General features: G+C 47.0%; 2 protein-coding genes and 1 long non-coding RNA gene across 3 annotated transcripts in view; 2 read left to right on the forward strand and 1 right to left on the reverse strand.

The window, feature by feature from the left end:
• Positions 1 to 1619, reverse strand: part of LOC125942951 (uncharacterized) — a 3868-nt gene extending 2249 nt beyond the window's left edge. Inside the window, exon 1 of the long non-coding RNA XR_007465439.1 lies at positions 821 to 1619. This is a non-coding gene — a long non-coding RNA (uncharacterized LOC125942951). The remainder of the gene's footprint in view (positions 1 to 820) is intronic.
• A 5737-nt stretch (positions 1620 to 7356) lies between these two features.
• On the forward strand, positions 7357 to 44908 carry LOC119439945 (creatine transporter-like). The gene is made up of 9 exons (XM_037704906.2): positions 7357 to 7545; positions 11301 to 11488; positions 14116 to 14248; positions 17136 to 17270; positions 22446 to 22549; positions 33885 to 34009; positions 37484 to 37596; positions 40958 to 41086; positions 44762 to 44908. Exons 1-9 carry the CDS (start codon positions 7357 to 7359, stop codon positions 44906 to 44908), a joined length of 1263 nt encoding a protein of 420 aa, XP_037560834.2.
• A 22173-nt stretch (positions 44909 to 67081) lies between these two features.
• Positions 67082 to 72089, forward strand: part of LOC119439947 (uncharacterized) — an 11747-nt gene continuing 6739 nt past the window's right edge. Inside the window, exon 1 of the mRNA XM_037704907.2 lies at positions 67082 to 67197. Within this exon, the coding sequence (XP_037560835.1) occupies positions 67126 to 67197 (72 nt within the window). The 5' untranslated portion in view covers positions 67082 to 67125. The remainder of the gene's footprint in view (positions 67198 to 72089) is intronic.

The following is a 72089-nucleotide window of genomic DNA, read 5'->3' on the forward strand; positions in this document are numbered from 1 at the left end:
TGCATGACTGAAGCCAAAAATGTTAGGTATCCTAAAAAAAGATGCCGTAAATAGCTACACTGTCGGATTATGTTACAAAAAACAAGGCAACAGTGCACTACATGCAGGGTGTTTCATTTAACTTTAGCCAAACTTTCAAAATATGCAAGTGCCACGTACCAGGACAGAACCAAGGTAATGTTGGAGATACTCAGATTATTTTTTGCATTCCGCCTAGTTAGATAATTAGTTCTAATTAATTAATTAACTTCTCAATTACTATAGTTAGATCGAAAGTGTCAATGAGAAGATTGTAAAGCAACATGAGAAACCCCTGATACCGCTTTCTGTTTCTCAATATGAGCTACATAAAGTGTTTTTACAAGTGTGAAAGGTGCCTGCCAATACACGCAAACTGCCTCGAGCGGCCAGTCGTTCGGCAGTTTTGCGTGTATTCGCGGGCACCTTTCACGCTCGGAAAAACACACGAGTGATCTCGCACAAGAGCGTTGACGGAAGAATGCTGTGGCTACGCGAAGATCGTAGCACGTCTAATCATTCTGCGCCAAACGGGAATGTCATCGTCTTCCTAACGATCAATGGTCAACGAAACGTCGCAGAGGTAATTTTAGACAGCTTTGGCAAACCTGAATACGCATGCAATAAAAGAAACGTACGCAGACGTAAACATGCCTCTTAAACAATATTAGAGATTGCAGTTAAAATCAAGGCGCTTTCATTGAAAAACTTCATTACCGCCTAAAACTTCCACCTAAAACTCCCGCCTGAAAACCGTAAATAATTAAACACGACAGGTGTCAAAGTGGCCGTGACTACTTACGTGAGCAAAGAAGATGTGGAAGGCAGTCTGGCGCTCCGCAGTTCATGAACGAATACGCGTCAGGAACTTAACGGCTGGTCCTGACAAAAATAACGGTCAATGTAACGGCGGGTTCAAAAGTTACGCAATCTGGAGGGAAGCTGCGCGGAGAGCGCAGTCCGCTTGGCTGCTCAGACTGCGTCGGCGCAAGCGATGACGCCGATGAGCCGTCGCGCCACTCCTTGCTTTGTCAGGTAGCCGCTATGACACGTCACGGCGCTGCATCCTCTTGCGACACACGCTGCTGCAATGCAGAAAAATACTCAGTGTGGCTTCGTACTCGGTACCTGAAGCACAGAAATGCTAGCTAATTTAACTAAGAAAATACAAAATGCGGCTGCTACCATAATGCTAGCGCCACCTTACAAAGATAATTTGAAATAACAAAAGTCGAACTTTTTAATGCCTCATTCTTGGCACTTTGCGGTAGGTAGGTAGGTTCCTAACTCGCTTTATAATACAAACAAGTGATGTGCAACCTATAATGGAATCGAACTTCTGCCGTGGGTCACAGCAGCCGGTTCTCTAGCAACTAGACTACGGTGTCTTTTTCTTCCTTTCGGTCAAAGTAAAACAGGTTAACCAAACAGACAAAACGAAAACTGCGACAAACAATATCAAAACATTTTACAGTTTGAACCGTCAGTCCAACTTGGCTGACATTGTCATTTAACATTCTCTGAGCGTTGTCAAGGGATCTACCCTCGACAGCCACTCAGGAACACAGCAATCATGCGTTCTAAATTTTCCTTCACAGAAAAATGGCAATATTCGCCAGGAGGGACAGATCGCGTTGAAGTGTATCGAGGACTGTTCAACAATGTCCTCGCGTCGATGACAAAATCAACGTCGAAAGTGGTGCTTAGTTTCCGGAGAAGTTCAGAAACTGGGACAAGCGGAATTCGGTGACTTGTAACCCATCATAGCCATCCTTGAAATTCCACACATTTACGTGGACAAAGACTTGCCTGATTTTCTGCAGATGATGATGCATAGTCCGAAGAACCTCCATTTTCGATGCCCGCGCTCATAGGAGGGTCGTCTTGTGGAACAAAATATTATCTAGAAATGTCTTGCGTGTGTGCTTCTGCATTTTCTCCTTTCAAGGCAAGGTCACTTTCGTGAAAACTGTCCTCGGATTGAGCATCCTCATGTGGCGAGGATACTTCACTAGAAGCATGGTTACTACTTTCATTAACCTACCATGATACTTATTGGACGGTACTCGTGGCAACAGGACTGGCAGATATCGGTTCGTCATTAACTCTACGCCTCTTCTGACGGTCTGAAAGATCAGCGTAACTTTTCTTCTTTATTGTGGACTTCATTATGAGCATAAAGAGCAAGCAGCTGCCCCTTCAGTGCTCACTCACCACAATGCAAACACCCGCGCCAGGGTTGATTGCACTCTCTTCTAACAGGGCGAAGCAAAAACAAAAACCAATGTCCGTTTTTCCCGCCAAAAAGCGGAAGAAAACAACAACAAAAAAATCAATAATTGTAGGCCGCTAGAACAAGCGATTTTAAACCTCTTCTAAAATCTGCCTTATAGCAAGATTTTTCCATCCCAATTGAATCCTTCTCGATGTTGACTTCTTCAATCTAGATTTTTGACGGTCAAGGCGAAATATCCATGAATAAGAATGATTATATCTCTTTTGTGCTAGCTGGGTAGCGGCGTCGGAAGCGTCGTAGAAGCGACGGGGTGAAGAACTGCGGGGCGAACTTGTATTCCAGAACGTGTTTCGAGGCGGGGACGACCAACGGCTACGGCAGTGACGGGAAACGTGACCGATTCGGCCGCAGCAGAAACAGATCGGCCTGTCATCAGGTGTACGCCAGTCCGATGGATTCCGGGCACTGTAGGGATAACGGGCACTGGAGGGTGGAGCGCGATAGGACCGAGGCATAGGGGCAGGGCCGGGGTCAGGACGACTCAAGGAGCAGGCGCTGGGGAGACCCATATTAGCAATTTCCTGGCGAACCACGGATTGAATCAGCGATATCGTCTCAGCAGTGTTGGTCCAAGACGTCGGTTGAGGCGAGATAGGAAACGCAGCTTCGAGTTCGCGGCGCACAATGCGGGTCACGTTTTCACTTGGTGGTGGTCGGTGCAAGAAGAGGTCGCTGCAGTATTTGGAAGCCGTGTAAACTGATTATGTATACGGCGGCTCTTCGCCTGCTCGAAACGGCGGCATTCCTTCATGATGGCGTCGACGGTCGATAAGTTTCTGAAGACCAGAAGGTTGAATGCGTCGTCCGCGATACCCTTGATAATGTGGCCAACCTTGTCCTCCTCTGGCATTGACGTGTCGATTTTATGACAGAGGGCGAGGACGTCCTGAATGTAGGAGACGTACGACTCGGTAGTAGTTTGGGCACGCGTGGCTAGTTGTTGCTTGGTGGCTAGCTGTCGACCGGTCGGATTGCCAAAAACGTCGGACAGCTTCTCTTTAAACAACTTCCAGCTGGTGAGCTCTTCCTCGTGTGTGTAATACCACGTTCACGGTGTTTAGTCAAGGTAGAACACGACATTGGCCAGCATTATGGTTGGCTCCCACCTGCTCATCTTGCTGACGCGCTCATACATCTTCAACCATTCTTCTACGTCAACACCATTGAGGCCGTTGAACTTGCTGGGGTCTTGCGGCTGAGGTAGAGCAACGTACTGGGTCTGCGTAGTCGGCGATGCAGCTGCAGACGCGGTGCCTGCCGCTGAATGCATGTTCTCGGGCTGGGTGAGACGTCCGCTGCGGAGCTCCGTGGCGAAGACGCGTACCCCGCACCTCTCACCAAAATGTCACGGGTATAAACTATTTAAAGATTTTATTATTGCGATAGCAATTATATGGACACTCCAAAGCAGATTTCTGCCGTCGGCGTCGCCGTCGCTGTCACCGTGAGGTTCCGTATGACGTCAATGGAGATGAAATCGTCGCCGCGCGCCGCCGAACGCTGTATGTGCGAGTGAAAGGGCGCGAGGGACGCGCGCTTTCACGGGGAGTGAACGCACGGCGGAGAACAAACGCGCGTTCTGTGCCGTGCACCCTTAAGGGCTGCAGAAGTAGGCGTCTCTTTCCTCCTTTACAATCACCATATATGTAGAGCAAACGCACCTTCTTCTGACGCACGAAAGGCCGTGGGGGGGGGGGGGGGAGGGGGAGGGAAGGGAGGCGACGTTTAGCTGTGGAACCAAGTGCCTATTTATATCAGAGGCTCCGGCAACAGTCACCAACGCCGCACGCATTTTGTGCGAATGCGGGCAAAACGCAGATGGCGTCGACAACAGTTCTGCATGTTGCCGGTGCTGCTGCATGTCCAAGTTTATACAGCTGATAAAGCTACTATCATTACTCCGTATAGCTCTCTACAAATTTGCTATCGCAATTGATGCTTCGCCTTTCAGGTGAAACTGCGACAACTTTTTTACAGGAGATAGCAGCTGAGAACACAGAGAGGCTGTTGCCACTTCGTCCTCTTCTCCTTCGTCGACCTTGTCTGTTTTCCTCACCGTAACAATATGTATATGTATAGTATAACCGTAAGCCGACTTCCGATTCCGTTTCCACTTCCGGTTCCGCTTCCGGCTTCCGGAGAACGCTTCCGGCGTTTTTCTCTCTCGTCCGTAGCTAGGTGCGCTGCGGTGCACTAGGGCGTTCGTTCCCGACGCACGCTCTCTTTCTCTCGTTCCCGACGCGCTCTCTCTTTCTTTCTCGTCCGTAGCTAGGGGCGCTGCGGTGCACAAGGGCGTTCGGTCGCGACGCGCGTTCTCTTTCTCTCGTTCCCGACACCACTCAAAACCTAGAGGACTGGGAGACCTCACTGCGCTCCACGGACCCGGCAAGGCAGAAGATCGCCGCCATCCGGGCTGCTAGCGTCATGGACATGTTAAACATGAACGTTTGAGTGCGGTGGGGTCCCGCGGGGACCCAGGGGACCTGGGAGGTCCCAAATGCCCTGTCAGAATAAAGTTTTTTCCTCCTCCTCCTCCCGACGCGCGTTCTCTTTCCCTCGTTCCCGACGCGCTCTCTCTTTCTTTCTCGTCCATAGCTAGGGGCTCTGCGGTGCACAAGGGCGTTCGTTGCCGACGCGCGCTCTCTTTCTCGTCCATAGCTAGGGGCTCTGCGGTGCACAAGGGCGTTCGTTGCCGACGCGCGCTCTCTTTCTCGTCCGTAGCTAGGGGCGCTGCATTGCACAAGGGCGTTCGTTCCTGACGCGCGCTCTCTTTATCTCTCGTGATCCCCCGGTGCTTCGCCCACTCATCATCATTCACTTCGTGGATATGCTGTGATTTTTAAACTCTATATTAACGATCTTACGAACTGCGTTGTTTGTTCTTCCATAAAGCTATTCGCAGATGACTGTGTTCACTACCGTAAAATTACTAATCCTTCCGATTACCAAGAACTGCAGGACGACCTCAACCGCGTAACTGAGTGGTGTTCTAATTGGCGCATGCAACTAAATTCAAATAAATGCAAGGCCATGCGAATATCTCGTAACACTGTCATGCACACGCATTTTATTAATGGTGCACCTGTGACGTCAGTTACTTGTTACACGTAAATAGGCCTTCACATATCAAATGTCTTTTTTAGCATTCGCATATTGACTATGTTGCTAATAACGCTAACCGCATGGTTGGTTACTTGCGCCGTAATTTTAGCTCTGCCCCTTCGTCCCTGAAGCTAACTCTTTACAAAACTTTAGGTCGCTCCAAATTGGAGTATGCTCTAGCCATATGGGATCCGACTCAGTCCTCATTAGTTTCTACTCTAGAGAGTATTCAAAACCGTGGTGCGCGCTTTGTCTTATCTAATTATCTCCTCAATGAAACGAACTCTTAACTTACCTGATCTTTCGTCACGCCGCAAATGTGCCCGTCTCTCCCTTTTTCACAAAGTTTTTCATTTGAACCCCCTTTTAAAGGAAACCCTTCTTGCCCCTCCGCCTTATATTTCGTCCCGCACTGAACACAGCCTCAAAGTCGGGGTGCCTTTGTGCCGCACAAACCGGTACAGTGACTCATTCATCCCTAGGACAAGCACGGGCTGGAATCGCCTTTCCGCATCAGTCGCACTCATCACCGACCCTACCAACTTCAAGACCGCTGTTCAGAATGCCTTTTGTTAATATTTTTGTTTTGTATTTTCGCTGCATTATTTTTTGTTTTTAACTCCACTCTTTTCTGTAACGCCTTCGGGCCTGGAAAGTACGTGAAATAAATAAACAAATAAATAAGTTCACCGGCTGCATTTGGTAAATTGCAATATGTGTCGTAAATTAATTAACTATGACGTTAATAAGTATTTTTTTGTTAATTGAATATGTGTTTCAATTTCTCGTACTAATGTCCGCCTCATTAATGATAAGAATTATGCTACCTGCTACAGGCGCTTTCTAAAAATTCCTTAAACCTTGAAAATGACCACCTTGTATGTTAAAAATGGCACTTACTGAGGAGGGTGGGCATGGGGAAGGAGAAATTAGAAGAGAGCATCGCAGCACGACTGACATCAATAAGTAACGGCCGAACACGTGATCGCCACATCAAAGCGCGCGGTAGGTTTAATGCTGCCTCGCTGCAGAGTGCAGGGCAGCAGCTGAACGGGTGCGCGCTGCTTTGAAACTACTGCGAACCAAACATCATCGGCCGATACGTTGACTCTCAGAGTCACGTGTTGACCCTATACTGCGAGGTAAAAAGCGAAGGAAATGGCTTTACGGTGAGTTCGCTTGCCAAGACTTGCTGGGTCACGTAATGCTCTCTCCGTAGTTTATTCCTTCCTCCATGGTGGCGGGCTCTCTTCGCCCCCAGGCAGCCTGTGTGACGTGTGCGTAAAGCGGGGAAGCGCTTGGCGGTCTCGGCAGGACTCGGGAAAAGTCAACAGTCGCTCTCGGTCTTCGCAGCCGCGCTGTCGTTGCTCGTACTCCGCATTCTATAGTACAATTTCAAAAATTTCACGCCACTTTAGGCACTGTCTGGAAAACGATAAATCGAAGTGGTTTAATCGATTAAACCGAGTAAATTAAAGGTAGACATCGATGACCATTAATCGTTTTGCGGCATACTTTTAGTCGATTAATCGATTAACCGTTCATCGATATTACCATCCCTATTTGAAACACTCGGCGCGTGCGCTGCCTGCCACTTTCTGGTCTTCTTTCCTTGTGATAGCTCGCGCTTTTGAGGCGCCATGTTAGACTGCACTATATCCTGGGCCGGCCCAATTTCCCCAATACTTTCCTCGTAGCAGTTTACACTAGGTAGACACTATGTGACTCTGTACCAAATTCCTAAGCATGAGATCGCGAGATCAAATCCCGGCCGCGGCGGCCGCATTACGATGGGGGTGAAATGCAAAATGCTCGTTCACTGAGATTTAGGTGCACGTTAGGGACTCACAGGGGTTCAGTATTAATTCGGACTCCTCCACTACAGCGTGCTTCGTAATCAGGTCCATAAAACTACAGAATCACCCAGTTTCCGTGCATGCATGCTCGCAGGCTTCGGCTGGACGATGCTGTACAGCGACGTGCTGCTGGTGCTGGCCTACATTCCGCCGACAGCCTTCTGCATCGTCTACATAGCAGCCCTGTTCCAAGCCGAGCTGCCTTGGAACACTTGCGGAGGAGGAGAGCACGGCGTCGAAGAGCGTGGCTGCTACCACGTCAAGCACGGCACGGTCAGTCAGCGCACTTTTAACACTTGATGCGCCCGACTGTCATCAAGCATAACTTTCACTAGTAACTTCTACGCTATAGGTTTATTCCAAAATGAGAATGGTAAAAAAAATTAAAAAAAAAAGAAACACGCTAGACACTTTTGTGGAACTCAGAGAAAGTACTTAAAAAAGGGCTCGCTGTTCGGTGAATTGGTTTAACATTGCCAGCCTAAAGTTAGTTCTGAGTGTAAGACACTAGTGAAAACACACAATAAGAAAAATGGAAACATAGGGGTTAGATTTTTGTTATACATGACCATGGGTCGTTAGAAACACACAAGGACGACGAACGCGAATGTGCAGTTGCAGCTGCTTAATAAACATAACGGGGAAAAAAGTGTGGCCTTTACAGCGTATGCGCCGAAACCGCATTATGATGAAGCGACAACGTATGTCACAAGCAATTATTCAAGAACAACCCTTCTATTTAGTGCCAGGCGTAGGTCTTTCCGTTCCTTGCTGTGTTTGTGATGTTAGGCCTTTTTCTTACAATATAAAAAAAATACTTGTACCGTTCTCCTAGTGCGCCTGCCGTGAACTGCTATGTCCCGAAAGCGTGGTTCACTTGCGTAGGCAGCGATATAAGCAAGTCAATTAGCATGATTTTTGCTTTTGTTTACGTTTCAAGTATACGCTTCCTGAGTCGGTCATTGAAACATCGGACAAACCGGTCAATCTACATCTTGCCGCAGGTCAAAAGAATGAACTAAGCTGCTCGTGTACTTGATACTTCGCTTGACAGCGTCGCCTGCTGTCAAAACGCAGCAGAGAGCAAGCCACCTGTTTAAAACACGCAAGCTTCATGCTCGGGACCGCACGTAAGACATGTAGCAAAACACCTGATCGAGAATTCTGGGGTGATATTATAAACATTGTCAAATTCCGCTGTTGTTGTGCAATTCCTCCATGCTGGGATTCTTGAACGAGTCATATAAAGGACTTAGGAGCCCTGTGGGCCAATCAGAGCTGACAAGATGGTGAATTGGGGGAATTTTACACAATCTAAAAAAGCAACCCTGGGCCAGTATTTTGTAGCAATGGCTTATGCCTTATCCTATACTAGTCTTATCATCCACCGCTCACGGCCGGCTCATCTCGTTGATAACGTGAGCGGACTGTCGCTCTGACCACTGAGCAAGCGCGAAAAGCGCGAAAAGGCATTAGCATCGGGAAGGCATCGCTACAAAATACCGGCCCTGATGCGACATGCGCGGCTTCATTTGCGGGTTGCCTTGTCAGCTCTTGCCCTGCTGTTTGCCGCATGGTTTGACAATTGCTTTCGCCACCAGGAGCGCTGTCTGCCGTGCCGCGCCGTAAAGCAGAAAGGGTAATTGCACGATTGCGCACCAATTATAAGGGCGTTTACATGAAACCTAGGGTGCCTACATGCAACGCCGTTTTACGGTGGTGACAGCCTTTGTAAGGGTACTTGCCGCCGCCAGCTAAATTGGCGGGTTAATTGTGGGGACAAAAATGGCGAAAGATCAGCCGACAGACCACACTTCCCGCAACCCTTGGTGACGTGAAATTAATTAACTTCTTTTAATAAACTTTGGCCTCAGCAGCCAGAGACAAACGGCGCGTCTGAGTGCCGTACACGGCACGTCTACGTTTTAGTTAAACAGATTAGTAAGGACAGTCTTTATTACAGCACACTTCGAAAAGCACCCTTCATATATTATGTACAACTAGAAGGCAACGACAATGCTTAATGCAGTTCACATTCTTGGCGTGAGATAATCCTACCACGAGCACGCCATCGTGCCTTATAACTTCTTGCTTTATATGTGTCACACGACATGCAATAGAAAAGTAAGTTTGATGTGTTGAAATAAAAGGAAAAGGCAACTACTATATTAAATATGTATGCAGGTTTCTTGTGCACACTGACGGAAAACTAAATTAAAGAAATTTAATAGATCACGTGCCAACATGAGTACATCAGAGCGTGACAAAAAAAGGCAGAAAGACTGGGGACAAAAATGGCTTCCCACCAAATTTGGCGGTAAATAGCAGTCACAGTTTTGGTATTGTCACCACCCTAAAACGGCGTTGCATGTAGGCACCCTAATGAAACCCACAGAAGATGGTCGAGTCGGCTTCCAAGCCCTCCAAATATATTTAGTTATGCCACACCATTCTATCATTAATGTTGCTCATACCTTGTCTTGCATTCTCGGCAAAGCTATTCCTCGTAATTTTGAGAATGACAATCCACAAACAAATGTCATGAAACAAAACACCCACAGCGCATGCCTTATATATTACATCTTCTCAGACTGAAATATTAAAAGTACGAAACAAAAACGAAAACCTGAAAATTATGCATTTTTTTTTTGGTGTGGCTTGCAATATCTCCGGGATCGCCCCACGCAAGAGGCCGTGTTTCTACCAGAGCTACAGTGCCTATTCTAGGCACTGTACCAGAACGCTCGCCTTCGTGCATAGCGTTCGCCGCCAGTGTTACCCGGTAACCATTACGGTTGCTTAAGCTGCAGTTGTCGGGAAGCGTGAGTAGCAGTTAGGGATCTTTGAATGCTATCGCGTTCCACTCTTAAAAGCGAAGCTTAAGCGTCCTCCCATTTTAGGGGCGAAGCTCCTTAGGGTCTAGCCTTGTCCGTCCGGCGTTGTCCGTGCTCACATCGACTGCCACGCCATCTGTCTGTAATGGATGAACGTTGCATGCAGCAGCTCTACGTCTATACACGAGATGGCGCTGCTGTGTATGGCGCGCCGTCGTCCGTGCTGCTGTTGCTGCTGATGATGATTTATTGGCATCCCCTATGAAACGGGGCGGCGACAAATAGTCACCTAGCCTGCTTGATTTGCTCACATCGACTGCCACACATCAACCCGCATCGGTGCCGTCGCACCGAAGAAGAACCGTTGACTCTGCCACCGACCATAAAGCAGTAATAATGAAATCGAAACGCAACCCGGAACTCAACACGATATACGCATTATGAGCAATAAAAGACATTCTATATACTGTACACCGCGTTGTCACGCATTTACATGCACGAGTGGGGCAGTGTCACGGGTGATGTTACGGTATAACGATCCCCAGTGCTTCGCCCCACTCATCATGATTCACTTCGTGGATATGCAACGATTTTTCTGGCCTATAGTTGGTTAAAACCTATTTACTGCCAGACCTAAATACATGAATAACGTTAGCGTTTTTCCATATGGGAGGAACAGAGAATGTGTCTAGTGGATTAGCAAGATAACTGTCAGGTAGCGGGTATTCCATTCGGAGTATCTGTTTAAGAACTTTTTTGGATATCGACTTGTTCAGAACTTAGACACATGTCAATTCTTAGCAAAAAATTTTACGCACCAGCACAATCTACTACAATGTCTGGAAATTGCGGGAGCAGACAAGAAACACTAATGGCCAGCGCTGGTGCCACTATTCTGTCCAAAGAAAGGGTTCATTAAATCCGTCGGCGATGACTAGAGGGTCGGAACAGAGTTGATCGCTAAGAAGAGGATGTATGTGAGCAGAGGTTGGTTTATTTTCAAAATTTAGACCAGTTTTCCTTAATAAAGATTGCTAGGGTTTGGTTATGGTAAAATTTATTGGCCTTATGAATCTTTCTGTGTCATCTACGGCTTTTATCAGTCTTGTTGCGCTGCTGCGGATGTGCTTTTTGACAAATGCGCTTTACAAACAGCAGAGATCCGCCAACCCTACGTTTTTCGATCTCACCCAGTATCCATGCTCAAAGGTGAACGAGACCTTGGCTCGGCGATACTTGGCGCGCAACTACAGCGGGGAGGCCGCCATCGTCGTGAATGGCAGCGGAGGCCAGGAGCCGGTGTCGGTGCCGCTCCGCGAATACGAAGCCCTGCGAAACAGCTGCGTCAGCGGCACAGTGTCGGCGGCCAGAGCCTTCTACGAGTAAGATGACAACCGTCCTGTTACGAACCACTGCGCCTCGTATTCAGCATGGATGAAATGTAAAGCAACTACCACACACAAAGAAAGTGTGCCACCAGACGACGTGTTTGCGGCTGGATTAGTCGCTCATTTTCTCTTTGCATGATATGTCACCAACATAATGGATTACATTAGGCTCTCTGCGCATGCGTCGCCTCTCCGCACAAACATGGTAGACACGCTGAGCGATGAACGTTATAGCGTATAGCGTATACCTTCGTCGCTTACTGTACTACTATAGCGTAAAATTAAGAGGAAACTTTACTTACTAAAGGGGTCCGGAACCACCCCTCGGGCTTGGTGAAAAAAACACAGTCCGCGGATGGCAGACGCTGCTGTGAACATCTCAGCCAAGTTCTGCAGTCGTGCGCGGTGCGTTGAGCTCGCAAGCGGAGCGCCAAGTCACCCTTTTCACAAAAGCCATCTTTCGTACAGAAGCCCCTCCTCGCTCTTTTCTGGACGCTTTATTTCGAAATATAGCAGCTTTCCCATAAGCGGCTGCTATTGGCCAATAGTTGATATCAATCAAGAAGGGTGTATGGATCAGTGCGATTCTCCAAATTGTTACTGCGTATATTTATTGAGCAGTTTAATAAACAGGCTGAAGTAAGCAAAAATCTGCTAGCGCTCTTCCTGAAGAAGCCGACTATCGTCGCCCGCATAGTAATGAAAAGTTGCCCTCCCTGCTTATCGGTGGTGTAGCCGTCGGGTCTCGCTAATTTCGACGCTGCGCATATGCGCTGCGCTAATAAACGCTGCGCATATGCACTACAGCTGCATGTAGCTGCGGTCTGCTGCGTAGCGTATATACCGCGGCCGCCGCGGGGTGACGCGACGAGTCCACTCGCTGAGCGCACTGCGGCTCGCTGAGGACAACCACGTTTGGCGCGTCGTAGGCGCCAAAATCAGAAGTAGTATCGTCTACGTGATCAACCAAAATAAAAAGTGGAACTGCGCGCCACGGTGGCATTCAGTAGGCGGAGCGTTGTGGGCACGCTCCGCTCCGCCTTAGCCTTCGCAGTGCAAGTCATTGAATAAGGAGCGGAAGCACCGCGTAGGGGTCGTTTGTCGATAGCTCCGCTTCCGCTGAACGCATTGAAGTACTTTCTGCGGCAAAGTATCTGTAAAATGGCTTATTTTAACTTCCAGTGCGTTTCTCGACTTCAATAAACAGTGGTTCAGTGGTTAATGCGTTCGCATTCTTACGGTATCTCACGCAATTTTCGGGGATTATCTATGTTCGGGGGTTAACTACCCAGTGAGCCTGCCTGGCTCACTGGGTAGTCCGTGGTCGAATGGTTTGAACATCGGGCTGCTGTGCTAAAAAACATCGGGCTGCTGTGATAAAATCCTGGCCATGGTGGCCGCATTTCGATGGGGGTGAAATCCGAAAACATCCGTGTACTTAGATTTAGGTGCACGTTAAAGAAGGTAATCCAAATTTTCCGGAGTCCCCCACTACCGCGTGCTTGATAATCAGATCGTGGTTTTGGCATGTAAAACCCCGAAATTTAATTGTTTTTAAATTCTATTTTCAACCACGCAAAGTCTATATGTGATTATTTCCTCTTTTCTGGCAAAACTATAAGCTCACCATATGACAATGCTAGACAGTTTTGCTTTTCGTTCTATCCCTATATTTGGTTCATTTGCCTCCATCCCTCTCTGCCCCAACGAATCGTTCGCTTTGAACTTTCCCTATACCGGGCCTCTTCTCTTCGTTAAAAAAATTCTGAAGTGTTACGGGCCAGAGTCACGATCTAATTATGAGGCACGCCTTAGTGTGGGGCTCCGGACAAATTTTGACCCCCTGGGGTTCCTTAACGTACGCGGGCGTTTTTGCATTTCGCCCCCACCAGAATTCGGCCGCCGCGGCCGGGCTCAGATCCCGCGATCTTGTGCTTAGCAGCCAAACGCCATAGCTACCGTGACGAATCTCGAGTCTTCTTAACAAGTTAGGATTTTCCTCTCACCTCGAAGGCAAGTCCCGGTGTCGAAACGGCGGCTCCAGGCTGAGCCTTCCCTTGTTTGCCCACTGCTACTCTGTAGTTACTCAACTACTAATGTTGCCGTAAGGGATAGGGTTGCCAATCGTCCCGACTTTAGCGGGACAGTAACGACGTTTGAGTAATATTCCGAGTGCCGAATTGACCCCGACCGGATAAACAAATGTGCTGACTGTGGCTTTTTTGTCTGCTGAATTAACAATAAATAAATATTTTCGTTTCTATGATGCCTGAGGGCTTGCTTGCACGTTCTGCTCTTCTGCCTTCTGTTGCATTATCGTAAACAAAGCCTGTTTAGTTTTCATCGGGGTTTTAGTTATGTTGTAGGCCCCACCGTCCACAGTACGTTTATCTGTATTGGTAGCCGTGTTTACCACGTAACTATTGCACCTTGTTGTAAATTGCGACATAGTAGGACTAAGAAAATTGTGAGAAAGTTGTACTTACAGATTGGCGGCTATTGGCACTGACCGCGTCGCCACCAGTTGGCCCTTTCCTTCGCCTCCCCCCAACTGAAGAGTTGGCAGCAATTCTGCTGCAGGGTGAAATGGTGCTAACTACGTATGCCGCATGGTCACGCAGGCGTCACGTGGCGAACTTGGATTTGGCAACCGAGGGCACCAGCGATTCCGGTGTAAGCTTGCTCATGGCCATGATCGTCGGCTGGATTTTGGTGCTTCTCTCCATCAGCATGGGACTTCGCTCGATCAAGAAGGTGCGAAGCTGCAGCGCTTCTTTCCTAATTAAATGGGGCTTGGGAATGTATTCGAGCATGGCTTGAACTAATTGGGAAGGAACTCCACCACATGAGCCCCACGGAACAGGGCTGGTAACACTGCGAGAAAGTCACTAAATTTAGGGAGTTTTAGTCAGCCCGATGCCAGATTTGCTTCTGGCTTTTTGGCTGTCTTAGCGACCTTTTAAATTACGGCAATGGTCAGGAACTACCGATGAGCTTATTACTGACTCAGCTGGATGCACCAAAGTTCCTCTTAAATATTGAGATCTGATATTGTGTTACGAAATCGGGTGTTGTTTTCGCTCGTCACATTCCGACCGTTCACTCGCCACCGCAGATGGTAATCTAAAGCTACAGTTAAAAAAATAGCAAGGAGGACGTCTAGGAAGAAATGAAACACAAGAAAGACAAAATTCCGAGCGTCATCATTATCATCTCCAAGCGGATTTTCGCAAAAAATAAAGCGTTTTGTTGCGCGATATTGCGTCATTGTAAAGAAAAGAAGGGTTATCGACCCTGCCACCGTTTCATGCAATCTTCGAAGCTAACGACTGTACAGAGAAGAGCTCTCCCACCATGCGTTTTTTAGTGTGGCTGATTGGCGCAGAATACCTCATCCTATCAGCACAATACCTCATCCAATCAGCACTAGTGATACTTATGCCGCATCTTCTGTAGGAGTCGGTCAGCGCTCTGGAATGTCAGAGCGAAGTTCGTGGTATCGTGGTTTCGATCGCGCGCGCGCGCGCGCACGCACGCACGCGCGCACGCACGCACGCACGCACGCACGCACGCACGCACGCACGCACGCACGCACGCACGCACGCACACACACACACACACACACACACACACACACACACACACACACACACACACACACACACACACACACACACACACACACACACACACACACACACACACACGCGCGCGCGCGCGCGCGCGCGCGCGCACACGCACGCACGCACACGCACACACACGCACACAAAAGTAAAGCATTTAGGTGGTATAGCCGCTACCGATCATCTTTTGGGATTACGCAAAGCGTTACCAGGTGGACCAACGTGCTTGCGTAAGACGAGCGTGTGTGGGACGACGGCAGCAAGACGACGGCGACAACGAGAGTATCACGCTGACAACTTGACTTCTACTCCGGCCGTTCGACGCGATCTTACGACATGCCAATTGTTGGCTTTACGTAGGTACTGTAAGCGAGAGAAACACGGATGGTGGGGTCATCGGGACAACGTTTGCAACAACCGTACGTACCTACGGCGATGTCATGCGGTGTATGCTAAAACGACCATGGCATTTGCACTCCGGCGATGAAACGTTAAAACCTGTGTGACCTGGGCCGATCACGCAGTTTTTACGTACCGTTAGCTGCTACGAGGAAAATACTGGGGAATGTGGGCCGACCCCGAAGGCGGGGGGGATCAGTCAAAAACATCGCCTGCAAGCGCGACTTGTCCCGAAGAAAGAACACGATACACGTTCACGTGACGCACGCGCGAAGTGTCACAAAGCGCTAGTCGGCATTGGCACGGGAGGAGTATGCGTGCGATCGTGGCCTGTTCTTGAATGATCAGCGCACAGCCATCTTCTGATTCCTTTAGACTCCGGGATATATTCTATACACCGTGCGATACATTGGCACCGGCAGCCGATGTACACCTCGATAAGATCCTTTTGTAACCGTTTTATTCTTCAATCCAGAATGCAGAACACAAAGGTAACTTTCAACAGCCTGGCAAGAGAACAAGAATTCAGGATTGTCAGTCAGCCTCTAGAGTCTGTACAGGAGCCTCTAGAGTGTGTACAGCAGTACATTTATATGGGTCAATTACTCAAAAGAAGGAAATATACAGAATAAAAACGGGTTGGAGTGCATATGGCAGGCATTGGGATCTTACCACTGTCGTTCAAAAGAAAGTGTACAATCATTGCATTCTGCCGGTGCTAACATATATGGCAGACACTTGAACGTTAACAAAGAAGCTCGAGAACAAGTTAAGGACCGCACAAAAAGCTATGGAACGAAAAATGTTAGGCCTAAGGTTAAGAGACAGTAAGAGAGCGCTGTGGATGAGAGAGCAAACGGGGATATCCGATATTCTAGTTGACATTAAGAGAAAAGAAATGGAGCTGGGCAGGCCATGTAATAATGCGTAGGATGGATAACCGATGGACCATTAGGGTTACAAAATGGATACCAAGAGAAGGGAAGCGCAGTCGAGGTCGGCAGAAAACCAGATGTGGTGATGAAGTTAGGAAATTTGCAGGCGCAAGTTGGAATCAGCTAGCGCGAGACAGGGGTAATTGGAGATCGCAGGAAGAGGATTTCGTCCTGCAGTGGACACAAATATAGGCTGATGATGATGATATTTACTGCTGGCAACAACCGCGCCCTGCAACTCAGTTGCTCGTCAGCATGCGTCCTTTGCATCGGCGGTGCAAGTCCGACCGCCAAACACGTGAACCACGAAACAGAGCCACGGAAAAAGCTGTTCCCTATTAAAATATGTGAGGCATTGGTCCAATGCTGGCATCGATCAGTGGTCAGGCAGCAAATGGAATAGAAGTCACAGCTGCTCGCCAATTCCGCGTGGCTTCGCGCGTCGGCTATTGCACGTGCTTGATGCGACATTACTTATTAAAATTGCAGATGACCTATAACATTATTTTGCTAAAGCATAATGCACCAACTAGGAAAGAAGCCTTCTACAGCAACTACGACAATGAAGAAAATTTTATACAGCTGGAATTTTGCTAACATTAGGTCAGTTGTATGCCGTCGCAACAAGAGTTTTCAGTGCCGCTCGCTGTTGGCCCATCTTGTACCGATGCGTTGTGTGTGCAGGCTTCGGCGTTGTTGCTGGGCGTGCGTCTGATGCTGCTGACGCTGCTGTGCGTGGCCTCTTGCACGTTGAGTGGCGCCGGCGAAGGTCTGCGAGTGCTCCTGTGGCCACAGCTTTCCAAGGTCTACGCCGACAAGGTGCGGCACAACTGGGAGGAGCTTTCAAAGGCATTGGCCACAGCTTAGAATTAGCTGCTGTGCTTAGTGAAGTTTTAAGACTAAGTAAAGGCGTTCCCTGTTCTCAAACCTTATTTGGAACCCTGGCGTCGCGGCGTACAATAGACAATACTATTTCTTCCGCGGTTTGCTCATTAGTACCTCCCATTTTTCGTTTCCATTTTCAATCTCCGTTTCAACCAGCTCTGTGACCCTAGTAGTGCTCGGTTTATTTATTATTTATTTTTATTTAGAAATGTTGCCAATCTCACATGACATCAAAGCAGCAAAGGGGTTACACCGAGTACATCTAAGGAATAAATCACAAAGATGTGTTAACAATGTTACATAGAATACTGGATTGAATAGTGATATTGGATTCTAGAAATGACAGTAGAAACCACAGGGTACGCAGTGATGCATTAATACTCGTATATGAGCAATCGTGCATAGGACAATCACGGTCTATATAAAAAATGTCACAGTTTCGCCCTAAGGGCGAAGCAATGAATGCGATAGCAACACAGCAATGTCATACGAAGTAAGGTGAGCAGCTTTGGTAGCAATATGAATTGTAGTAAACATGAGCTGATTAAGTAAGCAGGTGTGCTGCGGCGTAAGTAGACCGACATGAAGAGAGACTCGATGATCACGAGAAGGCGCGTGTGAAACGGTGGTGTTGATGAGAAGCGCTTCCCGTGGGCAATGCGTGCGAAGGGACACACCTGTAGTGCTGCACTGTCGATCCGGGCAGCATTGCATGTGTAGCGTGTGTTGGAAAATGTGGCCCGACTATTACTAACTGAATGAACAAGCGTGGTGTGAGCGCGCACAAACAAACATGAATTGATCACACTGAATGACTGCAGACAACGACTGTCAAAACGCTGGCAGCGAGCCCATACGCCGCAGCGGGCGAAGGTACGTGCGGTCTATCGCTTCAACGGAAACTGTGCGGCGAATGCACGGCGCATAAAGGTCAGAGCCGTGTGGAGATAAGAGACGGTGCGGACGAGCGATGAGCGCGGTTGTTGGCAGAGTAGAAGTGCGCCCCCCGCGCTCCCTCCGGCGCTGGCTTCCCGCTTCCTTGCTTGCGTGTGGGTGATTGAGTGCGTTCGCTCTCCGTGATAGCGCTCGTCCCCGCACGCTTCCGCTCGGGCATACGGCGCGCGGCGAAGATTTTATCTATAGGGAACCTCACGGCGACGGCGACGGCAACGATGACGGCGACGGCAGAAATCCGGTTGAAGTGTCCATATAATTGCTATCGCAATAAAATATAATTAGTAGGTTTAGATAAGTATAATACGGGGTGTTACGGGCCGGGGTTTGGTAAACCTTCAACAGCGTCTGCTTGGAGCTCGAACCAGGTTGACCATCGGAGAGGGTCCAGCAGGTAGTACGAGGCGACATAAAAACAAATAACACAAGTTTAATACATGGTTACGGGTCAGCGGTGTACTCCAAAGAAAACATACAAGAAACGTTCAGCGTGCATGCACCTGCACGCTAGGGCAAAGCAAAAGTGTTCTCCACGTGGCTGCTTGCTGGTTTTCTTATACCCTCCACCATCCGGGCACTCTCCCCCTATCCTGCCTCCACTGTAAGACAGGGCAAACCAGACGAAGGAGTGACGGTGGGTGATCGTAACGGGGTGAACCTCCCCAGCGGGGTTGAGCTGGTCGCAAGGCGGCACGGCAGGTTTCGCACATTCCTGTGACCCACGCGACGGACACGCCTGTTCATGTTGACGAGCGATATCGTTAGGCACACCGCTCCCCATGCGTTTGCACGTGTTCTGGGCATGGCCGCTCAAAGTGAATCGTAGCAGGGGGTACTAAATACAAGATATGCAGTGCAGCGTATTGCCACGTGTAGCATATCTTGTACCATCTGATAAGAGTTCCTGTTTTGGCGTGGGTAGAATTTTTATTACGAAGCATTATTTGCCTCTTACGGCGCACTTTTACGGCAGGTATGTAGGTGGTAGGCATGTTACCACTGAAAGGGTAGATGGCGCCGCCCGCTAAACGCTGGGCCATACATGCTAAATTTAGCCATTCTTTAAACTCAAAGTACTGCAGTAGAGTAGCAGTATGGGTCAGTTGGTACATACTGAATAGTAAAAACCAGTCAAAAGACGAAGGACAGGGAAGAGACGCCAACATCTTCCCTGTCCTTCGTCTTTTGACTGGTTTTTACTATTCAAAGTACTGGTCCGCAAAGACCATGAAGCAGGTACGGTACAGTACTGGCGATCGTTGGTGCCGTGCAAGAAATCACATTTCTTGAATAAGCTCTTGAAGCATGTGGGTAACAGCGCAAACAGAGGACCACAAGAAGGGAGATACGTACACACAAGCGCTGACTAACAACTGGTTTTATTGGCAAGTTTCGGCAAGCCAGGGAAAGGGGGAAAACATATCAAGGGTGAAAGCGTGCCAACAACGCTAGTGCAATGCAGCCAACCAAGCGCAACAAACGCAATCAATTATTTTTATTAGCAATCTGAGCCCTGATAGCCGCATTCAGAAGATCAAATTCTGTATCAAAGAGAGCAACGGATGGGGTGCTAAACCACTTGATACCAAATTTTCTAATGTGGTGGGCTTCTAAACTGATGCGCGCGGTCTTGTCACTGCTATTTCCTATAATCGTCGTCTCTTTCAACCGGGCCACACAATCCGTACAAAGCTTGCTGACGTGCGTAACTACATGCGCGTATTTATCATCCCAATTTTTTTCAGTTTTAGAGCGTGTTCCTCTAAACGGTCATTGACACAGCGACCAGTTTCGACCGAGGGGTTGCTCGCACTTACGATCGCGTGCGCCGCCGCTTCTACTGGCCCGGCCTCGCACGCTCCGTACGGCGATACGTAGCTGCTTGCAAGTCTTGCCAACAACGGAAAAAGCCAGCAGTGCTTCCTGCCGGGTACTTACAGCCGATCGAGATTCCAACTGAGCCATTCTTCCGCGTGGGTTTGGATCTCCTTGGCCCTTTTCCTGAGTCCAGCTCCGGCAACAGGTGGATCGCTGTGGCTACTGATTACGCGACGCGCTACACCATCACTCGAGCGCTTCCCACGAGCTGCGCAACTGACGTGGCCGATTTCCTACTCCGGGATATCATTTTAGTCCATGGCGCCCCTCGACAGCTCCTTACCGACCGTGGCCGCACTTTCCTCTCCCAAGTCATCGCCGATATCCTACAATTCTGTTCTACCAAGCACAAGCTCACTACCATCATCCCCAGACCAACGGCCTTACTGAGCGACTTAATCGGACCATCACTGACATGCTATCGAAACACGTCTCACCCGACCACAAGGACTGGGATATTGCGCTACCCTATGTCACGTTCGCCTATAATTCGTGACACCACGATACTGCTGGGTATTCCCCCTTTTACTTGTTCTTCGGTCGTGATCCTGTATTACCATTGGACGCTTCGCTCCCCTTGGCACGGAATTCACGGACCGAGTATGCCCGCGACGCCATCGCCCACGCTGACCATGTGCGCCAGCTTGCCCGTACTCGTTTGTTGGCATCGCAGGAAACTCAAAAGCACGCTTACAATTGCCGCCATCTTGAGACATACTTTTCACCAGGCTCTCTCGTACTACTTTGGTCCCCTTGCCGGCGAGTGGGGCTCTCCGAGAAACTCCTTCCGTGCTACAAAGGTCCTTACCGCGTTCTACGTCAAGTGACCAATTTCACCTATGAGATCATCCCATTCCCAGTGACATCCGTCGGGCCACCCGGTTCCACATCACCTGACGTCGTACACGTCTCTCGGCTTATGCCCTATTATGCCCTTACCGATGGCGCCATCTGAAGCACCGGGACGGTGCTTTTTCCGCCGGGGGTTGTGTTACGGTAGGAAAGCAGACAATGTCGACGACGGAGAAGAGGACGAAGTGCTGTTCGTGGAAACAGCCTCTCTGTATTCTCAGCTGCTGTTTATCTATCTCCTGTAAATACACCTTGTAAATAGTTTATACCCGTGACAATATTTTGTTAAGATTGGTAGGGCGAAGACTTACGCTGTATTTAGCATATCTAAGTGATATATGTATATGTATGGACTGCCCCGTCCGCATACAAGCACGCATGCTTAAGTGGACAGGTAAAGACTGTGATGTGCAATGTGACATGATAATAAGCTTACTTACTTACTGCCTGGTTGGTCGACAAGCGCAATGTGCTTAGACCAATCAATTGAATGCTGTCTTTAACGACTGTATTTCTTTAAATAAAAATTTAATTGAATTGTTAAACAGCATATTGAAGTCTGCAAAGAAGTTGACCACCACGCTACGGGCGACTAAACTAAATTGATTGGTGTAACTTTAAGAAAGAGGCTGATATAGCTAAGTCAACTATCGCATGTAGATAACACGCCCTAGGAAGAAGTGAACTTCGGTAGCTCATGTAATGCGTAGAGCAGATAAGCAGCGGCCTATTATCACTACAGAACGCCGTCGGTGCAAGGAAATTTACTATAGCTGACAGAAGAGAAGGATTACGTAAAAGGATGTTGGTAGAAAATTTTGAAGCACAGGATCTTGCCGCCCAACGCAGAGCAGGTGTGAATTGAAATCATTAAAAGACTCGTTTCAGAAGTGAACAATAATATGATTATGCTGATGAAGTCAAAAACATGAAACTTTTGGATTCGGTTCAAAATTTTGTGACGAGGACATTCATGTGCTCAAGCGAACGTCAAATAGTACGTGTTTGTAGTATTGAAGCGCTACATTAATGAGGGAATCATTCTTCAGATTCACATTTTGTGTTCTTGCTTTCATGAGTGCCAGGTACAAGGCAGGGACAAAAAGCACAACGAAAGAATGCTATTTAACTAATGGAATATTATACACAACTACGTGTGTAATTTTTTACGCTGAAATTGAGAAATTCATTGAAACGTCGGTAGCAAAAAAATTAAGCAAAAGCTTTCATGGATTAATAAACGTATTGCATGTGCAGCTGGATCTTAGCCAGTTCGTACATGGCGATTACAAGAGTGTGTTTTCCCGCGTATTTACTGGTGTCTCCCGGTTCAGTTGAAAGCTGAGGCCACGCAAAGGGAAATATGACTACCTATTTCACATCGAAAGTTTATTCTTTCTGCTTTCCCCGCTTGCCTGCTATCAGACTTGGATCACGGCATGCCAGCACATGTTCTACAGTGTCGGCATTTCCTTGGGCACGGTGACCTTCTTTGCGAGCCACAACCAGTTTGACTGGCCCATCCTCAGGTGAGCTAATAATATTGTCTGCAGTTGCGTAGAAACACTGGTAGCGGATTTTCCAAACGTTTCCACAGGCACGACTATTGTGCTATAAAGGTCGTTGTTTACAACCGACGCAAATGCACTAAACATAGATCATACGTGTCTGCCTGCACTGAACCAGAGTGAGTGACAAAATTAAAGTTCAGAGGACTAATTTACGATGATGACGATTTAATGGTATCCCCTTTGAAACGGGGCGGTGACAAATAGTCACCTGGCCTGCTTGATTTAGTCAGGTATGCTGTACATGTTTTGATCTAGCATTTCTGTATACATCTCCTTAATCTTTCTTTCCCTTGAAAATCTACTTTGTACCACTACCTATGACTGTACCAAATCCGGTCGTATAAATCTCTTCCCTGCTTTTTTCCCCACCAATACTCTTACGTCCCTTGCTTATCTCGAGTGCTGTCCGGTTGATGCTGTCGTCCACTTTAAATGCAAGGGCTCCTGGAAGGTGTACGTTACCGACGGTTCTCAACGGGTGAATCCCTTCGCATTCTATTTGGATGTGCTGAGTAGTCTCCGGATATTCCTTGCAGCATACACATGCCTTATGTAGTTGCGAATTTTGCTCCGGTATGTTGTTGTTCTTAGGCGACATGCTCGAGTCTCTAATAGCAAGACACTTACCTTCGGATTATCGTACAGATTTTCCCTTCTAATTTTTCTTCTCATTCTTGTAAATCTCCATTGTCCTTTTTGTTTACATTCTTTCCATCCAATTCACGATCTCTATTTCTCTCGCTTTCTTTCTGGTGACTCCTGGTTGTCTATTTCCAGTTTCGATTATCCTGTGCTTGGTTGCCAACTTCCTTGACCTCTTCCTCCATTCTGTGTCCACGCTTTTCATGTAGAGATACTTGTGCACTTTAGCCGCCCATTTATTTTCATCCATGTTCCTGAGCCTTTATTCAAAACTAATTTTGCTGTGTGCTTCTCTGACTTCAAAAGAGGTCCAACCCATGTCACCCTGCACTGCCTCATTTGTGGTATTACCGTGGGCTCCCAAAGCCAACCGGCCTACAGATCTTTGGTTAACTTCCAATCCCGACTATAAGCATAGAATGGCATTTGCGAATGTGAGCGCTGGCACCATTACTCCTTTCCAGATTCCACGCACCACCTCATACTTATTGTGGCCCCACAGTGCTCTGTGTTTCATTATTGCTGCATTCCGCTTCCCCTTTATTTTCAGATTATCTTGGTGGTTGTTTGAGTAATTCTTTCCTTCGTTTATGTGTACGCCGAGGTACTTATATTCCTTCACTATGTGTATGACTTGGTGTTGAATTGACACCACGTAATTACTCTTTTCATAAAACATAATAATTCCCATTTTCTCAGTGCTTAACCTATAGTCTAGATTTGTCGCTGCGTTGCCACAGATATTCACAAGTGTCTGTACATATCTGGTATCGTCGGCTAGTCGCACTATGTCATCCGCATACATCAGTCCAGAGACCTTCTGTTTCACCATTTGTCCTTACGCATGTAGGATGAATGAAAACCTAATTTGCTGTTTTCCGGTAGTCTTTTTATGCCCTTAAAGCGACACCAAAGGCAAATACTAAGTTGACGTGGACTGTTTGTTTTGTGCCAAGAGAATAATTAGTTCGTAAACTAATTATTCTCTTGGCACTCTCTGCATCTCAAGGGTCCGAATACGTTTATCGTAATTCAAATCTCCCGCCACCCAACCGCAGAGTGGTGACGTTGCATACGCCATCACCGCCATTTGCTGCCGTCTGTGAGGGCCGGACACATGGCGGTATGGTTTTCTGCACAAAACGCAAACGCGCGGCCACGAAGAAACCGAGCCAAGAAAAAGTGGCGGATTCACCGCTGCAACTCGTTTTCGTCAAAGGGCGTGGAGCGTTCGGACATACCGCGACATCTCCTGGAGCTGGGGTTGTCTGCTACTTGCAGTTTGTGCAAGTTTAGCGAGCAAGAAAAACCGGCGCAGCACTACGCGATAACGAAACTACTGAAACACGAGAGCGCGGGCGGCGCAGAGTCGAGCGAGAACGAAACCTTTCGACCGCCCGCGTCGTTGGCGAGGGTAATGTCAATGAGTTCTTTTTATTGCGATAGCAATTATATGGACACTTCAACCGGATTTCTGCTGTCGGCGTCGTCGTCGCCGTCGCCGTGAGGTTCCGTATAGATAAAATCTTCACCGCGCGCCGTATGCCCCAGCGGAAGCGTGCGGGGACGCGCGCTACCACGGAGAGCGAACGCACTTAATCTCCCACGCGCAAGCAAGGAAGCGGGAAGCCAGCGCCGGAGGGAGCTGGGGGGGGGGGGGGGGGGGGCGCACTTCTACACTGCCAACAACCGCGCTTGTCTCACCCGCACCGTCTCTTATCTCCCCACGGCTCTGACCTTTATGCGCCGTACATTCGCCGCTCAGTTTCCGTTGAAGCGATAGACCGCACGTACCTTCGCCGCTGCGGCGTATATATGCGCTTGCTGCCAGCGTTTTGACAGTCGTTGTCTGCAGTCATTCAGTGTGGTCTATTCATGTTTGTTTGTGCGCGCTCACACCATGCTTGTTCATTCAGTTATTAATAGTCGGGCCACATTTTCTAACGCACGCTACACATGCAATGCTGCCCGGATCGGCAGTGCAGCGCTACAGGTGTGTCCCTTCGCACGCATTGCCCACGGGAAGCGCTTCTCATCAACACCACCGTTTCACACGCGCCTTCTCATGGTCATCGAGTCTCTCTTCATATCGGTCTACTTACGCCGCAGCACACCTGCTTACTTAATCAGCTCATGATTACTACAATTTATATTGCTACCAGAGCCGCTCACCTTACATCGTATGACATTGCTGTGTTGCTATCGCATTCATTGCTTCGCCCTTAGGGCGAAACTGTGACATTTTTTTTCTAAATATTAAATAGAACTGGACAAGTACCATTATCGTTTCTCATATAATGGAATACAATGACGTTTTTATAACGAGTGGTCGAGTACTAGCGACAGAATTTAAATGAGGAGTGCCTTCGTCATCGCGCAAGTGTTTGAATGTCCCGGGAGAGTCTCTAATCGTGTCTGGCATTTACCTTACTTTTTCGATTACTAAGGCTCTGTTCGCGATAATATTGACGCCTTGGAGATTTTTGAGCAATAATGTACCAATTTGCTTGACTCATTTGTTGTCTTTCGTATCCCTTTAACATAAAGCGTGAATAACAATGGAGACAGAGGACATCCTTGCTTCAGTCCTTGGTGAATTACCACCACTTCATTTCCTCTTCGACCTTCCCTTACAACTTTTACCCGGTTGTCTCTGTATATGTCCCTCAGCAGCTCCACGAAATCGTCATCTATGCCTTCGTGCTTAACAATGTCCCATTACAATTCCCTGTCTACATTGTCATAGGCGCTTTGAATATCTAGAAATACGATCGATAAGGGTCTATTATGAGCTACTGAAATCTCTATGCACTGAGTTAGTACAAACATATTATCCTCTAAGCGTCTGCTAGGCCTAAACCCATTCTGTAGTTCCCCCGGTACATCATATTTCTCCACCCACTTCGACAGCTCTAATTTAATGACTTATTGCATTGCCATTCTATATATCACCGACGTTATTGTAACTGGCCTGTACGAGCTCGTCTTATACTTATCACCTTTGCCTGGGGTTCATCTTGCTTTCACGCCATCCAACCGGAATTTTCTTCGTTCTAATCACTTGCTCTACGGCATTATTCAGTAGCGCCCTGCTCTTTAGACCGAGGTTTTTGATTAGCTGTATGGGGATTTCATCGGGTCCTGCTGCCGTGTTATTAGGAACATTTCCTTCTGATTTTTTCCAATAAAACCTTTCGATGCTAAAATTTGATCTCTCAAGCGTCTTTGTTGTTGCTGGATCTGTTTGAGTCCGAACTACGCTTTCTTTCGTACCGAATTTATTGCTAATAACGTCTGCGATGTACCGCAGTGCATCGTCTCCTTCGCAGACGTTACCCTCTTCATCACTTATAGCCGTATGAGGATTTTCATTTGGAGCTCCGAGTGCTTTTATACTTGGTGCACCACTGCGCATATCGGCATGTGGCGTGCGACACATTTCGGCTCGTGCGCCACATGAAAATAGACCATACTACGTGACTAGCTTGTGTCACCTGTGAACACTCTTGGAGGTATGACTTGAGAACCTTACTGGCGCCTGTTAAGCAGAATGAGTGCGGTGATTATCAATCTCCATGAAGAGGCCACATGAATCACTTTAAGCATCGTTGCGCGAAGTTGATGTGATCGATAAGGCTGGTTGTCGTCCACGAAATCTTCAGAGCTGGTTAAGAGATTGACAAAAGCGAGAGAGAAGCCATTTTCTCTAGGCTCTTGAATAAGTCCCGTGAAGTCTCGAAAACTTGCTCTTGCATGTGAGCAAGTCGTCCGCTCTGTTGAATTGCAATGCAGTACTGTGCATTCGCAATCAGTGGCGTGCACGTTGGTTATACTGCGGCAGAGCATTACATCACCCGCGGCGGTGGCTCAGTTAGCTAAGGCGTTGCGCTGCTGAGCACGAGGTCGCGGGATCGAATCCCGGCCGCGGCGGCCGTATTTCGATGGAGGCGAAATGCAAAAACGCCTGTGTGCTTGCGTTGTAGTGCATGTTAAAGAACCCTAAAGAACCCTGGGCACTAAGGCGTGCCTTATAATCAGAACTAGTTTTGACACGCAAAAGCCCTAAAAGAAGAAGAAGAAGAGCATTACATCATTACATTACACGCTACACGTTACATTACGCGTTAATTGGTAGTTGCGGTCCATGGCCAACGAAGATGAACTTCTCAGTACTGCAGCAGCTGGTCTAGCACAGAAGAATTTAGAAATGTGAAATGGCAATGAATAAAAACGTGAAGTCATATTGAATGCCCTGAAATGGAAAATGCCACGACACGCTCCTGCTCTTTAGCCGCGATTTGAGGCAATGATAGCCCCTGACGTTGGGGTTGTTGGTCGGCTGCGTGTTGCAAAAGCAGCGCAACTAAACGAAGCACAAAAAGGTATCGACACATCGCAGGATGAGTTACGTATATAAGTGAGCGCGAACGTTATATACTCTATAATAATGGGATCAAATAGAAGAACAATGTTAAACAAAGAAACAAGAAAAAAACATCACATTTGACTTAAAGACTTTTCGGAACCGACAAGAGAAGCGTCGTTTCATTTGAAAACTGCCATAATCGATTTGTTCTGGTCAGGACACCCGAGGGCGTAGTGTTACGTGACGGCACATTGGAATGACATAAGCTTTATGAGCCCACTGGTCTCGATACCTAGCACGACGTGCATTTGGTGAAAGGCTTACTCGCACCCACATTTGGCGCTATGGATGGCAACTTGCTTCTTGTTTTCGAATTTATGTTCCTACCATACTTTCGCAGACCATCGTTTATGCAATGACCAGTCTGGGCCGATGCAGTAGCCACCGCAGGACGTAGTAACCTTATAAGCAACGATGGCTTGGTAGATGACAAAGCGACAGGCACGTCCTTTGCTCTGAATGACACATATTGGGCGAAACTGCCGTTCACTCGCCTGCAAAGGTATCCAGCCGTTTTGGAAACAGCAAACGTCGCCAGGAACTCTGGTCGCTAGCTTTCTTCACCTTTCGAAAGATTGTGTACGCAGGGCCCACCACCGCCGTTCTATGCACTTTCACTGCGCAGCTGCTTTGCCCACGCGATTCTGTTCGCTTTGCCCACGCCCGCATCAGTTCTAAAAAGCGACACAGAAAGATTTCGAAAAGCAGTGCTGACGTCATTCGATGCGCTATCCATGTGGAGTAGGACTTGACTTTAGGAGGACCGGAACGAATGCGAGCATTCCATAAGGCGGCGCGTATGAGATGCGAATGACTCACGCTGAGAGCAGGAATGACCATACTGGAGACGCCAAGCGTAGGTCGAGCAGGTGGGGTCGTGAATAACGTGCAGCGTAAGGTGAAGACAAAAAAAAAAACTTTACCATCAAAATAAACTTTCTTGGTGCTCGATAACACTGTATTCGTAGTATGGCAGCCGAAATTTAGCTTTTTTTTCCCCCTGTGTCATTGGCTTGCACGAAGTCGTGCCCTTGCTGTCGCCGGGTTTGGCCACTTCATCGAACGAATGATGAATGAAAGTACCTGCAATATACAGCCGTACAGAACCCCACAGAAATCACGCCTAAGATTCAGTGAATTTTATTACTAGCTTCATCTGGGGACGCAGTGAACAGAATGATGAAGTCACCGGCATTAAGGCGTCTTACGAAGACCCTCACCGGTTTTAATGTTTAGGTCTTGGTCGACGCATGCTAATAAAAGGTTTAGTTAGTATTGGAGCGAGAAAGTGACCAATAAACATGTCTTCTTTGTACAAAAAATATCACAGCTGATGACAAATAAAGAACGAAAGCTCTTGAATCTGGGGAGGTAGGTACTGGTGGCGTTTTGGAAGGAGACCGCCCCCGTAATCTTCGATTATATCTTGAGCGACACCGGCGAGGTCTCCTTCGGACAGAGAGACAGAATGCTTGTGTTTACTCTAAAATTTTTATCAGACCTAAGCGTGTTTACAGAATAGTTGATCACAGACAACCAAAGATTTCGAGCTTCTTCGCCAAAAACGAGTATGTTACTTCTGATGAATATGAGTGGATGACCCTTTGAAATGGCGCGATTGCGTGTGCCTCGCTCCATGCCACCGTGACTCACCACGACCTCTGGGCACTGTTATTTCCGTCTCACCGCGTTCGTCACGATGTACATACTCCGCAGGCATTGCGGCTAAATCCATCCTATTGTGATTGCAGCGCTCAATTAAATATTCTAGCTTTTGCAAAAACATTTCCAAGCACCCACCTACTTGCAGAGGGATTAAAGTATACGTCAGGAGAAAGTTTCAGCTTGAAAATTTTATTCTTCTGCTTGTAAGAATAAGCGTTTGAACTCATTAAATTTCTCCGCCGGTGTTTGTAGCGCCCCTAGCAGTAAGTAGCTAACCAGTTTTTTAAAGATCTCAGAACTGTCCTATATACTCAAAAATTTCCGCTCAGACGGTATGCAATGTACCCCGTTTCATTGAATCCAATGAATGGAATGTTTCATATTTATCGAAGATTTAGCTGCTATACGTGGCTGTATTGTTGTAGCCTTTACATGGCCTTACAGTTCGCTTTTTATGTAGTGCAAATTTGATACTCTGTCTCCTCTTCAAGTACAGCCCACCAATGCAGCTTCTATAGAATAGGATTTTCAACGTAACTGTATCCGTCTTACGGTACCTATTTTAAGTGTCACGGTGGGAGCTCTTGGCCTTTCTTGTAACTCTCACAATATAAAAGCAGATCTTCAAACTATATTTTGCCGATAACATGAAATGTCCTCCCGCAGCGCTTTATTCCGGATCTGAATTGTAGATCTCTTGCGGTCACTGCGGGCACTTTTCATGCACGCACTTACTCAACACGCGAGAAATTCTTCTAGTGCACAGAAGCCTCGCCATAAAACAATGAACGTCGGGAGGCCCTCCCACAAACCGAGACGCGTCACACGGGCTGCGGACAAGGTCGATGACCCGTTGATCGACCTCGGGCTTGGCGAAATTCATACTGCGTGAGCTTCGAGTGGGCAGGAAGTGAACAGGGCGAGGGTGGCTGTGACTTTCTGGGCACCCAGTCTTTTACAGAGAGTACAGAATGCGGCCGCGTGCACTGGTGTGAGATACACTTTTTTTCGGCACCTTACAGGATATGCGCCAGTTTTCCCTAATCCTGGGTCCTGTGACAAACGACACTCTAAACACTTTCGCTTCCAATGCCGGTGCTGTAGTTCTTATAAGTCATTAAATCCGATCCATCCACTCTCATAATTCTGTTTAGCTATCTCACTCCAAATTTGTACCGACGTAAACTATGAAAAAACAAACGAATAGTTTGGTTCGAACAAAGAACCAGTCATGCGGGCGCTCTGCCGCTACCCCATAAACACACTGCATTGCCCGCAAAACGAAATGTGTGGTAACCTTGCTCTCCTAGTGCACAGAATGGTCTGAACGGGTTACCTTAAAGGCAGCCCGCCACTGTTACGGTCCGATATCCTACATTGGCGGCTGTTTTGGCCAATTAAACCGGCATGATTCAATTTTCTGCCGGGGACAGGCGGTAATTTCTCTATTCTTTTTGTGAAATCTGAGTGCAGACCGTTTATTGACCAAAAGCATATCGTGTGTAGTTAATGGAACCGGCGCACCCTGGAGGCTGAGGCCTTCACCCTCCATGCTTAGCACCGTTACGTATCAGAGAGCTCATACTTTTAACCTCTCACTAGCACTGAGATTCAGTATATTCGTGCTTGAATATGGGGACCCATCCTCTTCAGTTTTCCATTGGTCTCTTTCAAACATATCTTCGACCATTTCAATTGCCAGTTGTGTATTGCGTTTTCCTTGATTTCTCTTCGTATTCTCTGCTTTCTGTAGTATCTAGCGGGTGTTTTATCTTTAACACAATTTTTAAATATCACCAGTGACATGCAGCACAATCCTACATCTAGAGCCAGATTACTCTCAGAGGCAGACATTATTTGCATAAAAATGAAAGTTGAATATTCGTAGAATTGCCGATCTTTTGATAATTAGTTTTAAACTAATTACTCTACGGTGAATTTGCATTTTACTATTTGTAGCCGGTGACCTTTAAGGTCGTTTCCACTTTGCACGAATTTTGGAGATGACACCAGGTTCGAGATATGTCTTCCCAAATTTTGCGGCGAAATGCAATGGTGTTCCAGGAACTACTGAGCGTCAGTGCATAAAAAACGTTTTCGTAAGAAAGTGGAACAGTTCATTTTTACGGCAATTTTGATGGCGCTTATCTCAAAACTGGTGCTAGTTAGATAATTTGTTCCAAGCGAATGTGCCTTGAGAATGCACTGGCTTCAATATGTGTATTGCAATATGTGGGCTAAGTAATTAGTTGAAAATATTAATTAGTGAAATATTGTTAATTAGACAATTATGCGTATTGATTTCTAGTGTAAATAATATAGAGGGTGTTCAAAATTACGCTTTACGGAATTTTTAGAAGTCGCCTGTGGCAGGTAGCATAATTCTTATTAGAGAGTTTTAGAATAGGGGCCCCAAAAGTTTGGGGCCCCAAAGAGCTTTGCGGGTGTTAGCGTTGGGGCATGCAAGAGCGATGAGTTTTAGAATAGGGCTTTGCGTTTGCGAATACCGTCTTGCGCTTGCAGCGCCACTACGGTGTCAAAGAAAAGCTATTATAAATATTAAAATAAACTATACCATTTTATGATAGGAAGAGTAAGTTTGACTTTCGTGGTTTTGCGTTTAATTGCAATTAAGGTGTTGTTCTATTAGCAGCAAGCGATTTATTGCGCCTAATTTTGAGTAACCAACTTGACGTGCCTTCACCAGCCAAGCTAATACACGTTAGGCCTACGAGCCATGAAATCGACAATCGAATTCAGAATCAGCGGCGTCTAATGAATCAATTTTCATTACACACGTTAGTTGAGAGAAAGCGATAACCGCAGTCACTTCTCCTAGCTTACTAACTTCACGCGTTACCACGAATCAAGCCGAGTTTGGTACTCGGAGAGCCGCCGCTTCGATGGGTGCCGCCATGTTTGTTGACGCAAAACATTTGGGGCTGCTTTTGGGGCTTCCGCTAAATCGGCGAAATAGCGTGCCCAACGCAAAACCCACACGCAGTTAGCGTCTCGCGCATGCGCAGTGGTGTCGACGCTATTTCTTTGGGGCCCCAAAACGTTTGGGGCCCCTATTCTAAAACTCTCTATTATTGAGTTGGGTTATTCGAGGAAGCGGACTTAGTAACACGAGAAATCGGAACACATTCAACTAATTCAGAAAAAATAATTAATTACATTTCTTAGGTAATTGCTTTACGACACATATTGCAAATTACGAATTGTAGCTGGTGAGCTTGTCAGGCGTATCCACTTGGAATGAATTTCCAGAATGACACAAGTTTCGAGGTATGCGCCATCAAACTCGCCGTAAAAATGCACTGTTCTTCCACTTACTTGTTTACCAAAATGCCGTTTTATACATTGAAGCACAAAAGTGACTGGAACGCCCATGTATTTCGTCCCACACTTTGGGAAATAATATCTCGAAACTTGTGTCATCCTGGGAGTTCATTTCAAGTGGATGCGTCTTGCAAACTCACCGGATAGAATTCGTAAATTACAATATGCGTCGTAAAGTAATTAACTAAGAAGTTAATTAGTCAATTTTCTTAATTAGATGAATATGTGTTTCGATTTATCGTGCTACTAATGTCCGCCTCTTCGAATAACCCAGCTCAACGATAACAATTATGATACCTGCCCCAGGCCATCTTTAAAAATTCCGTAAGGCTTACTTTTGAGCACGCGATATATCTATCTATTCGAGTATTCCTTCTCAGTAAGTAGATTTATGCTAAATGCCCAAGGAGACTGTTAAACAATTTGTTAATGTTAAAACAAAAGACCTGCTACATTGCTACCTCGCAACAGTTTGTAGTCAAGGCTGCATTCTATCCACTTTTTTATGTCCCTGTTTGGGAATGTTTTGGTAACATGATAGCATGGCATGCTAGTGAATCGGACCACCTGGGATCTTGGTTATTGCATCATGTGTGTTTTATTTTTGGTGGCGCTTTTCCTTGGTGTTTTCCACGGACTACGTTTTTCCTATTAGATGACCGAAGTCATGAAGTTTCTTACTAGATGGAACTGGTGTTGCCATCATTCAGCTATCATGGAAATGATTGGCAACGCTGGATTTGTCCAATATTTGTGCTTGGGACCTTACAAGTCTCTCTTGGCCTTACTTACTGCGCTGTATCTGCCTTTATTTACTGAAATTTCCAAGCAATCTTGCCTTTGTAAATGCAGAAGGCTGGAGCACTCCGCACGCACACATAATCATTGCGATTGGTTGTATTTATAGCATAATATTTTACGGCAAGTATTCTGCCAAGTCGCATAGCCGTTTACAGTCACAAGGAAGAAGTTCAATGTACTAAACATCGCTCCGATGCTGGCATAAACCGCCCTGCTTACCATTCCTGTAGACACCAACGTCAGAGCTCTCTCTAGTAATTTTTGTAGAAAGCTCCATCACTGAAGGATCACTTTGGTGGTGTCTGTGAGACGGAAACGGGGCGCATTGAACTCTGGCTTAAGTTTCTTAAATCTTTCCCCAAGTTGTATTTTGTGTTAAGAAGTTGTCATTATACTGTCGGTCACCTTGCGGCGCAGCACCGCCTGGAAGATCGCTATTGCCGACTTCTTGTTCGGTCTGTTCACCAGCTGCGTCGCGTTCGGCATCTACGGGCACCTGGCGAACACTTTCGCTGTGGAAGTCGTCGACATGGCAACTCGAGGTGGGTCGATTTAATTTTAAATATAAGCACTCCCGGTGCGCGTGAAGGCGCCGCGGCGGAGGGTTGCTCACTACTTCGACCACCTGAGGTTTTTTTCTAACGTATGTCGAAAGTGAGCGGGCGTTTTCACATTCCGTACCGATCGTAATGTGACCGCGGGTGCCGGGATTCCTCATCCTCAGCAGTCAATCATACCAGTCGTCGTGGTTCCCGCCCGCTGCAGCTGCATTTTGGTTCGAACGAAATGCAAATGCGCTTGCCATTGGGTGGGAGTAAAGGAAGTCCATTCGGTCAAAATTTGTGCGGAGACAATCACTACGGCGTCACTCATACACTCTAAAGATGGTAAGCGCGCATTTTCATAATACACATAATATACAATAATAGAGGTTATATGCTTAAAAGTCTGCCGTTTATTGAAGTGTACATTTATCTCAGATAAACCATAGGAATTTAGAAGTACACTCTAACAGGGTAGCCTATAATAGAAGTGTGCATTTTCACAATTTTGGATACATATAAATTGCAGTCACATTACGAGGAATATACCGTTTATTAGAGATAATTTCTAGTAATCTACAAGTAACATTCTACTAATCTACAAGGAACGCCACGCCGGGAGAGCAGAAGGAAACTAGGCACGCAAGCGCTTGGAACGACGACAACGAGAGGGCGACGCGGGGCGCACAGCGGCTAAACTCTGAGAAACTCTTATTATCTACCTGAGAGTCCACTGATTTTGAAAATGGTGCCTATTGATAACTGATCTACTGAAAATGCATATCCAACTGATGAGACTTTGGCAACTTTTGCATAGGATGAAGTGACTTTGCATCAAATTAGGGAGCTGAGTTTTTGCACGAAGATCTGTTGACGGACACGAAAAATGCATAGAACTCTAGCCATAGACAGCTTCGCTCTAAAAAGACCCCACTCGAAGTGAGTGTGAAAAGGCGCCATCAAATCTTTTTCTGTGGAGCAACAAAATATCAAAACAAAATTATTTTTCTGCAGAGGGTTTGTTTCCAGGGTAGTTCGTATAGAAAGTGGAGGAAGATTTAAGCTTTCTTCTTTCTGGGGTTTAACGTGCCAAAGCCAGTCCTGATTATGAGGCACGCCGTAGTGGAGGGCTCCTGATTAATTTTGACCACCTGGGGTTCTTTAATGTGCACTACAACGCAAGCACACGGGCGTTTTTGCATTTCGCCTCCATCGAAATGCGGCCGCCGGGTCCGGGATTCGATCCCGCGACCTCGTGCTCAGCAGCGCAACGCCTTAGCTGAAAGATTTAAGCTTTGACGTCGTCTTTGAAACAAATCTCTGCGGACAATTATTCTTCGGAGAGCTCTGAATCGTCTCAGGACGTGAGCCTCTGTCACTGGTGCTTGTGCAGCTCTACGAGTCACGAGTGCAGCTCTACGAGTGCAGCTCTACGAGTCAGAGCGGCTCTAATAGCTACGAACCATTTGGCCCCATTTCTTGATTTGCAGTCTTCGGTACGTGCAAAGCAACGACTGCAAGTGGTCATTGTACATATTTCGGCACAGCTAGTTGATAAGAACCACTAGTTGGCAAGCACCAGCTCGAGTAAGTTATTTCCTCCCACGTACATTTGTGTGATATCGAACATGTGGAATACATTCGCCTTAAGGGAAATCTTTGGCTCGGGGGTTCCTATTTAAATGCATGGAAAAGGAGAAATTGTTTTTCTTGGCAAACACTGCTCTATATTTGATGATGCCTTGTTGCAGTTAAAATAAAAAGGTAAAATCTAGTGACGGTTTGAAGCGGATTATTGATCCAGGCCGTGGAGATAAAAAAAAAGTTTGCTGAAAATCGCAAAGTTTTCAGAACGCAATTATCAAGACAGCTCTGTAACTCAGCAATGAAAAATATCATAATTCTGTCAATTGAATCTAATAGTACATCTAAAACGGACGAAATTGATGCATTATGCATGGCTCTTAAGTACACCACTGATATGTGAGTAGGACTTTTGCAAAATTCTTGTAAACATTGGAACAAATTCACGTAGGATAGGATATAAATTATTATATCAAAATTTTCCACTTCGGATGCTCTAATGGATGCAGTTTACAAAACTACGATATTTTTTTCTTGGTACATAGTTGCGGACATAGGCGGAAAGTTTGCATTTTTCCGGGGGGGGGGGGGGGGGCCTCGGGCCCGACCAGCTTTCCGACACCTACCCACGTATATATATATATATATATATATATGTTGTCGTCGCCGTGATGTTCCGGATCCCAAAAGCACAATTCTAGTTCATGAGCTCGTCTACTCGAAGAGGCGGGCATAGAAAAAATTGAAAAGCATAATCGACTAATTACCAAAATTAACCAATTAAGTTTTTAGCTAATTACCTTATGGCCTATGGTGCAATTTACAAATTCTAGCCGTGGAGTTCGGGCCCACTTGGAATTAAATCTCAGGCTGACACCAGTGTCGAAATATTAATTCTGTAACTTTGCGGAGAAATGCATTGGCGTGCCAGTCACTTTCTTAACAAAACGCCGTTTTATGCATCGCAGCACAAAAGTATGAATAGAAGAAATTATGGAGTTTTACGTGCCAAAACCACGATCTGATTATGACGCACGCCGTACTGGAGGTCTCTGAGAAAATTTAGACCACCTGGGGTTCCTTAATGTGCACCTAAATCTAAGTACACGGCTGTTCTAGCATTTCGCCCCCATCGAAAGACAACCGCCGTGGCTGTGATTTGATGCCGCGACCTCATGCTTAGCAGTCCAACACCACAGCCACTAAGCAACCATGGCGGGTAAGCACAAAGGTAACTGCAACACCAATGCATTTCTCCGCAATGTTCGGGAATTAATATCTCGAAACTGGTGCCAGCCTGAGAATTAGTTCCTAGCACATCCGCCTTGCGAAGTCCACGGCTAGAATTTGTAAATTGCAACAGTGGGCCATAAGTGAATATGTCAAAACCCTATTTGGTGAATTTTCTTTAATTCGTCGATTATGCATTCCATTTTTTTTGTGCAAGCAATGTCCACCTCTTCGAGTAGACCAGCTCATGAACTAGGAATCCCCCCCCCCCCCCCCGCCCCCCCCCCCTCCTCCGGAAAATCTGCACATCGGCACCTATATATATATGGTTGCGGATTTGTAAACTTCGTGCTTCTATTTTACCGATTTTCGGCAATATGTGTAAGTGAATTCTGGAGATAAATAAAAATTGCGCTTCGACAGTCACTAGAATTGGACTTCCTCTCTCAAATGCAATAAAATTCATTAAAATAAACCTAGGGGTTATCTCAGAAAGGCATTTCTGCGTTTTGCCTGTACTTGAATAGGCGGCAACGGAGTTGGGCCCGGGCTAAAGCTTCCTTTTAAATGTTCTATTTATCGTGGACAGTTTAGCTGCACTGATTCCCTTGCCGTTGACCTTGAAACTAATTGCGACAGCAACTCCACCAACAACTGCAGGGCTGGACTACGTGTTCGTGTCCTTCCCGGAGAGCGCCGAGGCACTGACCTGGCCGCGAGTGTGGATGTTCGCCTTCTACATCATGATGGCCGCCACTACTATCGGCCCTTGCGTGAGTCTGGGAGGCGCAAAGTGTTTGTAGCACACACACACACACACACACACACACACACACACACACACACACACACACACACACACACACACACACACACACACACACCACACACACACACACACACACACACACACACACACACACACACACACACACACACACACACACACACACACACACACACACACCACACACACACACACACACACACACACACACACACACACACACACACACACACACACACACACCACACACACACACACACACACACACACACACACACACACACACACACACACCACACACACACACACACACACACACACACACACACACACACACACACACACACACACACACACACACACACACACACACACAACACACACACACACACACACACACACACACACACACACACACACACACACACACACAACACACACACCACACACACACACACACACACACACACACACACACACACACACACACACACAACACACACACACACACACACACACACACACACACACACACACACACACACACACACACACAACACACACACACACAACACACACCACACACACACACACACACACACACACACACACACACCACACACACACACACACACACACACACACACACACAAACACACACACACACACACACACACACACACACACACACACACACACACACACACACACACACCACACACAACACACACACACACACACCCACACACACACACACACACAACACACAAACACACACACACACACACACACACACACACACACACACACACACACACACACACAACATAATATATATATATATATAATTATATATATATATATATATACTGTACATGTGTGTACAGTATATACAGCTTGTGCACCCGTGCACCGCAGCGCCCCTAGCGGTCTCCATGCAAACCAGAGCTACGGACTACAAGGGACATTGGCATTGGCGTGCCAGTCACTTTCTTAACAAAACGCCGTTTTATGCCATCGCAGCACAAAAGTATGAATAGAAGAAATTATTGAGTTTTACGTGCCAAAACCACGATCTGATTATGACGCACGCCGTACTGGAGGTCTCTGGAAAAATTTAGACCACCTGGGGTTCTTTAATGTGCACCTAAATCTAAGTACACGGCTGTTCTAGCATTTCGCCCCCATCGAAAGACAACCGCCGTGGCTGTGATTTGATGCCGCGACCTCATGCTTAGCAGTCCAATACCACAGCCACTTATTATATATATATATATATATATATATATATACTGTACATGTGTGTACAGTATATACAGCTTGTGCACCCGTGCACCGCAGCGCCCCTAGCGGTCTCCATGCAAACCAGAGCTACGGACTACGAGGGACAAGGCTCGGCCCTAAGGTGCTTCGCCCCTAAACACGGTGAGAAGCCTGTGGTAGCCTGCGTGACGGTATGGTACGCGTAAGTCACAAAAGGGCGGACGTCGTCCCAATCGGAATGATCCCACGCAACGTACATTGTGAGCATGTCACCAAGAGTGTGGTTGAACCGTTCCGTTAGACCGTTAGTCTGTGGGTGACACGCCGTAGTGGTGCGGTGAATAGTGCGGCACGCTGCCAGTAGCTCATTAATAACATCCGACAAGAAGACACGGCCTCGGTCGCTGACGCTGAGGAGCTCTCGTGGAGCGCCGTGCCCTAAGATGAAACGCCGTAAGAGGAACGCTGCGACATCGCGAGCAGCAGCCGAAGCAAGTGCAGCAGTTTCGGCGTATCTCGTGAGATGGCCTACTGCAACAATTATCCAACGATTTCCGTTAGCGTTGCATGGAAGGGGCCCATAAAAGTCAATCGCAACTAGGTCAAAAGGACGTGCAGGACACGGTACAGGTTGCAGTGGGCCTGTCGTATGAGGAGTCAATTGTCTTGCGGCGCTGACAGGCTGCACATGACCGAATGTATTTGCGCACATAAGAATACATGCCTCGCCAGTAGTACCGCTGGCGGAGCCGCTCGTACGTTTTCAGGACGCCAACGTGAACTTCTTGTAGGTCAGCGTGGAACTACGTGCATATGTCGAAGCGGAAATGGCGAGGGATGACGAGCAGCCATTTGCGACCGTCTGGCTGATAGTTTCGGCGGTGCAAGATGGCGTTCCGTAGCACAAAATTGGTGGCTTGGCGACGAAGGGCTCGAGGGCATGCAGCCGTTGACGAAGTAGTGAGAATGTCAATGAGAGACGCAATCCACGGATCTTTTCTCTGTGCCGAAGGCATGTGAGAAACAGTAAGCGCAGCAACCGGGCACTCCCTGGATGAGGGTGGCGTGTCGTCGGATTGCATGGGTGACCGGGAGAGCGCATCCGCGTCAGAATGTTGACGATCCGAGCGATAGATCATGTGAATGTCAAATTCCTGGAGTCGAAGAGCCCAACCTCCAAGACGCCCCGATGGGTCTTTCAGTGACGCAAGCCAGCACATCGCATGGTGGTCTGTCACAACGTCAAATCAATGCTGCGCCTTTCGGGCGAAACTGCAACTTTTTTGCTCCATGGGTGGGCGCTCGGGACACCGAGCTGATGCATTTTTGTGTCACATGAAAGCGAGAGCCTCTGTGATGCATTGTAACTGCATTCGGCCCCTCAGCAACCACCCAGCGCTCACCGGCGGCATGAAAAGTGCTGGCCGCCATGCGGTCCTAATATCGAGTTTCAATGCTGAGTGCTGTAGGTGAGAACAACCGCCACCGTAGCACAACTGGTAGTGCAACGCATACATAATGCAGAGGTTGTGGGTTCGGCTCCCACCAGGGGCAAGCTGTTTTTTTCGCCCACTTTCATTTGCCTTTACCTTATCATTTCTACAATTTTAAGTAACTACAAATAACTTCCTCTTTTCGTTGGCCTCATTATCTGCTGGTTTCACGTGGTTGTAACTTAAGTCGGGTCCCTGGGCACCCTTTCTTCTCGTTCGCGCGAAATTCCGTAGCAAGAGGAACATGGAAAATTTCGAAAGTGCTTCGATGAAGGTACCCTGAAATACACTGGCATTCTTCAGGTTCGAGCGCACAGTGCGACTTCATTGACGTTACTAAACGTTACACCGGCATTAGATTTGTCGCCGAAACGATAGTCCCCTCGTCGACGCCCAGTGGCCTGTCAAAGATGTTTCTATAGGCCTGGAAATATTTTAATGCCAAACTTCATCTTATTCAGGAAAGGAGTCTGTCATGTTATCTCGTGTTCTATGTGTGCCTGAAAGGAAATATGAGGCGCCAGGTCCGTATTACGTGTTTCGTGCAAACGTCAATGCAAGCTCTTGCTTCTATCGCAATTTCTTATGCAGGTGGGAAGCTTCGCCGGCGCCGTGGGCAGCTTGGCGGACCTGCACCCCGTGTTGGCTGAGAGTCGAACTCTGTGGGCCATTGTCTCCTGCTCAATTGCCTGTGCGTTCAGTCTTCCATTGGCGATGCGGGTATGTCACATCCGTGTTCACTGCTGCAAAAATTAAAGACAAGTTTAGTGAAGTTGTCATGCTAAAAATACAGACCAGGCATTTTATATATTTATTTGGGGCTGGCTGGTGGTGCGTAGTCCTGAGTTCGTGGAGCGAGTTGTCTGGTCAATTCCTATAACGAACGGGACTCTATTCTATTAAATATGTGCGTGGTTCCCAGCACCTTGCAACCTTCGTAGAGGGACAAGCGGCTCCTAGCCGCACGAAACAGAACAATAGCAGGTCTGCGATGCCCTTAGATGTCCGGGGCCGCACGCGCGCTATACTGAAGGAAGCGGCATGTCTTTTTCCCTGTCTGAAAGGACTGGGTAAACCGTGGAACCTCTTTCGTGATTTGGATAGGGGCTTGCAATTGTTCCTTTTGAACGAAGAATTCCCAGTAAGCGCGAGTCATAAGCTCGCGTTGATTATGTCCCTGCCCTTTGTACACACCACCCGTCGCTACTACTGATTGAATGATTTAGGGAGGTATTCAGACCGATGTTCGGCGTGGCCTTTCGGTTGTGGCGGTCTATTGGAAAGATAACCAAGATGTTGGAAAGTTGACCAAACAGAAAGTAAAAGTCCTAACAAACATATACATTTTCTTTAGCCTATTCTATCTTTACTTTGTTGGGCTACGAATTACTCTTATGGGTTGGAATAAATGCAGTTCGTTTCTGACGTTGTACTGGCGCACAAGATTGCGTTGTTTATTAAAAAAAATTGATGTCCATCGTGAACCACGGCTTGCTTTTCGAATGTTTGTACGTTATAATATTCCACGGAATGTGGGCATCTATCAATGAAATTCTTTCTAAACTCTGTGGGGTCTCACACGGGCTCTTGGGAACGACAACACAGGAACGACAAAGGAACGACAACACAGTAGTGCTAACCAATCAAAGGGGCATTAACTAATACACGCTAGCCGAGTTACAATGCATAGAAAATTCACATGGGCGCTCGACAAATCAAGTAAGTCCGACTCATCGCGACCAGATAGCGAGCGAATATGTTCGCCCCATGCTGTGACACCATCGCCTAGTCGTTCACGTGTACGGTCACGCGAACGGTGGCGCGTTCGAACGATCCGTGTTCGTCCATGCCGGTGTCCTCCTCCTAGCCACGCGAGATGGTCTCGCGAAGCGTGGATCGGCGCACGCGCGGGACGTCCGCATCGCTCACCGACCCCAACCCGAAGAAAAACAGCCTTCTGCCTTTTGCGCCCGCTACTCTAGCGCCCGCCTAACACCCCGCCGTCAGGTGGCGTTAGCAGCGCAACACTAGCGTCATCTCTCGTAATACGCTGCAACTCCGCCGCCGTAAAGCTACGCGGCGAAGCCGGATTACGGGAGCCATGCGGGGAAAACAACATCAGGGGTCGCGTGCGAGTCGCGCATCCCCACAAATCAAGCCAGAGCTCTTCAATACTCAAAGAAAAACCCAGGTGAACAATTTCGTCCAGCTAGCTTAGATATTATGACACATAGTTACCCTTTTGAAATATGGAAACATTCCGTGGCGTTACATTAATAAGTAGGGGACGGCTACATGGAAATTTTACTAGCACTGCCCCACGCTCAATGATACATGGAACAAGGCAGGACAGATTTTACTGCGCCACGAGAAAAAAAAATAAAGAAAAAACTGCCAATTGCCAACCAATTGATTTAATCTTCGTGTTGACACAACATTTCCGAATTCAGTGTACAGAGCGCAATGGCAGGCAGATCAGAGCAATTGTTTTTTTATTGCACATGTGGTATATTAATATCACGACCCCCCCCCCCCCCCCCCCCCCAAAAAAAAAAGAAAGTAATGTTGGGTTTGATGTACTCGGACTGTTTGATGTAAGTGTAAATTCTTACATCAGACGCTTTCGAAATCGCTGTCACACGGACAAATATGAAAACTAGCAAAGGATTAATAAAAAAAAATTACGTTGAATCTCCCCAGGGAGTTGTCTGAATGATGGGTAAGTATTTAGTAGTAACGACGTGGTGTTGTGTGCTCACACTGAACACTGCTGGAAATCCTAGCACTGCTCAGCGGCTGCGGTCATCTTGGTGCCATTACGGTAAATGCGACAGCGCTGAGGCGACACGAGCTGCCGTGGAAGGCGGCGCAACGTGAACTGATGAGGCAAGCAAACTACTGCAGGAGGTGGCGCTAGGTGCGCTGATGACGTTCCGATCTGAAGCCACGGGTGCTCCATAGTTATGGCTTACTAAAGGTGTGACGAGTGTGTGCCTGATTGGACTCGTCACGTGAGCACAGAGACGCGTTCGTGCCACTGCTCGCGCGTTCGTTGTCGTCTTCTTCCACAGCTGGCAAAAACATTGCTGCGGACTCTATTTAGAAATCTTGAAATCGATCGTCTTACGCGAAGGATAGACGGACGCTCGGACAGTTTTCTCGTTGGGTAGCCATAGAAATGCTTACGCCTAAAAAACAAAAGAACACTCCGTCGCCACGGGCACTGCGGTCCTTTCTGAACACTTCGAAGTTGCGTGGAAAGACCTCACCATCCCCGATGCTATCAACCAGCCAGCACTCGGTCGGTCCCAATAACTATTAGCGCTTGGATTGAATCGACCAAGCTAACAATCAGTCTTATTGGTAACGCTACAACAGCTAACCTGAAGTACGTTTACAAATTGTGTACTTCGGGACAGTTGATCGGCGCGTGCGTCTCTGGCCACTATTCTGCTACGCTGTCAGTGGCATTATCAGTTGATGTCAGTTATCAGTTGAGCATTATCAGCATTATCAGCATTATCAGTTGATGGATACTGCGTTCCCAAGACCTACCGCTATCAAAGAGCTACGCAGTTTCATCGGCCTCTGTTCTTACTTTCGGTGATTCGTTCAAAACTTTGCGTCAATTATATCACCTCTCACGCAGCTCCTTGGTGGCTCTAGAGATTCTCATCACGGTCTCCAGAGGGTTACGACGCCACCCATTCTTCGCCATTTTGACCCTCAAGCGCCAACCGAACTTCATACTGACGGAAGTGGTGTAGGACTTGGCGCTGTGTTGACACAGCGTCAACCTGGCCACAGAGAATACGTCGTCGCATACGCGAGTCGCACGTTAACCAAGGTGGAGGCCAATTACAGCGTAACATAAAAGGAGTGTTTGGCCATTGTGTGGGCGCTTGGCAAGTTTCGCCCATATTTATAAGGCCGATCGTTTGACGTAGTGACCGACCACCACGCATTATGTTGGCTGTCGACGCTAAAAGATCCATCGGGCCGCCTTGCCCGCGGGGCATTGCGGATTCAGGAATATGACATCCGCGTGGTTGGTTGGTATGACATCCGCGTGTTCGTCGCCACTTGGCAGTGGCGACGAACACGCTTCGATATCGCCTAATCCTTGCTGCCTTTTCGCTGCAGATCGCTGCTTCTGCACAGCTGCACTTCGCACTGGAATCGGCGCAGATCATCGCAAGTGCATACGTGATCACCTGGCCACAAGCAAACTGCGTCCAGGAGGTGCTACCGTCAGCTGTTTTCCGGCGGCACTGCAGCATCACGGGATAGCGGAGACATCCATAAAAGGCCACGTCTGCTGCGGACGGCTTTCACTTGGCAGTGGCGACGAACACGCTTCGATATCGCCTAATCCTTGCTGCCTTTTCGCTGCAGATCGCTGCTTCTGCACAGCTGCACTTCGCACTGGAATCGGCGCAGATCATCGCAAGTGCATACGTGATCACCTGGCCACAAGCAAACTGCGTCCAGGAGGTGCTACCGTCAGCTGTTTTCCGGCGGCACTGCAGCATCACGGGATAGCGGAGACATCCATAAAAGGCCACGTCTGCTGCGGACGGCTTTCACTTGGCAGTGGCGACGAACACGCTTCGATATCGCCTAATCCTTGCTGCCTTTTCGCTGCAGATCGCTGCTTCTGCACAGCTGCACTTCGCACTGGAATCGGCGCAGATCATCGCACGTGCATACGTGATCACCTGGCCACAAGCAAACTGCGTCCAGGAGGTGCTACCGTCAGCTGTTTTCCGGCGGCACTGCAGCATCACGGGACAGCGGAGACATCCATAAAAGGCCACGTCTGCTGCGGACGGCTTTCACTTGGCAGTGGCGACGAACACGCTTCGATATCGCCTAATCCTTGCTGCCTTTTCGCTGCAGGTTAGTGATTGAACATTGTGGCTTGTAGCATTGTAGCACTGTAGTTGTAGCATTGTAGCTTTTTTTTCGTCGTCGCTGCCAAGCTTTGTGAAGTTTGTGACTTTCTTTTTTTTTTACTGTTATTGTTGAACTGTTGCCCTGTTATTGTTGAACTATGGCAAAGGAACTGTTAAAGCTCAAGGAAGAACTACGGGCGGAATTCAAACAAGAGCTTGTAAAGTACAAGGACATGGTAGAACGTGATCTTCGAACGGAAATTCGAGAATTAAGAACGGAGCAGCGGAATATGACTAACAGCATTGATTTTGCTCACAAAATAATTGAGGAACTAAAGCAAAAGCTGAGCTCTGCGGTCTCTGTAAATGTTGAACAAGAAAAACAAAATGAGCTTCTTCGGGCTAAGTGCACAGCTTTGGAGTCTAGAGGTGCTGACATGGAAAGGCGACTTCTGCTTGCCGAGCAGTACTCTCGCAATGTCAATCTAGAAATTCAGGGCGTTGCTAGACAAGAAAATGAAAGTGTGCCGCATATCCTGTCAATGATCGGAAATGCCATTAATGAGCCAATTAGAGAAGCCGACATTGAATCTTGTCACAGAGTGCCTACGCGAAACCCTGAGCGATCCAACATCGTTGTACAATTCAAATCAAGAGCGAAGCGTGATGCAACTCTGAGGAAAGCAAAGAAGGCTCGACTAACAAACAAAGACGTGGGACTAGATATCTCGACACCAATCTACATCAATGAGCACCTTTGCCCGACATTGAAAAGGCTACTTGGAATGGCAATAAGAAAAAAACATGAATGCAACTGGAAATCTGTGTGGACAACGAATGGCAAGATTTTCGCGAGGCAGAGCGAGCTTTCAGCTGTAATTCAGATTCATGATAAAGTTCTTTATCTAAGATAACTTCTAGTTCGTAAAGGCTCACTGTTTGGTCCAAGAAAGATGGAATACCACGAGTTCGTATTGCCTCATTTGCTTAGTGCTCAAAACAGATTCCATTCGACTGTGTTGCATTTCAATGCGCGATCTGCAGAGTTTAAGAGTGACGTCATACACTACCTTCTCAATGATTTCCAGTTCAAGTTTCAAGTTATCATGATGACTGAAACATGGTATGACGGCGCAAGCTGCCGGCAGAAGTTTAATGGATATGAGGCATTTTTCCTTGACCGTAGTAATAGGCGTGGTGGAGGCGTTGCTATTCACGTAGACGGTCGCTGGAAGTATAATTTAGTATCAGATTTCTGTGTCACGTGTGAGGACTACGAAGTATTGGCACTCAGGCACAATTCAGACATGATAGCTGCTGTGTATCGTCCTCCAGGGGGCAATATATTGAGCTTTCAAAGCTTTTTTGATAAATTTCTATATTACGTATCGTCCAATAATTTTACACTGGTATGTGGTGGATATTTTAATATCAATATCTTGAATGATAACCCCATTACCACGGACTTTTTGAACATGCTTCAATGTGCCGGATTTAGGAATGTCATTTCCACAGCAACACGTGTTACACCATTATCTGTCTCGTGCCGTGACTTATTAATAACAAATATTGAAGCCAGAGTATTTCAATGTGGAACAGTTTCATCAGATATAAGTGATCATTGCCCGGTATTTATGTGTTATTCCCACAAGCCGAATATTAAGGAGATGTATCGTGAACCGTACACAATGCAAACTGTAACAAACCACAGTTTGGAATCTTTTAAGAAGGAGATTAGTGAACATGATTGGTCTTTTCTTTTCAACTTAACTTGTGCAGATGAAGCCTATCGAAAATTTCTTGCTGTCTTTTTACATATATGCGAAACACTTCCCATTCAAGCAAGTTAAACTATCGAAAAAAATACGTAAACCATGGGTGACCCCCTCTCTTGCTAGTATGATACGACTTAAGAATAAACTTTATAACTTATTCTTGAAATCAAGAGTGCTGACAGATTTGGCAGAGTTTAAGAAAATACGTAACAAGCTGAATCGGGAGCTAAGGCGAGCTAAGGCAACTTACTACGAGAAAATGTTTGCTGAAAGCGCACAGCAATCACCTGACGTTGTATGGCGCTTAATTAATGATGTGCTTGGTCGCGGTAAGCGGGACTCCGCACCGGCAAAGATTACCGTTGACAATGTCGAGCTCGCTGGTAAAGAACTTGCGGATCACTTGAATAATCATTTTGTCAATGTGGGTATATCAGCAAACATGCCTTTGCAAGCAGACTTTTTCAGGGCTACAACAGGAAATAAATGCCCCGACAGTATTTTTCTAGCGCCAACGGATGAACAAGAAATTTACACGACATTCATGAATCTAAAGAACAGTAAAGCACTAGACATTGACAACATTCAAATAAAACCTATAAAATATGTCTTAGATTGCATTACGCCTGCGCTCAGCCACATTTTTAATTTGATGCTTGAGTCAGGTGTTTTTCCAGACGATATGAAAAGAGGCAGAGTGACTGTTTTGTTTAAGGGTGGTGACAGTGACCTGGTGACTAATTATTGACCTATATCTATTATTCCTGTGTTTTCTAAGGGATTAGAAAAATTAATCTATACGCGTATATCTGCCTTCTTCTGCTCCAGAAATATAATCACTGACTTTCAGTTTGGTTTTAGGAAAGGAAGGTCAATGGAGACGGCCCTATTAACACTTAAGGAAATGATATTGCAAAATTTTGAACGAAATCTTTTCACGTTAGCCGTTTTTCTTGATTTCAGTAAGGCTTTCGATTGCATTAATCATACCATCTTACTGCTTAAGCTAGAATCATACGGAATCCGGGGCACGTCACTTCAGTTGATAAAGTCATACCTGCAAAACAGACAGCAATGCGTTCAATTAAGCAGTCATACGTCATCATATTTACCTGTTTTAAATGGTGTGCCCCAGGGTAGCGTACTGGGGCCGCTATTATTTAATGCTTACATTAATGACATCGTGGATATTGATCCCAGTGTGAGCTTTGTTATATATGCTGATGACACGAACTTACTTTTTTCAGGCCCTGACGCAAATGAGTTAATTATTCGGTGTAATAAGTTATTGAACAAGCTTTTCTTGTGGTCTAGCAAAAATTTATTAAAAATTAATCCACTGAAAACAAAAGCCATCGTATTCCGAGCAAAAAACAAAATATTTTCATCAACACAAGCGTTAGCTTATGCAGGTGAAGACATTCTTTTTGTAGATGAACATAAAATTCTTGGTGTCACGTTTTCATCAAACCTCAGCTGGAACCAACACGTCGTTGATATCTGCAAAAAAGCCTCTAGTGTAGTCGGTGTGCTAGCTCGTTGTAGACATATCTTACCCGCAAAGGTGAAACTACAGATATACAATGCTCTTTTTCTTTCGCACATAAATTACTGCAGTTTGGTGTGGGCAACCACGAGAAAAACTAACATAATGAAACTTCAGACCATGCAAAAAAAAGTCATTAGACATGTCGCTAATTTAGATTATTTGGCATCAACACAACTTGTGTGTCGGGACTACGGTATTATTAAAGTGGAATATATGTATATCTTTCGCATTCTGCGATCCTACTATTTTTCTTCCATTTCGTTTAAACAATTCATTAAAAATACCGCATGTCTAACTGCAAAAAATGTTTTCTTAGGAACAAGAAGCAATGATGTTTGGTTTGTTCTGAGGTTTCGCAATAATTACAAATCTCAAACATTGCAATACAATCTACCAAACATTCTCAATAAATACAGTCATGTAAACAGTTTCTCATTAAAAGAACTGCGATCCTTTTTTGTAAATACAGGCTAACTTTTTTGACGTTGTAAAATGTGCTGTCTGTACGATTTCACTTTTCTTTCAGTTTGTGCATCCATGCTGTACCGAATAGGTTATATGATGAAAAAAATATAGCAAAAATAGTATCTGTATAATTTTTTTTGTCTGACATCTGATGTACATTGTATGATGCAGGACATACACAAGGAGCAAATTTGTATATATCTTCCCTGATATTTTGTCATTATTTTTTTATTTTATTTTTTATTTTTATTATTTTATTTTTGGCAATAATGGTGTTATGGTTGTTGGATTCTTCTTCCGTGTTTTTTTGCTCGCGTCCATGTAACTATCTTTCTGTGCTATGTTAGTATCAGGATGTTTTTCGTAGTAATGTATATATATGTTTTTTCTTACACCGTATTTGGTATTGTAATGCTAGCTTATGGTCTTTATTGTTATTACACATCTTTTTTCATTGTCCCAACTGCCTTGTATAGGGTTCACTGGCCTCGTCAAGCTGTCCATAAACAGCTTTTAGCCAGTGAACCTCTCCAGAACCTGTTTCTTTCTGGGAAATAAAAATGATTTGATTTGATTTGATTACCGTTCCGGGCGAAAGCACTCCGACGCTGACGCGTTATCCCGATCACCGCTTCCCCCGACGGCCAGTCACGACTCCTCCTGCGAGTGCACATTGTTATCTCTGGACTTTGACACTATCGCTGCTGCACAGCGTGATGATCCCTGGACTGCATCTCTGTTCGACCTTCTCTCGGATACGTCGAAAGTTCCAGCGTCACGAACGCTTCGGCGCCAAATTCCTCATTTTGCGATTCGAGACCAGCTACTGTACGCCGCAACTATGCCTCAGAGGGACGCACATGGTTACTCGTCATTCCGCGAACCTTGCAATCAGAGATTTGCTCCTCGTTCCACGTCGACCCTCAGTGTGGCCACGTGGGAGTTTTCAAGACCTACGAAAGACTTCGACACCGCTATTACTGGCGGGGAATGTACAATTTCGTTCGCAACTTCGTCCGCTCTTGTCATGAATGCCAACGCCGCAAAGCGCCACCGCACAACTCCGCCGGTGAACTCCAGCCTTTACAATGCCCATCCCGACCCTTTGATCGCGTGGGCATAGATCTCTACGGGCCACTTCCGTTGACTCCTACCGGCAACAGGTGGATAATCGTTGCGGTAGACCACTTAACACGTTATGCGGAGACTGCTGCTCTACCAAATGCTACAGCGCAGGAGGTCACCAATTTCATACTACGCCGTTTTCTCCTGCGTCATGGAGGTCCACGTGAACTTTTAAGCGACGGAGGCCGCACCTTCTTATCTGAAGTCATTGAACAACTGCTTGCTGCATGCGCTATTATTCATCGTAAATGCACTGCCTATCACCCACAGACTAACGGTACCACGGAACGCTTCAATCGAACTCTTGGTGACATGCTCGCCATGTACGTCTCACCTGATCACTCTAATTGGGACCTAGTTCTTCCGTTTGTCACCTACGCCTACAACACCGCGACTCAGGCCACTACCGAATTCTCACCCTTTTTCCTTCTTTACGGCCGTCATCCTTGGTACACAATCGACACCATTCTGCCCTACCGGCCGGACCAATCCGAATGCTTGACGATCTCGGAAGCAGCCAGACACGCCGAAGAATGTCGCCAGCTGGCCCGCCAATTTACCTCAGACGAACAGAACCGTCAAAAAGCCGTTCACGACGCCCGGAACTCGACTCCCAATTTTCTCCCGGGCGCCCTCGTCTGGTTGTTAGTGCCACACCACACGCCTGGGCTCGCTTCAAAACTCCTTCCGAAGTACGACGGGCCATACCGCGTTCTGGAGACAACATCACCCGTTAATTACCTGGTTGAGCCGCTCACGCCGCCGTCCGACATGCGACGTCGGAACCGTGAAATCGTTCACGTTCAGCGCCTCAAGCCGTATCGTCCTTCGGGACAACTAAGTCGCCAGGATGGCTCCTTTATTTCCGCGGGGCCCTTGTAAGGAAGATGACGAACGTCGGCGCAGAGTCTGCAGCATCGGCAGCATCAAGCGCGCAGCAGAAGCTCGAGCGAGAGGACTGTGCTCGGTGCATCCTACGACCGGCTATCGCTACGAACCTCAGTAAATCTCTTTTATAATATATATATATATATATATATATATATATATATATATATATATATATATATTTGAAAACCCTATTTATTCGCAAGAGTATGTACCAACTGGCGGAAATTAGCACTTCTTTGATTGCATTTTGCAACCGCTGTAAATGCTCAGCAGCTAAAACGATGCTCTGCTGTTCATCCAGAACCCATTCAGAGAAGCCCCAGTGCAACAATCAATTCTGTAATGGGCGCTGCTTATTGCGCGGCTCTATATCTTGAACTGAGGTCATACGCGCTTTGCTTTAGCTTGCTGACTGCATAAATAAAGTGTTATTAGCGCTTTCCAAGTCAGCTAGCCACTGTTTCGTACATTCGTCCTTCTTTCACGCAAGAACGAGTGTTAAACGCGTGAGACCGCACCAAGCGACGTGCCAGTATGTGGCTTGCTAAGATTGGACGCATGCAAATCAGAAGTAATTGGTTCTGGCCGGACGCTAGCTGGTAGAAAAGCCATGTTTTATTTTGTTTTCCATAGGACTTCGGTGTCCAGCTCCGTCGATTCGTGGCTAGAGTGTTCTACGTCGATGTGCTCCCGTGGATCGGTCTTGCTGAGGCTCTCACCGTGGCCTACGCCTACGGTGAGTGTGTTACATTTGTCTGTGCTCAACTGATGATACCAACGGCGTCAGTAGTAGTACTTTAAAAGCAATCACTTTTATATGGGCAGTTCTTCAAAACTGTAGGAAATGGTCGCCTTGTTTCCAATAAATCTAATCAAAACAGCCTCGAAGGCTTGGATCTTTTGGTTTGTTTTGCCAGGTCTGAAAGTGGAAGCAGCATTGGTGTTATTAAAGTTTACAGGAACATTTTACACAACTTCAGCGCGACATCGCACTTACTATAGAATGACAACTCGCCCAGCCGTTAGCTCTAGCTCGCACCTTCAAATGTGTGCTGGATTATCACAACTGGCAAGGAGAAAAAAAATTGAAAACGCGCAAGCTCGTGCGGATAATAAGGCTATTTAATGTAACGAGTGCCGGTCATCTTGCACTGGTAAAGTGCGCACATTTATAGGTGTTACTTTGGTAATGACGTACGAGTCGACTTTATTGTTTACTTCTATAAAATACACTAGTGGCGAATATTTTAGGAGGACCCAGTCCGATACATATGTAATGATCGAAGGGTTTAAGCTTTGCTTGGTAAACACCACCACAGTGAGAACACGGTATACAATCGAGCATTGCTTAGATCTGTCAATAATACCTGTCTGCCCCTGGAAATCTTCATGTTCAACAATTAGCCAGAGCACACGTGACCTCATTTCTAAAATGGCAATTTAATACAGGAGGCCACCGCTGCATATTGCTGCCTATGCTGCGGAGTATTTTCGGGACAGTGTTTCGGGCTTCATGTGAGAAATAGGCGCTGCAGCAGAGCCCAGCAAATCAGACTGCGATATTTGCGGTCTGTGACAGCTGCTTTCCGAATCTGCGGCGATTCTTTGAAACTGCTGCCAATTAGTGGTTCCCGCTTTCTGAGCGCGAGGGTTGCTTTGAAGGTTTCCATGTCAAGGTTGCGTTCCAAGCAAATAAATGACGCCGTTGTCACAAGAAAGGCTAAGCCTCGTCGCTAAAATATTTTTTCCTCTGAAATGTCGGGAGAAGGATAGCAAAAGACGAAGAAAAAGAAGTAAATAACAACGAGAAACAGTTCATTTTTGAAACAGTGCTGAACGATTTGGCTTGTTCGGAATAACAAGTGCGCGATTGTTAGAGATGTACAGCAGAGTTCTTTAAAAATGAAGATATCTTGCACGGCCAGTTTTGCACGGTCAGTAATGAAAAAAATAGATCTCTTAAACAACAAGTGTTGGTCGCAACGCACCCAAGTAGCGGCTTTCAGGTGAATTTAATTAATCGTTTTAATTCTCCTTCTAATTCATCGTTCTAGTCCAAGAAACGTTGCGAAAAGTTAAAATATTCTTACGGGAATAGCCATGTATGTACAAATTATTACTATAGTATGCAAGGTTACAACTACAAGCAGCGGCGATGGATGCAAGGCTCTCGCGTGGCTCTGGCCACTGTCGTCGTCGTCCGACCGGCAGTAGCAGCCCCTTCATTGTATCATGGCAATGTACAGTGAAGTGCTTCGAGCGGTCACACGCAAAGTGCCTCGAACGGTCAGTCGCGCGGCAATGTTGCGTGTATTCGCGGGCTTCTTTGACGCTCGGAAAAACACTTTTATGTAGCACGTATTGAAAAACAGAAGGCTGTATCGGGAGTTTTTCATGTTGCTCTACAACTTTATCATTGACACTTTTCATCTAGCTATATTATTTAAGAAGTTGAATAATTATTTATGACTAATTATATAATTAGGTGGAATCAAAAAGTAATCGAGTATCTCCAAGCGACGCAAAACAACATTACTTTGGTTTCGTCCAGCTACGTGGCATTTTCATATTTTTAAATGTTGGTACAAGTTGCGTGGGAGTTACCTCTGAAAAGATACGTATTTATCTGGTTGTAAGGCCTACTTCAAGTTCGAAACTGCTTAACGTTGCTATTCTGCCGGGCCTAAATGGTGCACATTCAATTTGAATGCTAGGTGTAGGAGGCGTACGGCATCGGCTCTATTCTTTATTGTTTTCTTGTAGGCACAATTAAGGTAGTATGAATTATGAGAGAGCAAAACAAAGAAGCCCGTATTGCCCGGCCAAAATCGACTTTCCTTATCGTACACTATGAAACCAGTACTTTCTTTTTTTATAAAGGCTTGTTACATTTCCACATTGGGCGATGCCTGCGCCAGGAATCGCTCACTTGGAAAGAAATGTGCGTACGTTGATCTGTAGTTATCTTTACTAATATCTAAATAACTTATCTTTATCAGAAGAAGAAGCGGTTGTATTTCACTTTCATGGGTTTGAAGTGCACTGAATTAATTGTAGTAATTGTTGTTTAGCATTCCACAGGATTCCTGTTTCTGCGAATGAATGACCACCGTTAACGAGCGCCGGTGTCTTGTCTCCGTGTGTCGTCTTGTCTCCCTGCTCTGCACACGAGTTGGCGAACTATAGACCAGCGCGTTCTCTGAAGTTTGTTCTTTCCTTGCTTACTTGTGTTCGTCCTTTCTCATTTCAAAGGCAGCGCACTTGTGGATACCTAGAAGAACAGTAAATCACACAAACACGAGCGCTGATTTAGCGTTTATAGGTTCAGCGTTCGTCGTTGCCGCAGCATGTGCGCCGCCTTTGAAGTGATCAGTGGCCAATCACCAACATCTTGTGAGAAACTTCCTTTCTCGCAGGCACTGAACGCTTCCTGAACGACATTTATTTCGTCTTCAACAAGCGTCCTCCGGCTTTTCTCCCATTCTGCTGGCGCTTCGTATGCCCCACTATGTTAATGGTAAGGCTCACTTCAAAGTTCACGCACGCTATCACAAAGGCGTATCTCTGCTGTCCCACTGTGGGAGCACTTACAATTCACGGATGCGCTTGACATTGATTATTGAAGCATTGCAAATGAATGTACTGTTAGAACAACGGTCTGTCTACCATAGACACTTCGGTTCCCAACTTGCACCATCGTGTAAATAACGTCGCTACGATGCTGTGAGATCCCAATCGAAAACCTCAAAGAAAATTCTTCGCATAAACTTGGACGTGATTGCGCCGACCTTTGTACGAGTAGTACGTATCGCACGCGTGAAGCAGTATGCAATATTTGGGATTTTGGTGATTAAAAGCGAAGTGTGATCGAAACTCGTGCCACACTGTAGTCGCCAAGAGAGCAGCAGAAATCAAACGGTGAGGAACGTATTGCCTCCTGGCTTGGCGCTTCCTTCACTCGCTCGTTTGTTGCGATGGGGCAGCTTTGCCGGCTTCCTTTTTATCTCTCGAATCGGGGTTAAAGGGCCTCTAAATAGGTCCTCTCTGGATTTCTTGTTACAATGCAGTTATAAATTGCCGTCCAAGGAGCGCTCTGTTGCATACTGTTTAGTAATGGCGGGGATATCGAAGTTTTGCCAGTGATGCGAGGAGGCGAGTGACCCTCGACGCCGCAGAAGCTCTGTCCGATTCGATTCAATCGGCGTCCGTTACCGCTAGGTGGCGTTGCGCGCTACCGACAGGCCCTGTGTCATATCCGAATCACGCGGACAAAGGAAATCAGGGTGAGACCTCGTCAAGAGAGGAGAGTGAAAAGGTCATAATCACCGGTGACTCAAATCTGCCGAGGTGCTCAGCGGCAATTGTGGAGCGGGTGAAAGGCGACAAAAGAGTGGCGGTAGGGACGTTTCCAGGGAGGACATTGGCCGATGTCATGGAGCGAGCTAGAGAAAAGTTCGCGGAGAATGCGCAGGCCCGCAACCTTGTAATGCTAGCGGGCGGCCTAAATGGCGTGCTGAGCAGGAAAGGGGCGGGAATAGCCCAGCGTCTGGCGAAGGGTGTAGACGACTTACGCGAGGTGTCTCCTCGGGTGCAGATTGTGGTATGCACTGTGCCGGGGGTACCTGTACATGACAACAACGTACAAAGAGCAGCTGCGGCCACTAATGAGGCGATTTGGAAAGGAGCCGAGAGAAAGGTTTCGAGGTTGTGGAAGTCAACAGGGAAGTGAGAAGGTATGGTGGCTTTCAAAGAGACGGAATCCACTTCGATCACAGACTTGGACGTGAAGTGGGCTGGCGACTCGCTGGTCATGCAATTGCTTTTTTGGGGGGCCCACGGATGCTAATTAAGGAGACCAGGGGAAGTAGTAATGAAGAAGGTCCCTTAGGGGAACCTCTGACTAACAGCAACAGTAGCAAAAAAAAAAAACGAGAAAGAAAATAGCTCCCTGTGCAATAGGTTATATAAACATGCAGGGCGGTAGGATAAAAGAAAAGTGGTTAGAGATTGAGGAGTAGTTAAATAGAGAACAAATAGGTGTGTACGCGTTTACAGAAACGCACCTTAGAGACTTAGAAGAGCCACCAATGATTGAGAATTACGTTTGGGAAGGGTGCAACCGAACCAAATTGGAAAGAAAGGGAGGGGGAGTTGGAATGCTCATACATCAGGGGGCCAAGTGGAAAGAGTAAATTCAAAGTGTCAAGATCACCTTTGGCTATCAGGCATAGTCAGTGGAAAGAAAACTTGGCTGGGAGTGACGTACTTATGGACACGGAAAAATTGCAAAGAAAAGAATGAAGAGTTAGTGAAATGCCTAAGTGCGGATATTAAGAGTTTCGGAATGGAGGGCGAAATTATCCCACATACAGGATCTAGATGGTTATACCGACAACAACGGGAGGTTAATGCTAGATCTCTGTGAGCAACATGCCCTCGTTATCGTGAACACGGGGCCAAAATGTGATGGCCAGATCACATGGGAAGGCGGAAATAGACAATCGGCCATCGATTACTGTCTGATGACAGAAGGAATTTATGATAAGTTGAAAGAAATGGTCATTGACGAGGAAGGGGATAGCAGCATAGGGAGTGACCATAAACACATCATTTTGAAAATGGGATATGTAGTTGGGAAAGAGAGCAAGGAACGAAGAATGGCCAGTCGAAATTTGAACGATGAACAAATAGCAAATATAGCCACAAGAGTCGCGAAAGAACTTGACAAATGGCCAAGCAAGGAGTGGGAATATAGTGAGCTTGTAAGTATAATGACGAAAGAAATGAGGAAAGAGAAGCAACATGCTTGTTGGAAAGGAAAAGGGAAGCCGAAAAGCTGGTGGAACAGGGAGATACGGGAGGCGATCGACGAACGAAAGAAAGCATCACGAGAACACAGACAGGCAAAAAATTCACAGTTGCCGCAGGATGAAATAGACAGAAAATGGTAAATATACCGCGGGGAAAAAAAACCATGGTTCAAATATTAGTTCAAGCAAAGATTAAGCGTGAAAGTGAACGTTGGTTGTCAGAAATACGTGCGAAAAAAAAGGCCGCATCTAGAATATTATGGAACCTCATTAACGTATTAGGCAGGAAGTTGTTAACAGTACAGCAACATATCCTTGACGAAGATGGAAACAAACTGGAAAGGGATGTGGCATTAAAGTACATTCTAAAGATAACCACCGAATCATTTCAGGGCAACAGCGAGGTGGTTTCTGAGGAAAAAAAAAGAGAATGAACGAGAACCAGACGGAAAGGGAGTTGGTGCTGAGTAATTTCAACTGGAAGAAAGCTGAAGAGAAAATTCCTAAACGCACAGCCACAGGTTTAGACGAGGTTCCCGTTAGACTGATTAATGAGCTAGGAGCAAAAAGTAAGGAAGCTCTGTTGAAAGCAGTAGAAAAATGCTCACAACATAGGCAAATGCCAGATAGTCAGGGACGTTGTTCTCTCTGGACGCACCAGAGGTCAGGGACGTCGTTCTCTCCGTCACAGCCGAACGTTTGTGTAACCTCATTAAGAAAGACAAAGACGTAACCAATAATTGAAAAAGACTTTAATGAGCCGTCGGGATCAACCCAGTGATAAATACCGGGCAGCAGGTTTCAGCTTCGCTGGTTAACTATGTGTACGGAGTGCTTGGCGGTGATTTTTTCGCTATACTGATGATCATTACTTTTGGTGCGCATACTAGTCTAACTTCTATTTATGCTCTTGCTGGATTTTATTGGCATGGCTACCATTTTCTTCTGAAAGCTGTAGAACTCATCGATGTATACCTGTGTGTCCTGATGTCGCGCTCTGTCATCCGGCGCCCTTATGGCCTGCTCTGTCATCCGAGGAAACCTGCCGAGAAAACTCCTTTGTTAAGCCACATCATCTTCTTAGCCACATCATCTTGCTCTACAATACCATTGGCCTTCTCGAATACCCGATAAACAACAAGCATTTCAGAGTGTGCAATCAGAGAACTAAGCAGTTTGATTACTGGAGTCCCCCTTAAAGCATAGCGTAATACGTGGAGCCAAAGGGTCACATAGTGGAATGGGCAAGAGTACCTGCGCGAGTGCAGACGACGCCTTCCCGGCACGGGTATTGAGCCTGGCTGTGGACAAATGGTCGCCTTATTCCTTGAACGTTTTAAATGCAAAGTATTTCTTTGTCTAGTCGAAGCCAGGGTCAAACGCGAGGCCGTCCAATAGCACAAACTTTGTCGCCGATGCACGTGCATCTCCATGCGCCCACTGGAAGGCCGCTATTGGATCGGCCCCTCGTTGCTCCACCGCGCTCACCCACGCACCCGGTCGTTAACGGATACTGGCTTGGCGTCTCCTCTCCTTGCTAACTAATAGACGTGTCTCGGTTGCGCTAGCGGCGCTATGTTGCGCGTAGGCCTCTACTTGCAGGTACAAGAATGGGGCCTCGAAAGATTCAATCGGAAGAGGAGCGTTAGAGCGCAAAGACTCTGCATATATTACAGTAGTATGCGATGCGTACCGAAGCAGTGAGGAAGAAGGCAAAGTGATGGGACGACGAGATAGGCACGGCAGATGAACAACGGCACGCCAAGCAAACGTCCGCTGAACAGGCCGCCGAAACCCAGCGCCGCTGATTGGAGGACCACCACTTGCGGGACGCAGTGCATAATTTCAAAAGCATTTTGTCGAATAGAAATTTGATGCGGTGTGTAGCGTCTGCTACCGCCTCTATAGTTTCGATTGTGCATCATCAGGGTGTCGCAGCCGGCGCATGTCCGCTCCACCAAACGTTGGCTGTCCAAACGGCACCATGTCCGTCCGCGGGCGGACATGGTGCGGATGACTGCCCGATCGTCTGGACGAGCGGTCGCAACTTTGCTTGCTTTGCCATCCGCATGCCTGCTCGTCCCTTATGGGCTTGTCCGAGGCGGACGGCGTAGGACGTCATCACGGCAAACATGGCGCTTGCTCGAACTAAGCGAAGCGGGTGCACTAGGCCTAAGCTACAGCCGCGTCAGAAACAGCCTATTTTGGTTGTTCTTGTGGGTTCACCAGGTGGAATCGAGGAGTGCAGACATGTTCGCATCGGCTCCGTCAATTATCGTGCCTAGCAGCGGTCAAAATCGTGTGACCACCACCAAATTTGCAGGAGCTGTGTAGAAAGACACAAGGATCACGCTGATACCACATTTTTTGGACAAGCGAACGAGGTTTTCTCCAAGAACTATAAGACCACCACCGCAGTGGCGCGTTGCCAGAAATTTTGTTCGGAGGGGGGGGGGGGGGGGGGGGGGGGGGAGGGGGGCTCAGGTTGCAGCGCGGCCTCCTCCTTATAGAATTTGTCGAGGGATCAAATGCATGAATAATAACTGCATTGCCAATTTCATTGTATATTAGATGCTGCAAACGAATTATTGAACGCTATGCACTGTCCATTAAAATATGTATGTTTTCATAACAGAATATATTCGTTTGCCCCCAAAATTGTGGCAGAAATAACTGATATCAATGCTTCCGTGTTTTTTTCTAAGTAATAAGTAAGAAAACATCACATGAACTTTATAACTATTGACCCTTTTCGCGGAGCAGTTTGTTTTAGAGAAACGAGATGGCGCTCACGGCGGCGCGCCATACCTCTCCTCAGCGACCGCGCACGAATACGAAACCATTACCGATTCTACCTTGCTTCTGTGCGATCAGCTGTCGGAAATGCAACTGAGTTTTCGCTAACACACTGTGCTCCAATCATGCTAGATTGAATAATGTGGATTGAAGACGTGTGCAGTAGTTGGCTGCAAAAATAGTGACTGGCATGTTAAGGAATAGAATGAATCTGTGTGGCGAAGTTCGCGGACCGCTGCTTCAACTGTCCGAACGTGTTACCGGCACTTCGTGATGTACGGCTTTCCTAGAGGATACAGAAATTTGCTCATCCGCAGGCCGTGTATCGCTAACCTTCAAAGAAAGGGCTTCATCCCCAGAACGTCGGCAACAGTGAGTACCACTCGTTAAACAATGACAAAGTGAGTAGTGCCGCTTCCTGTCATAGTAAGTTTCGCGCACGTTATCTATACACATCTGTCCAAATGGCAGGAAAACTTACGCCCACTCTATCGCCGATGTATCAAGAAGAAGTGAACGGACGCACACTTGAATATATGCGCACTGTATACACACAATAAATGACGGACTACACCTATGGCGCACGAATGGTCGAAGCTGAATGTTTCGTGACGGTCCACAAGAGTAAGCAAGTTACTAGCTGTAATATATATTTGCTACAAGGTATTACAATGTACAAAACAGCTACGTTTCAAGCCTTGTGCGCAGCAAGAACAAATCTATCGGATTCGGAATTGAGCACACCCGCGAGCGATTAGGCAGAAAATAATCATAATCATATAGTGGCCGCACCGAGGAACTTCACTGAGTCAGAAACTGACAAGCCACTGCTTCAAAATATTTGCCGAATAAAGAACAAAGAGCAAAACACACTAATCCTGACTGAATTCATAATCGCAAAGCTTGGAATGCACATTTAGCCCCGCTTTTAGAAGAAGCACCATATAAACTGCCTGCGCCGTTTGGACATAGCTCAATCAGCTCCGAAAGCGTTTTTGCATGTTCTCTGAAGCTGTGATCAAGGCTTCGTGTCGTCCACCTAGTCACCGTCTACGATACCTCCGAAAACAGAGGTTTTCTAAGCCGCGCCGGCGTCATACACTTTCATTGTAAACAAAGAGGCAACGGAGGCAGTTGAGGCAAGCAATGGACGCGTCACCCCGTGATCAAATATGGCAGCGCCCACGGGATCGCCGCGAAAAGGGTCAATATCAGTTCGAAACCAGCAAAGCAGTGCATGCAGCTTATATGAAAAACGTAAAGGCCATGAAATGAATAAGTTGAGGACAAATATTTTGATGAATCTTTGTCGTTCAAGAACCTTGTTTACATTTTTCTACATATGCAACGGCCAGGAAGAAACCTCAATGACGCTATCCCTCGTTGCAATCGATTGCGCAGGAGCAGCTGTAATTCGTCGTGTATTGTAATTACACCGAGCTAATACTCGCAGCAGTGAGTACAAATAAAAAGTGGGAGTTCTGCAAAGTATATATTAGAAATGCGAAGATACAACTCGCTAAAGGGCAATAAAAGAGTCGCTGGAAACAAAGTTCACTGCTTGTATACACAAAATCTCGCAGTAAGATATTTAAAAATACGTATGAGTTTCCAATAAATCTACGTATTTAAGCAAACGTCAGTGTATATAATGTGTCAAATACGACTAATAAACATGTTGCTCAGTCACAGATAGTAAACTTTGAGCAAAGAAAGACAGATGATCCTGGCAAGAACATAACTATGATCGCAGAAATCGTGATATGTACTTGGGCCATGCAGCGGTCACGACAGTGCCGTGTGAGTAGAATAATAGAGGAATAATGCGTAAATCAGTACGAAAATGTGTAATTTAACTGCCTGCACAACGCCAACAATTATTCTGCACCCAAAATTAAAGGAGGGTATTCCTTCGTTTCAAAAAAGAAATAAAAGCAGGTAGCTGAAAAGGAAATAAAAGGACAAACGAAGCCCACAGATGATGCGGTAAGTTGAACTACCCAATATCCGAGTGTTTTTGGCGAACGCCGCGTTAGCCGAGCTTTCAATGAGCAAGGTCGGTCAAAATTGGTTATTGGTATCCTCGTAATTTTTGTATTCGCGTGATAATTCTGATCATAATGCTAACTGCTAGAATAAACGGCGAAAATTTCTGCGGTTTTAATAGCTAATGAGCGGTCATACGTTTTCATAATTAAGAACTTATGGACCTGAAGAAACAGTGCTTTTTACTTGCATTGATTTTTGCTGCTTCGCTATCTAAAGGACAAATTTCTCTCGGCGGGAAAGTTGAGCGAAGCGGTCACGTTGATGCCGACGTCTCTGTGGGTGTATAGAAGCGCCAGCCTAACCATGCGTTCCACAGACATTGTAGAGCGCAAGTAGTTTTTTAGTAAACTCTTGTTAAAAAAATATTCTCTCTGCGCTGGCAGTGGTCACTGGAAGGATGACTAGAAGCTGCAGTAGTATTTACACATTTTCATAGAACCTGCTGTCGTAGTGAGAGATGGGCATCTATTCTGGTGCTAAAACCTAAAACACGCCCTTGATGTCGTTGGCACACTTGTTTAGGTACCTTGCAGAAACAGTAGGCTGTTCGATTCCAGCGATGTCCGTCGTTTCGGCAGGAAGTATGGAAAAGTAGCCTGCTCTTGAATCTAAGCTTTCTTTGATAATGTCACCACAAATTTCTATAATTTGGTTTTGTGCGTCTGGGCTTAAATACGAGGCAATACTGGGGCAACTTTCCAAATGGTTCTTCAGATATGTATCTCCATAATCAGCTCGCATGCGAAGAAGCACTTTGAAAATGCCTGTATTTTCAGCAGGGGCATTGCTTAAATCCTTAGGGCCCCTGTCCCTGTGGCCACGGAGTGCCAGACCTTGTCGCCCGCAAAAAAAAAAAAAAAAAAAATCCTCAATAATAGGCCGTTCAGTTTCTTCTGTTTTCTCATATTTTACTTTGCCTGCCCTGGTCCAGCTGATCAATCACATTGGGCACGCTTCCTGAAAATGTTTGGAGAAAATTATCAGCTGCGAGCTGACAGTCACGGTGATATTTAGTATTTTCGTGTGTGTGGGAGATTGCGAACGCGCGCTTCCATTTATGGAACGGCTTGGACACGAGCGTTCCAGTGCGCGCATGTTGGCCCAAATTTATAAGAACATTAATCCCATAAAGTTCTAGAATTGAAAATCTTTTAAAGCATGCCTTTGGAAATTTCAGCGCACCTTTCGCGTCAAAAGTTTATGAGAACTGTATACCCATAAAGTTTCGTAATTGAAATCCATGCGCTCCGTATATTCCGCGGCCGCTGCGAGATGCCGCCACGCGCCCGCTCGCTATCGAAAAGCCGTTGAAAGTTAGTGCTCGGATGGGGCTCCCCGCGTTACGTGACTCCAGGTGCAAGGGCGTTGTCACGAAATCCAGCCCGAATTCGCAATTCTCGTGCCGAAATGTCTTTTCGAGCGTGAAAAGTACATTGTACACAAAATCCAGAATGATTGCCGGCGTCGGTGGTAGTTTTGGTCGGCTGTGCATGCCAGCACGAAAAAATTTCGGGGGGGGGGGGGGGCTGAAGCCCCATCAGCGCCCCCCCCCCCCCCCCCCCCCCTTGGCTACGCGCCTGCACCACCGCAGCATGCTGGCCCGCCACGCTAAGCCTAACAGCGGAGCGGAGCGTGGAACCCTGGCAGCCAGCTCCCGACCCCAGCGTATAGTGCCGCGACGGCCCAAATCCGAACGGACAACGAACCGGAACTAGCCCAGGACACTGTGGACATGGATGACCAAGCCATCGAAACCCAAGTGGGATCTGCGGCGGATGCTGACTAAAACTTCTTCTCGCCTGACGAGGGGAGACAGGGGGAACCTACCAGCGACGACGACGACGAGGAAAACTCACCAAGGGAAGACGATGAAGCCAAGAACGGTCAAGTGGCAACTTGCAATATCGTTGCGAGAGCGAAAACGTTTACGAAAACAAATGCGAGCAGCCCCTGATGACAGCGGAGCTCGAGACGGCGGCGAGTGCAACAGTTGCGACGCCAGAACGCCTGCAGGAGAGCGAGCTAAATGCGGGGGAGCGCCTGCAAGGGACCGACAGTAAACACGCGCCGCGCCGTTGCCCAGAACCGACATAAAAATTATCATACGGGCCAAGCTACGGCTAGTTGTGAAAGAACTTAAAACCTACGAAGTTGCACGAGCGATAGAATGAGCAAGAGGCGAACCGGAGACCAGCAAGAGCGATAAATTTCTGCTTCGCCTCCGCAACGGGTCCAACATAATCATTGCAAGTACCCTCTACGAACACGTGGCGGAGAAGATCCTGAAGATCAAAACGCTGGAGCTTAACGGCACTAAACCTCCGATCAACACTAACATAACAACCCTTGAAGAATACCTTAAAGGAGTGATACATGGACTGGAACGCGAAACCCCAGAAGATGAACTCCTAAGTCATCTCCGAGTGCGCACACAAGGAGTGACAATCGTCCAAGCCCGGATGCTCGGCAAGTCTCAAACCGCAGTGATCACGTTCGATGGACCGATAGTGCCACGCTTCGTCTACTATTACGGTGGCTAAATGCCATGTGTGCCTTATCGCCCCACCCGACAATACAGCAAACTGTGCAAAAGCCAGGGACATAGAACGGACTTTCGCCCAACGCCAATGGCAAAGGCGTACTGTTGTTTGGCGTGGAGGTTGGGAGGCGATTGCTGCCTAGCTCACCTTGTTTTTGACTTCCTTGTTATGCTTCTTCTTACTCTTTTGCTGCTGTTGTTTTGTTGTTTGGCCCCTCTCGTGGTCACTGTCCGTGGAGTTGGAGCGGTCTCGGGAGCTGGATCTGGAACGGGCCCCGTCTGGCGATGCAGAGAGAGTCCTTGCGGTCCTTGCTGAACCAGCGTTTCTTGAGGATCCCGTTGGTTGCGTTGTGACAGTTGTGGCCTGCTCCTTTGGGGGACCCATTTGAGTTTCTTGGTGCATTCTGATGCCGCCGTGAGATGAGCCCCTCCGCACAGGGCACACTCTGGTTCACACGTGTGGTCCTCAGGAGGGTCCCTTAGCCGACACTATTTCCTCTAGTGCTTTTATATGTGATTTCTGTTATTATATGTGGAATGTCCGTTTCTTCTATGAGTTTGTGACATATTGCTGTAACTTTCTTGTCCACCAATGACCTTCCAGTTCTCATCTTCGGTGCAGAAGGTCTCGTATCCCTGTAATTATGGTTTTGTTCCGGCTTCTTGTAATGCTATGATAGCTTTTATGCCAGTCATAATAAATTGTACACTCACTGCTTAACCTTAAGTTCCTTGCTGCATCAAGTTAACCGTTTATGCACGATATTTTTACACACGGTAAGAGCTTCATCCATGGCTGAGCACATCTTTTATTTTTCTGCTTGAGTTAGGCTTTATTTTGTTTGGAAAGTTTACAAGCAGCACGCATAAAATTTCTAAAAGGCATGTTTTATGCAACACTTTGTCTTTGGTGGTTTTATAAAATAAAAAAAGGAAATAAATTTCATGCATCGAAGTGCAAAGCACACTCTTAAAATTGGCGGAGAAAAAAAAATGACCAAGCAAATGCAAGCAAATCGGCAAGCTGTACTCGAAGCCTCGCACGCGTGCTCAGTGGTTAAGAGGGACGTCTTGTCGACCTACGCAGCTGTATTCCGCAACAATTGTGCGTGTGTTGCGTGTTCTTGCAATCTGTCACTAGCGTCACTAGCACAATTACAGGAACTGCGCCGTCGCGCCGAACACAACCGAGTATAGAAAGCTATATAGGGGGTTCTCGGGCGATTCAGTTACGACGACACTTTAGCGTGAGGTAGAATGGTAGATGATTCGAGAGGTTTTGCTCAACCAGGCAATTCAGCACGCACTGATAGTGATCGTCCGAAAATACGTACCATGTTGAATCATGATGCGATTGCAACACATTCTTAAAAGGTGGCACAGGTAAGATGACTGTGCAATGTTTCAAACAAGAATGACCGCGCCAATGCAACACATGCGGCTGCAGAACAGATTGTGACAGCCCAGGGTCGCGATTTCGCCGTGACGCGGGAACTATAACTCGCATCTACAAAAATATGCCAGTGTCGTCTGCTGTCAAAGGTAGTTGCCAACCTCAAACACCTTTGCTCCGCCGAATGGTTGCCAGCTGTCAACAGACCACGTTGTCCAATCGGAGTGCGCATGCAATCCGCTCGTACAGGTTCAGCGTACATCGAATTTTATGACACGATCCGCGTTTTGGGCGTCCGCCTCGGCCCGCACTCGGGCGGATGCGTGCGGAGCGACGGGTAGATTGAGCGATTATACAACCTTAATCAGTGAAGCTGAAACATGCGGCCCCGGGGTTTACCACTGGGTTAATCCGGATGGTACATTAACGTCTTTCTCAATTATTGGTTACGTCTTTGTGTTTTTTAACGAGGTTACACACACGTTCTGCTGAAACGGAGAGAACGACGTCACTGATGATGAGCCCGAAGTCTGCCGTTGTCGCATTACCTCTAGGGATTCTTCAAAATTAAATTGCTTCAAAATTAAAACTGTCCGTCACGGTAAGACAATGAATGGCTCATACCCCTTTAAGCAATGGCTCATACCCTCGTAAAGGCGGATTCCCAATTATAACGGCAGAAGTGAAATTCTACGCTGGAATGACGAGCGGCAAAGGAGCCAGCTCTGGAAGACGACGACGATGACGAACGCGGGAGCAATGGCACGAACGCGTTCGCAGTGGCGCCAACGAGCCAGCTGTGGAAGAAGACGACTAAAGTCCCTAGATATTTTTTTGCTTAAAAAAGAGCAGAAAATCTAGGGACTTTAAAGACGACACTCGAGCCATTGCTGATGATGATATTGGACGGATGGATGAAACGGGTAGCCACATACATATTCGCTGTAAAATTGTCACAATTTTGTGGCACTTTCATTATCTTAACTAAAATGCTGATTACAACACTAATGAGCTGCCACCACCTGAATAAGCTTAGAGAATCTCACCTTATATTGAGAACTCATTCATTACCCTCGCCCTGGTACACCTGGAAAGCTTAAATATATCTCCAGTGGGTACCTGAGGAACTCTAGGAAGCACCTGGACATCCCTGTGAGGCTGCCCCACAAACTGAAGCATGCAGCTTGCACGCCGCGACAGTCTCAGACTAATTACAGCGCATCCATGCGCAAGCTAGACATGCGAAACACGCCCATTTATCTCATGACTGCTGTTTTGAGTAAAACGAAAAGGAAACAAAGAAATAGACAGAGTTGTGTGGGCTGTCAATGGCTGTCTAGTATCGTCTCGGCACGGACGTCCATCATATCGGCGCATCTTCTGCGCGCATGCAGGTCCTCGGCCTGGCTTCTTTGTTGGAAAGAACGCGTCCGGTGCGCCAAGCGTCAACCGATTGGTCGACACCGGTGGAGATGTGCGTGTTCGGCTCGGTCATCGTCGTCATTGGCGCGTTCCTGCTTCACACCTTGGGCGAGAATAAATACGTAAGTGGCTGTCCTCACACGCACGCATCGCACTGGATGTGTCGCGCACGTGCACTCGAGCCCCAGTCCCAATCTACGAAAGCAAACAACTGATGATGGCGATGGCGGCGGCAGTGGCAGCAGCAGCAAAAAAATTACACACTGAAGCGGTGGCACGTGGTAGCTCGCAATTCATGCTTTACAGTATCACTCGGTAGAGAGATTATAGGGGGCCCTATACCGTAGAAATATTCCCAATCTGTTTTTATTCCAACCTCCTGACGTCAAACTGACGTAGCCACCAACGCAGGCATCGGGCGGTAACCAGCAGGATTTGAAAAGTCCAATCAAATGTTTATATGAGGTAACTTCTGTTTGCTTTCAAAGCAAATGGCATTGCCTACATTGAGCGGTTTTGTGTATATAATTGGCTGACAAGAGGTGATGAGCACGCTCAAGCGAAGAGGGGTTCGATGGAGCCGAGATGGCGCGGTGAAAATAGATAACCGGATGAAGGTAATTTTGCTGGTGTCTGCTGTTGGTACACTGCTCCTTACTTTTATATGTTGCGGTGGCTGGTCCAAAATTGTGGTGGCGTGCAGCAGAATCTTCAAAATGCCGCTGAAACGGATCCATAGCAAAGAAGAGCCTGTAGAGCGATGTCGTATACGAGCCAAAGGGCTTGATAACGTTATACTTCCGCGCACATAAATCCACGCTCTCCGGCAGCTCCGAGTAGCCAGTGCTCGAGCGATCGGTGGGCAGCCATTTTCTATTCATTTCGGAAAAAGGCAGTCTCCGGCTATGCCAGCTAAGCCTATGGGCGTAGCGCTTGTGTGCACATTGCATACACCTTCCTTGAAGAGAAAGAGGTGAGAAAAAAAAAAAAAAGAGTTGGTGTCGCGGCCGTTGTTCCCGAGTGCGACCCGTGACATCGAGGCATCATCACTTTCAGCAGTTTGAACAAGTGTCTCCCCTCGTATCAATCGTTGGTCGAGATTAAAAACGCACTAAAATTACATTACAAAATTCAGAACCCTTCATGGCTCAGCAATGAACACTGCTGGCATGGTCGGTTTACGCATAGACATTATCATTGTACGAAAGGAACAAAACAGCTCAAAAAGCACGGAAACTTTGAAAAGTGGTCAACACGTTCGCGTGTGTTGTGTTGTCACTGTTTTCAAACACGCCCAGCTTTAAGTCTTGACGCGTAAAAGGAGACAGTACCACATAACTGACATCCTCTGAGTTCACTCCGCTCACTAGGAGGCGCGCTTATGGGCACTGTTATGGGCAATAGACAACCAGGGGTCATCAGAAAGAAAGTGAGAGAAATAGAGACCGTGAATTGGATGCAAAGAATGGAAACGAAAAGGACAATGGAGATTTACAAGAATGAGAAGAAAGAAATTAGAAGGGAAAATCTGTACGATAACACAAAGGGCAGTGCCTTGCTATTTGAGGCTCGAGCCGGTTGCCTAAGGACGAAAACATACCGGAACAAATATTCGGAATTAGATGAGACATGTGTATGCTGCAGTAAAGATCCAGAGACCACTCAGCACATCCTAATGGAATGCGACGGGATCCACCCAGCGAGAACCGTAGGTAACGTGCAACTCCCAGAAGCGCTTGGGTTTAAAGTGGAAGGAAACATAAACAGATCAGCCGTAGAGATCAGCAAGAGACGATTAGAGTACTGGTGGAAAAAAAGTAGGGAAAAGATGGATGCGACCTGATCTCTTAAAATCATAGGCAGTGGTACAAGGTAAATTTTTGAAAAAGAAAAGTAATGATAGGTATACAAAAATGCTAGATAAAGAACATGTATAGTATACCTGATTAAATCAAGCAGGCTAGGTGACTATTTGTCGCCGCCCCGTTTCAAAGGGGATGCCAATAAATCATCATCATCATCATCATTGTACGTGGCGTCGCTGTGCGTGTGCCACTTGTGAAGAAAAACGAATTTCTCGTGACAGATACGCGATGAACAGCTTTGGATGAATTCTCAAAGCTTTTTGGTCAGAATTGCTCGTCGCCACTCGCCTCGGTAAGAATATGTCCAGCTTCTGGAGAGGCTGGCATGCGCTTTTATTGCGATAGCCATTATACGAACACTTCAGGCACATTTCCGCCGTCGGTATCGATGTGATGTTTCGCACAAAGTCCAAGTGCGATAACATCGTGGCCGCGCGGAAGGCATCGATTAAAGAGGGGTGGGGCGTTCTACTCTGGCGGCGGCTGCGTATGGCGCGACTGAGAGCGTGCGCGCGGGCCCTATCCTAAATGCCATCTGAGACAGGGACAGAGTCTAGGTGTGCCAAGGGCTGACAGCTTAGTGTGCACAATGTTCTCGCCACTTAGTTAGCATTGAAGTGAAAGACAGCACGAATGCAATTGGTTCGCTGCTGAGGCCGCGCTTCCTTGACGCCAGCGCTTTGACAGCTAGTGTCCGCGGTCATCGAGTGAGATGTGTTCATGTTTGCCAGTGCGCGCGTGACACCATGCTTGTTAGTTTAGTTAGAAAACGAATGTCTACAACTTTATACGTTCGATGAAACTACTACTCTTACTTCGTATAGCTGTCTAACAATTTACTATCGCAATCTATGCTTTGCCTTTCGGGCGAAACTAATACATTTTATGCGCATTTTTGGCGGAAGAAGTGTTTTCTGAATACGGGCCCTGTCAATTAGAGCAAATGTTCAATGATGAGTGTTGATTACAATCGTCTCGACAAAATTACACGGAAGGACGTCTATCTCTTATCACGTATTGACGATGCCCTCCATTGCTTGCAAGGTTCCGTGTATTTTTCGTCAGAACTCTGGTCTGGCTACTGGCAGGTTCCCGTAGCCGCATGTGATCGCCCTAAGAGTGCATTCTTGACGTCTGATGGATTATATACATTTACTGTCTTGACGTTTGGCCTCTGCAATGCGCCTGCTACTTTTGAGCGCATGATGGTCGATATCCTTTTTGATCTAAAAGGGAACATCTGCATATGCTATCTGGATAACATCGTCGTATTTTCTCCAAATTTTCCGACTCATCTCACCCGTCTCCAGCAGGTTCTGACGTGCCTTAAGACTGCTGTCCTCCAGCTGAACATCAAGATGTGTCGTTTTGCTGCCGATAAATTGACTATCTTCGGTCATGTTGTATCCAGAGATGGTGTCCTCCCTGACTCCGCGAAACTCCCTGCTGTCGCCGATGTCCCAAAACCGACGTCACTATACTTAGATCGCTTTGTGCGCAATTTCGTCACCATCAATGCACCTCTGACGCGGCTTCTAAGCGCTGCCACCAACACCTCCAGTTGGTCCCCTGAATGCGATGTCGCCTTCCAGACTCTCCGCCACCTGTTGACATCTGCTCCGATACTCCGTCACTACGATTTCCACGCTCCTGCGGAAGTACATACAGATGCCAGTGGTGTCGGCATTGGTGCAATCATCACGCAACCCAAGCCCGTCTACGCAGAATAGGTTGTCGCCTACGCAAGCCGCACACTCACAAAGGCCAATACCAGGGGCGTACCCAGAAATTTTTTTCGGGGGGGGGGGGGGGGGTTCACCGGCCCGACCGGGGGGGGGGGGGGAGGTGAAGCTTCTGCTTTCCTCTACGTCACGTGACCGATAATAAATCATCATCATCATCATCATCAGCTTATATTTATGTCCACTGCAGGACGAAGGCCTCTCCCTGCGATCTCCAATTACCCCTGTCTTGCGCTAGCGTATTCCAACTTGCGCCAACGATAATAAATATCGGTAGTTTAAGCAGACTCTATACATGTATATCAAAGACATGGGACACCGCCCCCCCCCCCCCTCCCCCTCGCGTGAGCGTGTGCTTGTGAAGAAATTAAGTGAAAAATAAAGTAAGCTCAGTAAATACAGTAAGTTTGACAGGTACAGTGGGCGTTTGGAGCAACGGTCTCTCATCGCGCCACTGAATGAACCAGTCTTCGAAAACGCATCATTGAGACGACCCGTGCGATCGGAGAAGACATCATTAATTGTTAATTTCCGTTAAGCGTAGATGGCGTCGTCCTCGTCGGGGCGAAGTGCGTTTCACAAGTCAAGGACGGCTATATGCATGAAAATGCACGTGTGACCAGGCTATATCTACTCCCATAGCAATAGCTTGTTCGCTGCGGCTTTGCGCTAGAAAACTTAAATACGCGCAAAAACGCGTAAGGCTTTTTTGTTTTCGAAGCTTTCGTCGCCCTGCTTCCTCATACGAGAGGGTTGCATTTCCTGCGGCAAGTGCATGGGCCGCTGTGTCTTCCGCTGTGTGCGAGCGTGCAGCCGTCATTTGCCTTTACGTCAACAGATTCAGAATTGTACAGAATATTTCACCGCACAGCATAGATATTGCATGTGTGCGCATTTTAAGTAGTGCGTGCAACTCATTTCTGCTTCACTTACGCCGGTGCAAACAGGAAGCGGCCTTGTACCTCTCAGAATCTCGACTGATTGGTGTACTAGTGATGCAGGAATGAACTCCGGTCTTGTTCAGTGCATAGTGCACATAATCAATTTCTCAGGACGCGGGAACTCCTACGAGAACTGTCAGCGCCTGCAACAAGAGTTTACTTACGCTGTACTGCGCACAGCAGTAATTCATGCTTGTCGGCTGTCTGTTTCGTGCATTCTGTTGCGAGTCGGTGGAATTTCACTCCTGTCATCAACCCCTTCGTGTGGACATTGCTGGTTTGGGATTCCACAACAAAACAGCAACTACCAGCCTTCCGTAATTGCTGGTTTGGGATTCAACAACACAATAGTAATTAACAGCCTTCCGTAGGGGCGCAATCGCAAACAAGAGACGTTTCTCGCGCAGACTAAGCCTGCGTTCACACTTGGGAAGCGGCAAGCGAGCGGAAAGGCCAAAGCGGCCGG

This window comes from Dermacentor silvarum, chromosome 2 (genome assembly GCF_013339745.2).
Source record: "Dermacentor silvarum isolate Dsil-2018 chromosome 2, BIME_Dsil_1.4, whole genome shotgun sequence".
NCBI lineage: Eukaryota > Metazoa > Arthropoda > Arachnida > Ixodida > Ixodidae > Dermacentor > Dermacentor silvarum.

What these genes read in the sequence shown, in the direction of transcription:
- LOC119439945 (XM_037704906.2), top strand. Translation starts at nt 7,357, where the DNA reads ATGCTCGCAGGCTTCGGCTGGACGATGCTGTACAGCGACGTGCTGCTG. An exon ending in GCGGCCAGAGCCTTCTACGA is followed by an intron (nt 11,489 to 14,115) that starts GTAAGATGACAA and finishes ATGGTCACGCAG; the next exon opens with GCGTCACGTGGCGAACTTGG. An exon ending in CCACTACTATCGGCCCTTGC is followed by an intron (nt 37,597 to 40,957) that starts GTGAGTCTGGGA and finishes TTTCTTATGCAG; the next exon opens with GTGGGAAGCTTCGCCGGCGC.